Consider the following 60948-nt stretch of genomic DNA (forward strand, 5'->3'; position numbering starts at 1 on the left):
TTTATCTTTAGTCCTTTCAATTACAGTAAACAGTCTGAGAGATTCCCGGAAAGACTCTGCTTTAGGAGAAGCAGTTCATTTACAGTCAGAGACGATTACAAACAGCCTCTACTGTGCAGCTTTGTTCAGCTGTCAGATAAACTTTACTCAGACTCCAGCGTCACATAAGCTGACATGAAAGGTATTTACGAAACACAAGTAGTGACATGTTGGTCTAAATAGCATGAAAATACAAGTTCTTCAATGTAAGGTGCTTTTAAGTCTTGAGAACAAGGGTTTCCGTGCAGCTTGTTGGCCCTGAAGGGAAATGTGCTGCTTCCTCCTTTTGTTAAGTCAGAATAAAATTTGTTAGCATTGTTAGCCTGATCAGTTCCTGCAACCAATGTTTTGAGGTCACTGTTGGAGCCATAATATAGTTTTCTGTTTGTTTCATTCTTTGTACCTTTGTCTTAAGGAAGAACATTTCAGTGTATGTGATGTTTTATGTTTGATCAGCAGGTGGTGCTGGACACCAGAAAATGTGTTATGGTAAGCACAGGTAATGAGCCAGGTGTGCGTAGGAGGCACAGGTGAAGGCAAGTCATTGGCTGTTTTCCAAACCACCTACTACACCAGCAGTGCTTACTATTTGGGCTGAAATTCAGTCTGTAGTAGCCAGTATGCAAAAACTTGCAAAATCTGCAGTATGCAAAAATTCCTGAAAGTCAGACTGATCCAGGAAAATTTCTCAGTGTACAACAGACCAGTCTACCTGGCACACTGTTTCCCACAATGCACGGTGCTTACACTGTTTGTCTATGCAGTGGCAGGTTTTGGTGAATCACCGCCATCTACTGGAATGAGTCGGCATTATAACTACAATACAACAACACTAACGTTAGATGGTCCGTGAGATAGGAGTAAAGTGATGCAAAGAAACACTGGTAAATCTTGTCACTTCAAGCCATAAAAAAGGTGTTTACTTCTACAAATTCATTAGCCCATATAAACCCCTAATTCACTCTTTAAACCATATATGGATTATATTGAAGTCTGCCGATTGCTTGTTTTGTATATTTATATTGAAGGCAAGAAAACCCAACATCATCTGTAGCTCCGCCTTCTGAAACTGGAAACCAGAGTAGTATACTACAAAACAGACCCAACAGAACAGTCATACTACATACTACAAGCAAAAGCAGTGGGTACTATGTAGTGCCTACTGCATACCACATTCACATGTATTATGCAGTTTGGAAAACAGCCATTGCTTTGTAAGTCTCAAGTCTAAACCTTACAAGTCACGAGTTTACTACACAGAATGACATTTTAACAATATAAAAAATCTGTTAATTTAATTTAATTTAATTAATTAATTAATTTATCTGTTAATGAAATGTCCTGCCAGTCATCTACCAATCAGAGCTAACGTAACCTCACTCTTCATTTATTGATAGACTCTAAAGTATGAACAGACCACTGCAGAATAACTGCTGACTGTGGGTTGGAACAAACAGATTACCTTGACAAGATTAGCCTTTAGCTCGTGCTCTATCTCTTTCCTGTTTATCTTTCTTCTGCTCTTCTGTCCTTTTTCTGTTTGACAGTTAGGGTTCAGTGTCCACTATCACTACAAAATTAATCACAGAAATCATAGATCTCTCTTCCTTCTACTAAACTTCATCAGCTGGTGTGGTGTTGTCGTAGAGACATAGATGTGTCGTAAATCGATTGAACCCTGTTCTGCCCAGTCTGGAAGCTAGGAAGTAGCAATCACAATCGGTTATTTATCTGGAAGGGACTATTTCAAGATCCCTTTTAAACTCCTGACAGCCCCTTTAAGACGCAACCCAACAAACTTAACCACAAATGTTACATTAATGAACACCAGCAGCTTTTTTTTTAAAGTTTTTTGTACTTTTTGTGTCATTAATGATCGGCTCAAGGATGAACCTCATTGGGCGTGACCAAAACTGCCAAGCCAGCCCCAACCCCAACAGCTTTGAACAGGAAAAAGAAATAAAAACCAGCTTTCACAGCTTATACTTGTAACCAGTTTATCACTGTCAATAAACGTGATACACTAAAAACAACCCTTGTCCCTAAGTGGAGACAGACTGGATAAATGTCGATCATCTGTATCTGTACTCGTAAGTCTTTCCAGTTCATTCTGCATCATCAGTCTCTTCATCTACAGCAGGTTTCTCAGCCTTGGCTCCCATTCCTGCTCCTTCCAGCGGCGTCTCTGCGTCGTCAGCTGCAGGAGATCCCGTGAACCATCTCATCAGTTCTCCCACTCCGGCTCTCAGTGCAGCAACGACTGATGCTGCTACCGTAGATATCATTGGGATTCTCTCCATGACCATTCTCCTGATCTCTTCTGCTGACATGTTTCCTGCCGACCCTTTCATTCTCTCTTTCTCTCGCTGTATTTCTTCCTGCACTGCTTGCAGCATCTCGTTGGTGTAGTAGCCATCGTTGTTGTCTTTTACCATCTTGTCAATCGCCTGGAGCAGCTTCTCTACCTGGAACTTGTTGCTCCTGTATTCATTCACTGGTTTATCTTTCCAATATTTGTTATCCACGACGTGACAGCGGCCGCCGCACTTCCTCACCAGATCGCTCAGATCCTTGTCCTCACAGATAAAATCTTCGATCGTCTGTCCTTCTCGGAGCTGATCGCCATGAGTGAAGACAACTGCTGCATACTTGAAGGCCTCTTCAGAAAAGCTTTCTCTTATTGTGGCGATGACAGCCTGCTCGTGCTCTGTGTATTTCTCCACTTTGAGCACAATGAGGAAAGCGTGAGGTCCAGGAGCGCTCTCGGTGATGAACTTCGTTATCTCAGGCTTCAGGTCTTGTTCAGAAATACCCTCATCAAAGAAACCAGGCGTGTCAATCAGAGTGATCATTCTCCCGTTGACAGATCTGGTTCCTACTTGAAAGCTGATTCCCTCAGATTTGGAACTTTGGTTCTCCTTGAACAGTGTCTCTCCAAATATGGTGTTAGCTGTGCTGCTTTTTCCTGCTCCGGTTTTTCCCAAGAAGACGATTCTTCTGCTTGGAGCTGAAAGAGAAAAATAAAAACATCAATTCTCGTGGAGTTTTTCCAAATCTAAATCCAGGAAAGATATTTTAAAATTGTCTAAAGCCTGAGTTTAAAAAGTGCAAAGGCATCATATAGCAGTGTCGGCCCAAAGCAAAGGAGTCTTCACAATAAAGGCAAAATAGTGTATAAATTTGTAACATATTAGAAATTAAGTGAATAATTATGTAAACGAGAAGACTTGTGTTTATAAATTGTAAATGTTCTGTCTCAGTTTTTAATTTTCAATGAATTTGCAAATATTGAAATAGTAGAAAAATTTGTAATATAATAAAGTTTATAAATTTGCAAAAGTTATAATATTTAAGTAAGTAAGTCTTTTTTTTTCAAAAAATAAAAAATAAAAAATTGGAAAAAAAAAAGTCTGAAATTGCAAAAATTTTTAAATTTCAAAACCTTTCATGATTTTTGTAAATTTGTGGAAAAATAATGTCTTTTCAAAAAATTTGCTCCATTTAAAAATGTTCAAAAAATTTTGGTAAAAAAAGAAATTCACAAAACAAAAACAAAAAAATAAATAAGTCTAAAAATTAGTCAGATTTTTAAAAATTTGGATTTTTTTTTATTTTAAATTTGAAAAAAGTTTAAAATAATGAAATTTAAAAAATTTGCAAAAAGTCTGAAAATCTATAAATAATTTTTGAGATATATAATTAATAAATAATAAAATAATAATGAAAAAAATCTTTTTTAATTAATAATTTTTAATTCTACAGGAAGCCACAGCAAAAGAGTCGGAGAGGCGCACGAGGCTCCAGAGCGGCAGGTTGCAGACCCCTGTCATAGATCTCTCCTGAGTCAAATTGAGACTTGGAGCGACCATCCTGTTTGACTTCTAGTTGATTCAATGATGCAGCCGTGACAAGCTGGTTGTGTTTGTTCCTCATGCTCCACCAAAGTACGCTGATAATTATGAAGGATTTGTCATAAATAATAATATATTTTATTAATAAAGCACCATCTATAAATTAAATAATGACAGGTGAAGCTTATTAGTATCTTTTCTTTCTTGTAGTACTCTATTAGGAAGCCAGGCTTCCTTTGGCATCTGTGAAAAACCACCACTGCATATCAAATGTTGAACCCGACATATCTACACTCACCGGCCACTTTATTAGGCACACCTGTCCAACTGCTCGTTTACGCAAATTTCCAATCAGCTGTGTGCCAAAATGCCTTGTTGATGCCAGAGGTCAGAGGAGAATGGACAGACTGGTTGGAGCTGATAGAAAGGCAACAGTAACTCAAATAACCACTGGTTACAACCGAGGTCTGCAGAAGAGCATCTCTGAACACACAACACGTCCAACCTTGAGGCAGATGGGCTACAGCAGCAGAAGACCACACCGGGTGACCCTCCTGTCAGCTAAGAACAGGAAACTGAGGCTACAATTCACACAGCAACACCAAAACTGGACAATAGAAGATTGGAGAAACGTTGCCTGGTCTGATGAGTCTGGATTTCTGCTCCACATTCAGATGGTAGGGTCAGAATTTGGCCTCAACAACATGATGCTATCATGTCAATATGGAGCAAACTCTCTGAGGAATGTTTCCAGGACCTTGTTGAATCTATGACACCAAGGATTAAGGCAGATCTGAAGGGAAAAGGGGGTCCAACCCGGTACTAGCAAGGTCTACCTGATAAAGTGGCTGGTGAGTGTATGTATGTATTTATGTTTATACGTGTTTTTAAGTTTGGGGGCGCTGTTTGTCTGCAGCTGAAGAAGGACCTCTGACATTTGTTATAGCTCATGTCTCCACCAATTCAGCAAACCTCATCATGTGTCATGGAGTCAAAATACAAGCCCTCACCCAGCCCCCACTCAAAATACTTTCTGTTTCAAAAAGAAGAAAAAAACACCTTAAAGTTTACTATTAAGTCTGAAGTCAAACCAAACCTGCTGGGCACAGTCTCTACTTTTTAAAAAGGAAGGAGTGAGAAAGTCAAAAAACAAGACACAAGTCACACTCATATTAAAGAAGCTCTATTCTCTCCCCACACCATAAAAACTCAGAGATTTAACACTGACTTACCGTCCATGTTGCTCAGAGAAAAGTTAGAAGGGGAAAACAAAAACTTCCTGGCTCAGTTGTCTGGAACAGATTCCTGTCCCTCCCACAAGCCTGATGCAGGCTCTGCCTGTTGTATGTCACAGGAACAGGTCTGTATGACAGGTGTTGAGTAGTAGCTCCCTCTGCTGGTGAAGAAACAGCAACATATTACAACCAAACCGATAATGGAAGCAGTTTGAAAATACATTTTATGACACAGCTGACTACCAATTTTATGTTCTCTATGCAATCATTTGATTGGGGGCTCCCACGGCCTTAATCTGTCAAAAAAAAAAAAAAAGATAGGTATTTAAAAAAAAAACCTGCATCCAAGAAACACTGATGAAGGCATTCCGCTTTTTACATTATCTGTGTCAAATTTAGGCTACTTTAACATGCCTCCAGCAAACAAAAAACAAACAATAAAACTACAACAATTCTACGAGTATCTAAAGAGCCTTTCAGCGCAGGCTTTAACCATACTGCTGGGGGTTGTCGTTTCCTCAGTGCTGCTGATATTTTTCAGTGTGAAAGTGCAGCTGATTGGAACCGTTCTCCTGATACAGACCTGTTCAAAACCTTAAGGCCAGTTAAAAAATTGCTGGAATATGTATTTTGCACATTTGGACCTTAATGAGGTTTTAAGTAGAGCAACAATATGCGAAAGCAAGAAGGGGGAGTGTGACAAACACATCTAGAGCTTGTAAGTAAAAAAAAAAAAAAAAAAGGTGAAACAGGTTATTTCTCCCCTGATCAAAAGTTAAAGACCACAGGCTATTAAACCAAAATCTGCTCCAAATGTTCATTTACTGTCAGGCATTCACACGGTCAGTCCCTCCTGATGGCTAAAGCTAAGAAGCTGTCTCTTCTTCAACGTGGTCGGGTCGTCAAGCTGCTTAAGCAAAGCTTCTCGCAGCGTGCCATTGCTGCTGAGGTTGGACGCAGTCAGACAGTCATTCTACATTTTCTGAAAGATCCTGAGCTTTAAGGAACAAAAAAGTCAAGGTAGACCCAAAATATTACACCTGCGATTGACTGTCCGTCAAGACACAGGGCGGTCCTCGACCCAAATTAAGACCCTTACTGGAGCCGACTGCAGCGCAATAACCATCAGATGACATCTGCAGGGAAAGGGTTTCAAAAACAAAAACAATTCAAAGACCTCGTCTCCTTTAACACCACAAAACTGCCTGTTTAGACTTTTCCAGGGAGCATCATGGGACATTAAAAGGTGGAAAAAAGTTTGATTCTCTAATGAGAAAAAATGAACCTTGACATCCATGGCTTCAACGTTCCTGACATGACGAGGAGATCCACCTGAGATGTTTTCTACCCGGCACAGTGGAGCAGGGTCCATCGGGATCTGGGGCTTTTTCATTCAGTGAACACTGGAGCTTCAGGTGGTGCAGGGTGGTCAAATGGCAGCTGGTTACGTGCAGATGTTGCGGCGGGCATCCTTCATGACTGAGGGCCCTGGTCTGTGTGGGAACAGCTGTTTTTTCAACAGGACAACGCTGCAGGTTACAATGCTGGCCTGATGAAGGACTTCTTCAGGGAGAATAACATCACTCTTTGGACCACCCCACATGTTCCCCTGATTAAAATCCAATAGAGAACATTTGGGGATGGATGGCGAGGGAAGTTTATAAAAATGGTCGTCAGTGCCAGACATTTGATGCCCTTGGTGAAACCATCTTCACCACTTGGTGAACAATGTTCCCAAAAGCTTCCTGAAAACACTCTCATCAAGCATCAAACCAATTTTTTATGTGATGAACAAGAACGGTGGAGCTGCTCATTACTGAGTCCTACTGAGAAAAACTTTTGTTCTGGTTTGGAGAGTTTTTTGTCTTTTTTTGAGCGATGATCTTAAACTTTTGATCAGCTGATAAACAGCCTATTTCAGTTTACTTGTTTTTTTCAATAAATTACTTTTTCAAAGCGCTTTTTGTCACACTCCCCCTTCTTTCTTTTGCATATTGTAGCTCTACTCATTAAGGTCCAAATTTTCAAAATGTAAATTCTAGCAATTTTTCAGCTGGTCTTAAGATTTTGATCAGGTCTGTATCATCAGCGAATAGAATAGAATAGAATAGAATAGAATAGAATAGAATAGAATAGACAATACTTTATTTATCACAGAGGGAAAATTCAGGAGTCACAGCAGCAATCAAGAAAACAAAAGTAAGAAAGATTTATTATTCATCAATATTTGTTTTTTTATTATTATTTATTTATTTCGATTTTTCTATGGGACAGATTTAGAAATGGGACAAGTGCCATATTATCTTTCCCTTTTCATTAGATATTGTTTCACTTAAGCTCTGTAGGTCTTCAAAGATTAAAGATATTAGCAATTCTTGTGAAGCTTGTTGGCCTCTGACCATGTTCCTCATTTCAAAATTGTGCCTGTCAATGTGTCTTCAGATACATGAAACCACAAAAAGATAGACGATGAGTTTAATAACAGGACATTTTTTTCCTTTCAGAGCTGATTTTGGTGACACTGGTGAGGAAGTGCGGCGGCTGCTGTCACTTCATCAACAACAAATATTGGAAAGATAAACCAATGAATGAATAAAGGAGCAACAAGTTCCAGGTGAATGAGATACTTCAGACATTGAACAATATGCTGACTGAACACAATGAAGGCTTTTACACTAATGAGATGCTGCAAGCAGTGGAGAACAGGGATACAGCAAGAGATGGAAATCCTAGAGTCATCAGGAAGTACACCACCAGGAGACCCCAGGAGAATGGCACAAGACAGTTTTTTGAAAAAGCTTCTTATTGCACTTGCAGCTGTGACAGTAGTTTCATTGGCAGGAGCTTACCTTGGTGTAGATATGGGGGTTAAAATGATAATTATAAACATATTCACAAAAGTAAGAATAGTGAGGTTTCCCTGGAGCAGAGACACTACAGGAAGGGGCAAAGATGAGAGCCAAGGCTGACTCCGACAAAGTTACTGATGCTGGGGTTAAACTATCTGAACTTCAAGTTTTAAAATCAAAAGGAAAAAAGTTATTTTTCAATGTACATCAGGATCTCATGTCCACTGTGTTCTCACTCAGGGTAACAAAACTCCATGGTTACAAAAAACACTTTGCTGTAAAACTACAGGAAAATAGGAAATCCCAGACCCAGACTGACAGAAGACAAAGTGACCAATGATGCATGAGAGGAAGGAGGAGTGGAAGTTTTATGGTTTTAAAAAGTCTGACAGAGACCAAAGAACAGTTTTCTGTAAAAACACAACAATTATCGCAAGCATGTGAGAGGAGGGAATATGGTACATAAAATTACAAAGATTTGCCTGCAAATTCCAGTTAAAAACATTAGACTGTTAGCATGGACATAAGCCTTTATCTTAAAAGCTGCACTGAAAAAAGAAAACAGTTAGACCAACTTAAATTTCTGCTTAAATTGGTCACACCGAAATAAGTAAAGTTATTTGAAATTAAGTTATTAAGTTCAATCAACACAGTTGATTAAGTCAAATAACTATAACATTTTATTGTCCTCAAACCAACATTTTGTATTGTGAAAACATGACAAGTTGAGCTTTCTTAAAATAATCTAGGAAAACAGTTGCACTAAAAATGTTAGTAATATAACTAATAGCATTAAGTTGAGTTTACTTTATGTCTACTTGTAAAGTTTACTTTACAGCCTGTTGTATTTACTTGATTTTAACCAAGAGTGAGGAGGGAATGCAGTGGATATTAGACCCTGCTGTACATTAAGATGTTAACCTGCCAAGGGCACAGGCTTTCTGTGCTCCATATGGCATGGACCTCCTGTCTGTGCCTTGTGGCATGGACCATGTACCTTTAAGCACATTTAACGTTTTAAATGTTAATAAATGAGATTTGTTGATGTGCTAAAATTATGATTAGAGATGACAAACTGGGTTTTGTCTTCAATAATATTTAAATAGCCATTACTGAGAGAGTATTTTAATTGGAGCTTTCACTGCCATGGAGCACAGCCAGGCAGCCAATGCCATGGGGCATCACTAGGAAGTCTATGCCATGAAGCACTGACAGCCAGCGTCCATGCCATGGAGCACAGACACACTGGCCCCACGTAGTATATTAATGTGTAGCAGGGTCTCATATCGGCAGCATTCCCTCCTCATCCATGGTTTATCCTTTTGGGTTTTGCAGATTATTGAGTTGAAATAACTGAAAACTTTTAGTTGGATTGATGCAAAATATTGATTTGAGAAGAATTAAAATATTTTGTACATTTTCCCTATGAAGTTGTGTTAATTGAACTTATCACTTAACTTAATTTATTTAGGTGTGACCAATTAAAGCAATAACTTAAGTTGGTCCAACTACTTCCTTTTTTAGGTTGTAGCAAAGCAAAATTTCAAGTTGATGTGAAAAAGTGTAAAGCACCACACTGCCTCCTGCTGGCGTGGTGCAGAAATCATATGATAATGAACTCCGAAATCCTTACCAAGGGCATACATCTGCCATTATGGCTTCTGTTCAACTGTTTTAATTACAGACATAACATTTCATCAAAACAAAACATACACAAATATCACAAAATTTACATTTTTTGTGCATCACACATGCTAGTTGTAGCTATTCACCAGAATGACAGCTCAGCAGTGGCAGGTGGCTCACTAGGTAAAGTTAAATCACTGTATTAACTGTGCACAGTCTTTGTTGTTATGAAAACACAACTTCATGAAACGATGATTTCAATATTACTCACGTAAGCTAGAAAAATGAGGAGGTATCATCCAGATTGCTCATCAAACTTCAGGAAGAGGAAGAAACCATCCTCTGACTGACTATACTAGCTTAGCTAAGTTTCTGCTCCCTGGTGCATTCCCTTACACCTATGCTTATTCAAATGCGCAATATCCTGCAACACCTCCTAAGATTGCTCCCGCTATAGCAAATCCAAGTGTGTTGTTTACTGACATTCCAGCTAATCCTCTTTCTGCTGGTTTTCCAAACACTCCTGCTCTGCCTTCGAATGCTTGCCTTGCTAGGACACTTACTGCTGTACCAAAAACAGCTCCGAGGATTACGCCTATTATAATACCTACCAGTTTGAACAAAATCTGAACTGATTCCCGTCTAGCTGCCTCCTGTCTGACATTCTCTTCTGATGTGTGTCCTGCTAAGAGGCCAGTATTTATCTCACTTTGTGATGATTCCGAGTCTAACAGCTGTAACATCTCATTAGTGTAGCAGCTGCCTTTGTTTTCCTCCAGTGTCTTTTCGATGGTGTTAAGTATCTCCTCCACCTGGTACTGGTTGCTTCTGTAGTTGTCGTTGGGGCTCTTTTTCCAGTATTTGTTATCAACAACGTGGCAGCGGCCCCCGCACCTCTTCACTAGCTCATCCAGACTTTTATCATGGTGGACAAAATCTGTGGTTGTTTGTCCATCATCTAGTTGATCACCATGAGTGAAGACGACCGTTGTGTATCTGAAGACTGCTTCAGAGAAGTATTCTTCTATCTTATCAATGACAGCTTGCTCCTGCTCTGTGAACTTCTCCACTTTGAGCACAATGAGAAAAGCATGAGGCCCAGGGGCGTGCTCTGTGATACACCTCAATATCTCACACTGAAGATCCCCTTCAGATACATCAGTGTCAAATAAACCAGGGGTATCAATCAAAGTCACACTCCTCCCTTTGACAGATCTGGTTTTTGCTTGACATTTACTTCTTCCAGACCCAGCTGTGTGGCTGATCTGGAAAAGTTGCTTCCCAAGAATGGTGTTAGCCAGGCTGCTTTTTCCAGATCCAGCTCTTCCCAAGATGACAACTCTCAAAGTGTTTGACTCTGAAAGAAAACAATGAAACCAATGTACTTTCAATATATATTTAATATATCTGTCAATGCAGGGTTAGAATAGAAATAAATTAGAAAAAAGCCCACCAAAGCATTCTGTTGGGAGTAAAATTTGTTCTTGAAGGTTTTAGAATTTATGCTAAAGTTCTCTTTACATCAAATTATCTGTAAGTTAAATGCCTGCCTAAACAAGGGGGATTAAATTTTAGTCCATATGCCTGTCACATTAATTTGCTTGGTAGAATTTATTTACTCATGATGTGAATGGCATCATTCTTGGAGCAAAATGAAAAGCAAAACGATTTACAAAAAAAATAAAACTCAAGTTTCACCAGAACAAAAGAAAGCAACAAAACAACAATAAACATACAAAAAACCCACTACCATACAGGGTTGAGAATGTCTGGGATCCCTATATTTGTCGAATGCGTTGGTTTTGATACGTTTTTTTTTGAAGATTCTCAAAGTTCTGGCCCCTTTGAAATGTCTGTGTAGTTCATTCCATAAAGAGATACCTTTGACAAAAGTAACTTGTTCAGTGTAGTTCTGACTCTCTGTTTTAGGCATATTTCAAATCCTTTTCAGTTGTAACTACTTTTCCTTTTGACAAAATGACATTGAAAGTTTGGCGATAGGAGAATTTACTCACAACAAGCTGATCAACAAAACAGGCTCAGAGAAAGATCATCTCGTATTAGTTGTGATGGATTGGTAAAGTATTATTTATACTATATTTATATATACACACACACACACACACACACACATATATATATATATATATATATATATATATATATATATATATATATATATATATATATATATATATACATATATATATATATATATATATATATATACATATATATATATATATATATATATATATATATATATATATATATATATATATATATATATATATATATAGATAGATAGATAGATAGATAGATAGATAGATAGATAGATACACACACACATACATACAAATATAATTATAACACTTGCCTTGGATTATTAAATGTTTATCTAAAAGACAACCTGAACCAGAACTATGTGAAAATATCAAGTATGAAAAAAATGAAAGCTGAATGAGGACTCCTTGGTGTTAACAAAACAAAACAAAACAAAACATCAAAAGCAGCATGGAAAAAGCACTCATAGAGCCAAACAAAGCCAAGGCATGTAAATACTGAAATATATATTTTCAAAACATTCAAGTTTGATTTCTGACACTTAATCTGAAGTGTTAAATTCACAACAAAGAAATTAACTCACCATCCATTTGCTCCAAGAGAAGTTAACAAAAAACAACAGCTTGTCCATCGAGAGGACTCTCAACGGTGCTTTATTTTGACGTCTAATTTAGCCTACTCATGTTTGGAATCCAATCTCTGTGCACTAGAGACAAAGCAGGAAATGTAGTGCATGTCACATGTTTTCACAGACAAGGAAAGTTCCACCACATGGTTCCGTCTCAATGATGAGATAACTTGAACAACAATTGAAAAACATGCATTAACATTCACACTGTGTCTGGCTTGATATCTCTCATGAAAATAACAACACCAGTTACATGCACCACTTTAAACTCAACTTTAGTACACATTTATTCAAGAATCAAAAGATTCTTGAATAAAACTTAAAAAGTAAAACATAAAAAATAGAAATTCCCAATTTTGAATAAATAAAATTATCCCTGTGTGTTTGCCAGCGTCTTATTATAACAGGGGTGGAACTACCTAATAATAATCTCAAGGTTACCGTAGTTGAGTTTCTATTTTGTGCTTTTATGTATAGTTTTTATAATCAAGACTTGAACTTGTGTTTAAGAACATTTTCAGGGAAGTATTGTACATTGCACCAGTGTCTTGTTAGATTTGGAAAAATAAATACGGAAGAATGACAATTGATTGGCGTCTTCCTGTCTGTGAACAGGTAGATTAAGGTAAGGAGGTGAAAAAGTGCATGCTGGTGCTGTTATCACAGCGAAAACATTCACAGGTTCAGGCAGGGACAAACCAGTGTTCGTGCGAAACACTGACATGTTTTTCCAATCATCAAAGATAAGCCTCAAGCTGATATGTACCAGTACAAGCCTTCCCGTCAACCGTAAAGTTGATATTGAACTCCCATGGCAGGCCCTGATCATATCTATCAGTATCTGTCTTTTCAAGACATCAATGAAACCAAGAGAACGTGCGCGCCAACAAAACAAAGCATACCAATCTCTTCTTAGATAATTTAAGAAAATTCCAAAGTTTGTTTCCTCTCTTTGTCTTCATGTCTTTAACCTCAACCCTTACGAATGCTTATGCGTGATGCATAAGAAGCTCAAAGAGCAGCTGTGTAAGTTCATAATACTCGGTGCTGGTTTACAACATTATTTACTGAGAATTTTAAATCCCAATGAATGGCATCTTTCCTGGAGTTTGAAAAAAGCAAGAACTTATAAACATTAATTAACTGTTATTGGGAGATGAATGAGTTTCATTTTATAATAGTAATAATAGGTACTTTAAAAAGCCTGTGGCATTTTCTACAATCATTGCCAGCAAATATAGACAATTATTATAAACTCCATGGGTGTTAGTTATAGAGAAAGTCCATATTGTCTGCTACTAAGCTAAAGTCAGGACTGATAAAAACACGATTAATTATAGATTCCATTAATTCCAGTTGGCACCAAAGACCACAAAGAAAGCCGTATTATTTATCTGATTTTGGTGTCGACCAGACAGTTCCACTCCATTGGCAATGCACCATAACCCTGGGACTTAATTCAACCAACATAAGTTGGTAACATAAAAATAATCACCCACCAAAAATAGAGGTATTAGCTACACATCCCAAAATGCTATAAGAATTAGCTTTGAAGGGGTTGTTTGGACTTTGAAAGTGATCTTGATTTACAGCACTAAGTCCAAGTCTCTATGACAACACGAGGCCGGCTGACAAAGTTTAGTAGAGATAGAGATAGAGAAAATGATTTCTATGATTAATTTTGTAGTGATGGTGGACACTGGAGCCTAACTGTCAGACAGAAAAAGGACAGAAGAGCAGAAGAAAGACAAACAGGAGAGAGATAGAGCACGAGCTAAAGGCTAAAAGGGCTAAACTGTTTGTGATAATGTTGACTCCAACCCACAGTCAGCAGTTATTCTGCAGTGGTCTGTTCAAACTTGAGAGTCTATCAATAAAATGAAGAGTGAGGTTACGTTAGCTCTGATTGGTAGATGACTGGCAGGACATAACCAGGATTCACTAACGTTACATATTACAGACATGTCTTAGAGCACTGGGCTGTTAGCGCTAAATATAAACAGCTGCTAAGCTACTTACAAACTGACAGTGTTTACTTGTTGTCACGTTAGACTACAGATACGTTGGTGCACCGGGTTGCTGATAGCGCTACATTTAGCTGGCTGCGACGTTTGCTTGATGTCATGTTTCAAACCATAGCGCTATGTAACAGTACTGATGAATATCTTACTTTAGTGTGTTGTATCCAGTTAAAAGAAAATTTGTTTTGATCTGATCTCCATTTAATTCCAAAACAAACACACGCCTCACTAAAAGTAATTTACAACAGTGAGCATGAGACTCCAGGCCAGAAGGTGGCAAGGGAGTGCAGTTACAACAGACCCTTCTCATGGCATCTTTAAACATTTCAATTTAAATGTTTGACCTAATGGGTTCATTTGCAGTCAGCATTGAAAACATGTTAATAAAATGCAAAAGAGTTTTTAATTTGTATTGCTCTCTGCAGCTCAGCCACTGTGCAGTAGTGGATATTTAACTTGAATTCCTCTAACAATGAAGAAATACTTGCTAGCCAGCCAGACAAGCAGCTGCCTTGCTACACATGCTAGCAGCAAAGCCCCAAGGAAGGATAGTCAATCTGTACAGTTCCTCATTCAGGTCGAACTCTTTCAGCGAGAAACTTTGACATTGTTACCAGGGTTGAACTTTTAAGTGGCACGTTAGCAGAGACACACAATAAATAAACAAATTAACTTGGAAAATGACAAAAAAAACATATATCCTTAATTCAGATTTTAACGTGGATTTAATGTGTTAATTATTCATGATTCTTGCATTACATTGTGTTCCACTTCCATTAAAAATCCTCATGAACATCCAAAATGAACAGAAATTTGAAAATGAATACATCAAACTTATACAGTTGATTTAAGAAAAGACACACAAATAATCATCAGTTTACACATGTTTGATTTGAACATTATCAAATCTGACTGTAACAAATGCCAACAATCATGTTCCTTTGTGCTAACAGTTAATGCACATCAACTCAGCAAAGGTGTAATCGCCTTAGATTCTTCTTAAGAAGTTAAACTGGTAACACTTTACTTTAGAGGTCTGCAAATTTCATCACACTTATGTAATAATAAGACTTTTTTTCCCTTATTTCTTTGAAGTTAGCACATAACTACTTTAAAATAATGTCCAAATTTATTTGGTAAGTCACAATTGGTAGATTACTGGGTTGTTGTTTTTTTCAGTTTCTTTGAAATGTACTCCAAATTGCCAGGTAAGAAGGTGACGATTAGCAAATAATTAAGTTAAAATTAACTTACAACCCACCACAAAATGTTTTTAGAAGTATCCCAACGTTTCTGCTATTTCCAGAGAAGCAGGTGATAAACAGCTGCTTACTTCTTGAAAACAGAAGTTAGGTTCATTGTTTCCTCTGAAAATTACCTTTGAAATGTTCAGAGAATAATTCAGTTTCCCAACAAGCAGTTGATAGTTAGCTATTTGTTATTTAATGTCACCAAGTTCTTAAGTACCCAGTTTGTTGATGAGCATAATTGAGATCACATACAAAATGATAAACACTTTATGATAAGGTCTGTAATGTTTTACATGATACAACTGAAGGCTTCAGGTGTGATGTTCACCCAGAGTGGGGATGGAAATTTGGCCTTACCTGATTGTGATAGACACTGAGAGTACAGGCCAATGCAAAACAGAATCTGGACATAAGTTATGAGCTAATTTTCACCAAATTCTCATGAAATTTCAGGGTTAATTTCAGAGAAATAGTGTGTTCTGATTGTGAAGGATGAGGCTTCATTACGTTTTGTTTGACTGTACTTGCTTTGTGGAGACAGGAACAAGGCATAATTTAGGCTGTTATGTTTGATCTGTCTGTGGGACAGTTTATGGAAAATATCACTAAGTTCCTTCCAACACACTTTTATCCACATCAGCCTCTAGTGCCTTCTTTGCTGGCTCCTGAGATATGACAATTTCTGGTGCTGTTGCTTGTTTTCCTACTTTTGAATCAAATAAAAAAAAGTCTGCAACCATCGCAGCTACACCAAATAGAGCTCTTAGCAATGCATCTGTCGATATTCGTGCCCATTTGATCAAAAGCTTCTCAAAAACTTTGTCCTTAGCCTTCTCTCTGATCTCTTCCTTTGACATGTTTGATGACTGACTGATAAACCCTTCCTCTTGCTGAATCTCTTTTTCCGCCTCTTGTAGCAGGTCATTGGTGTAGAACCCTCCTTTGTGTTCAGCCACCATCTCTTCAAGTGTCTTTAGTATTTGCTTTACCTGGAATTTGTTGCTCCAATATTCCTTCTTCTTAAAACAGGACTTGTGCCAGTACTTGCTATCAATGACATGACAGCGGTCACCACATTTCTCCACCAGCTCACGCAGACTGTCATTCTGCTGGACAAAGTCTTCAATTTTCTGTCCTTTGGAAAGCTGATCACCATGAGTGAAAACAACCATAGCATATCTGAAGACCTCCTCAGAGCAGTATTCTTTTATTTTATCAATCACAGCCTTCTCATGCTCTGTATACTTCTCCACTTTGAGCACAATGAGAACAGCATGAGGCCCTGGAGCGCACTCTGTGGTACACCTCAATATTTCAGGCTTCATCTCATCCTCAGATTTGTGAGTGTCAAAGAAACCTGGTGTGTCAACCAAAGTGAATTTTCTTCCCTTGACACATGCATTACTTGTTTGACATTTACTTGTTTCAGATGAAGGGGTGTGGTTTGTCTTGAACTTATCCTCTCCAAATATGGTGTTAGCCAGGCTACTTTTCCCAGAACCAGTTTTTCCCAGGATGACCACTCTCCTTGGCTCTGAAAAGATAAAATGTCCTGTTATTTTACCGTGCAATTTTCCTATGCTGCCATGTTTGTGAAGACACAAATGAACTCGTCCTAACATTAACCTATTAGCTATTTGATTGGCACAATAAGGAAATGAAGAACATAATCACAGGTTTGCACAGTTACCTCAAAAGTTGAGAAAACTACACTGTAAGACACAGGCCGTATTATAAAGTGCGACCAAAAAGTCGAATGTTTATGATCTTTTTTATCAATACCAACCATTATTTCTACATTAAAAGTATTATCTTCAGCAGCAGTCTGAAAGCAAGGCTGGCACTCGTGTAAAATATTAACATTGTTTAAAGCAGCCACTATATGATTGCATGCATTGTGCTCTAACAATCCTCTGAGATTTCTATAAGCTATAGCCACTGTATAATCACTCAAAATTGTTAAGTTCCTAATAGAAATGCTGAAAAAAGGTAAACTTACCAGCCATGTTGTCAAAAACGGATAAACTGTGCACTAAAAGTGAATCGCTGACAACGTGTTCACTTATTTTTTCCCATTCCGTATGCCAGTCCTTTTTTCAGACCTATGACCATGGTTGGCACTGACGTCTTGTGCAGAAGTTGAGCTACATTCCTTAGTAATGTCAACAACATTTCTGGTCTCCACCCATTGCAAGATTCTGGTTCCTTATGTAGACATTCAAACAGTTTTTAAAGAAGGAGACATGGGCCCAAAATCAGAAATAGCAAGCTTTTAAGAGCGGTAAAGCCTGGCCAATCAAAAAAAAAACAACACAAAATTCTAGTTTTTTGGAGCTGATATATCCATTAACCCTTTTAACAAAAACTATTCTGATATCATTTTTTATCATATAATTTTGTATCACATTGGACACAATGAGAAGTTTTGGCTACTTTTTAGTCAAGTTTTTATTTAAATTTTCATTTTTTCAGTGCACTAAATACCTTTTTTTTGTCCTTTTTAATGAGTAATAATTTAAATCTTGGTCTTACTGCAACTTCCTGAAAATCAGCTATAATTTTCAAAAAAAAAAAAAAAAAAAAAAAATGTGTAGAAGATTTCATGAAAGGACTCTTTTTTTTGTTTTAAAGGGCCAAAATACAACATCAGTTTTGCCTGTTGTAGTATGCTAATGAGATAGATAGAGGTCTTTGAAACTTGTGTATCAAATAACATATGTTTCGCAACATAGGGTTAACCACAACATAACCTTTTCATTGTTTTCATGAAATACACCACAAAACTATTTTCATAAAAATCTGTGTACAATTTTGTGGATTTTAGGTTGTAGGTTGCTTGTTGCGTTAACTAGCAATCAGTGTTGATAAACTGATTTAACTTTGCACAACACTGTAACCAATCACTGAAAATTTTCAAAGAAATTTCAACAATGAAGTCTTGTTATGCTTAAATACAGCACTTAATAAAGTCCCAAATTTGCTGTAAAATAACAGTAAAAGGCAGCAGGGTTGCCAGTATTTTACAGTTATTTTTACAGCAAAGTAATTTTAGTTGCAATGGTGTTTTGTAACTGTGAGTGAGGAGGGTACACAGAAGTAAGACCCTGCTGTACATTGAGGTGTTACACTGAGGGCACAGAAGGTCTGTGTTCTAAATGGCACAGACCAGCTGTTTATGCTCCATGACAATGACCTGCTGTCTTGTCTGTCCTAATCCAACAACACATCTCATTTATTAGCATCAACACTAAATGCAATGTTATATCAATGAGTGAATGAGCCCATGCTATGTGGAGCACAGAAAGTCAGTCCTTGCAGATGAGCGCACACAGCCTGCGCTCTTTGCTGTGTAATAACAAAGATTTAAGTCAAATGTTATGAAAATATATAACAGTGTGAAATCTCAATGTACAACAGGGTCTTATATTCACTGTGTTTCCTCCTCACCCATGGATAAAAGACGCCATCACAACAAACAAATTTCTCTGTCAACAGGGGTAAAATACTGGCAGCAGGTTTGCCAGCATTTTACTGATAATCTACAGTGTAATTTCTTTTTTTACAGTGCTGTGTACATAACAGAAACATGATGACATAGGCCTGTTTTATTCCCACTTCCACACATATACCTTCATTGTCTTTTCTGGTATATGAAGCCATAGATTGAACATTTGAAGTTTAAATATATTTGTAGTTGAGATGTTGCCGATTTACAAAAATGAGTTGTTACAAGAACTTCAGTACTTTTTTGTCATACTGACATAAAAAAAATATGTTATCACAACAAATATGGAAAAAATCCCCTGATATATATTCATATATATATATATATATATATATATATATATATATATATATATATATATATAGAAAGAGAGAGAGAGAGAGAGAGAGAGAGAGGAATTGGTTTTCCTTATTAAAATTTTCCTTAATTAATAAATTCCCTTACAGGGGAAAAGAGAACAGATTCACACAATTTGTAATTTGAGTTTTTAATTTGATGATTATCCATGATTCTTGCATTACATTGTGTTCCACTTCCATTAAAAATCCTCATGAACATCCAAAATGAACAGAAATTTGAAAATGAATACATCAAACTTATACAGTTGATTTAAGAAAAGACACACAAATAATCATCAGTTTACACATTTTTGATTTGAACATTATCTAATCTGACTGTAACACATGCCAACAATCATGTTCCTTTGTGCTAACAGTTAATGCACATCAACTCAGCAAAGGTGTGATCAGCTTTGCTTATGTAACAGTAATAAAGTTAAACAAATCACCAGAAGGTAAATCTCTTTTATAACATGAGTACAATAATTTGTTTGGCGTGTTCTGATTGTGAATGATAAGGTTTTAATTGCATTTTGTCTGACTGTGCCCACTTAGTAATGGCATCAACAAGTTTTAACGTAGGCTGTCATGTTTGATCTGTTTTTGGCTCAGTTTGTTGAGAACAATAGTAGTTTTTTCCAAGATATTTTCTGTTCCATCCACAACAGCTTCCATTGCCATCATTGCTGCCTCCTGAGATGTGCTAGCTCTCTTAGATGCATGATATCCTATCATACCTCCTCCAAGTATCCCTGGAGCTATCCCTGTAGCTACACCCACTAATGCCCCTGTTACAGCTACTGGCATTGTAAAGACACTTGATGATTCTCCAGGTCGTCTTGCTACAGCGTCATCACCTGCTGTGGCTGTTTTCATGATGCTGATAACAACAGTAGTCATTGCAGCTACACCAAATAGAGCTCCTAACAATGCACCTGTTGTTGTACCTACCAGCCTGATCAAAAGCTTCTCAAAAACTTTGTCCTTAGCCTTCTCTCTGATCTCTTCCTTTGACATGTTTGATGACTGACTGATAAACCCTTCCTCTTGCTGAATCTCTTTTTCCACCTCTTGTAGCAGGTCATTGGTGTAGTCTCTTTTGTGTTCAGCCACCATCTGGTCAAGTGTCTTTAGTATTTGCTTTACCTGGAATTTGTTGCTCCGGTATTTTTTCTTCTTTGCACTTCGCCTTTTGTTCCAGTACTTGCTATCAATGACATGACAGCGGTCACCACATTTCTCCACCAGCTCACGCAGACTGTCATTCTGCTGGACAAAGTCTTCAATTTTCTGTCCTTTGGAAAGCTGATCACCATGAGTAAATACAACAATTGCATATCTGAAGACCTCCTCAGAGCAGTATTCTTTTATTTTATCAATCACAGCCTTCTCCTGCTCTGAAGACTTCTCCACTTTGAGCACAATGAGAACAGCATGAGGCCCAGGAGCGCACTCTGTGGTACACCTCAATATTTCAGGCTTCATCTCATCCTCAGTTATTTTGGTGTCAAAGAAACCTGGTGTGTCAACCAAAGTGAATTTTCTTCCCTTGACAGATGCATTACTTGTTTGACATTTACTTGTTTCAGATGAAGGGGTGTGGTTGATCTTGAACACATCCTCTCCAAATATGGTGTTAGCCAGGCTGCTTTTTCCAGAACCAGTTTTTCCCAGGATGACCACTCTCCTTGGCTCTGAAAAGATAAAATGTCCTGACACATCACTGAGCATTTTTGATTTGTCAACACATAAGCTAACTCTTTAAAGTTAACCCATCACTCCTCATAAAACACAATGATGGGCATGCTAGGAAGTTGTATAACACTGCCACACTAAAAAATAATCACTGTAAAATAACTGCCCCAGTAGTGGTACCCTTAAAACACTGGTGGCAGGGTTGGCAGTATTTACTGTTATCTCACAGGGACATTTTTTTACTGTGCTGTCTTTGAACATTACATGATTTTTCTGTTGAAATGTCCTTGTAGATTCACAGCAGTTTTTAATAGTACAAGGAGAGGTACAGATGCTTTAATCAGCAATTTATTCTAATGTATTTGATCCCTTGTAACAAGACTAATAGATATTTATTCACTAATTTTAAGGATGTAACTTGCAGCAATCAAATAAGACATTTACAATGTCAATATTGTTGGAAGCAGTTTCTAGGTGTTTTTTTAAATGTATACTCACAAATCAATGTACCACTGAAGTTTCTATCTTAATTCCATTGACATTGTCCTTTGCACTTCTACACTTCCGATGCCGCTCTAAACCTGCAGCAAACATTTAACCTCTTCCAAAACTACTTCTGTAACATTTAAACTGGTTTTGAATTGCGCAAGGACCAAGCATAATTTATTTATAAACATTGACTTTGAGGTGTGGCATTGTAAATACATTTTAATCTTGTTAAATGGAAAATCTTTCAGTCAAAACACACAAAGACATTCTTTGACGCATGGACTTACGTCTTAGAATTAAATCTTGCTCCTGAAGACCAGTGTTGCCACAGTTACCTTGAAAAAGTAAATCAATTACTGATTACTCCTTTAAAAAGTAATTTAGTTACTTTACTGACTACTTGATTTTAAAAGTAACAAAGTTAGATTACAAGTTACTTTATTAGTTACTTTCAGCAGCTGCCGGCAACACCTGCAGCTACATAGTTGGCAAAATTGTGCGATTGCGATTAAAATGAATAACAATATGAGTCTACATGTTTAGTTTTAGAGTAACATGCAGACACTGGTAGTTATAAAACGTGTACTGTACAATTAAAATTTTCTATTTCACACATTTTGAATTTCAAAATACTGCTAAAGAAAGCTTTTAAAGGACTATTTATTTATATTTTTTGGTGTACTGTTAAGTTCAATTTTAGATTAAAATTATTTTTCTACACACTTTGTTTTAGTCTAATTTGGCAGTTTCATTTTTTGTTAAAGTTGTAGGCTGTTGATCCTGCATTTGTACAATAAGCAAAAATACATGTTGCTGGAGCCCAGGCTCACATAATCCTCAGTACTTTAAATCCATTACTTATGTATATATTTTTTACTTTTGTTTTTATTTTCACTCTTGTTTATTTCTAATTTTGGCTGTTTTGGTCCTCCATACACATAGGCACCCCAGTCTAAAAAGTCTGGGCACGGCCCTGCTTTTCACCGGGTGCCTCGTTGAAGCCTACATTATGTTGCTCTGCTCATTGACAGATGGATTTATGCTTAACAGAGGGTTCAGCTGATGGAATAGAGGGAGTCACAGTGAAAGACAGGACTCACCTTTCCTACAGGTAAAAATCAAACAACTTCTGAAGCGTTAATGTCCGCAGTGCGCTGATCTCTCTCTGATTGATTCCTAAATGTTTGAGTCAAAGATCTTAACAAACTGCCTGCACAGAGTGAACAACAAACCGTAATCCTGTCATCTTTAGTTGACACAAACTAAAACAGTGGCTGTGTTCAGCTAGAAAATGAACACCCCTCCTGTCCTTCTCTGTTTACCTTTGTGTGTTGGCAGCTGTTACACATGAGTTGTCATGCTAAAACTGTGATGAACACGCAACTCTTGTCACTCCCCGAGACACAAGAAAAAAGCAGATGAAAATAACCGTAACTCACAGTGACTTAGATAAGTAACTTTAATCTGATTACTGGTTTGGAAATAGTAACACGTTGGATTAGTCATTACTGAAAAAAAGTGGTCAAATCAGAGTTACTAAGTAGTGCGGCATCACTGCTGAAGACTCACTGGGGCCACTGGAGTAGCCAGTACAACTTTCAAACCTTTGAACGCACTCAGCACTTTGAGTTATTGTGAGACAGAGCTACCATTACCGTTAAAAGAAAAAAAAAAAAAAAACTGGCCTACCTGCTCCAGCAATGAAGAGATCAGACACTTTATTTATTCATTCAGAAAGGACGGGGTAGGCACCTCCCTCATTATCCCTCCACTCTGCTCTTTGTTAAAGTTAATAGCCACCTACAGGCTCCCATTTTTGTACACAAGAGCTGCCAAATTTTATTCATCTCTGCACATTTCATTTATATTCTCTTATTGTGTTTTTAAGGAATTAAACAAAATAAATTATGATTGACTTGTGAACACTCAAGTGCAACAGAAGATGTACAAAATGGTTCAGACTCGCAGAATCGTATAAAGTTCTTATTTCATTTGTAACTTTTTCATTAAGATTTCATTTTAAGAGTCAAATATTAACTGACATGCAGTGATGTTAAGTGTTAATTCCTAGTAGAAATACTGAAAAATGTTAACTCACCATCCATGTTGTCAAAAACGAAGTAACTGTGGACCAAAAGTGAATCGCTGAGAATATGTTCTTTTTTCTTCCTGCATGCCACCCTTTTGTGCTGATTCCTTATCTTCCAAACTGGTGAGCCTGGTTGTCATTTGAGTCATTGACAACGATTCTTATAATCGTCAACATCTGATCTCCTCCCAGGGTGTGATGTTGTTACTTTACAGAGAGATTTAAACAGACAGTTTTTGAGAGAAAAAAAAGTCAGTAGACAGCAGCAAGTTTGACTATATAACCCTGAATATGTTGAGTTCTGTTACTTTCCTTTCGCTTGGATTATCTTTGAGTACATTTGAATCTATTTCAGGATTCAGTTATCAAATGTAAACAAGTTGTTGCAGCAGAGGGGCCACATGTCTGCCCACTAGAGGGCAGTATTCAGACTGATACTTATTCTAAACTTGGAATTAACTGTGATGAGGTAACCTCTTAAGTTTCAATACAATTTATTCATTCCAGGCTTGTTTGGTGTTTTTTTTAATTATTATTTTTTATTATTTTGCCTTAATAGATGAGAGTCTGGGTGATCTGGTGAAGAAGTGTGCTCATGTTGTCAAACATTCCTGAAATCCTTGACCTTTGATCTCCTCCTCTGATATATTTACTGATGACTGTCTGATAAAATCTTCATCTCCTTGCATTCCTCTCTTCATTGTTGTTTCTGTGATATAGAGGTGTCAAATGTGAGTATTTCTGGTTGTTCTGAAGAGAGAAAACTCTTTTCAGTTTCACTCACTTTGGAGTTATTTTTTCTTTTAATGACTAAAAAAAAAGAGAAAAAAAAACACAATGTGATTCCAAACAAATTCAGAAACAAGTCAGTCAGTTTTTGTCTTTAAAGTAGCAGAGAAAAAAAAGTGAAGTTTGGAAAAAGCAAATGAAATTCCTGTTGTCGACATATCAATAAAAATATCTGTGTTCCAATCCGTGGGTCTTACCTTTGTTTTTATAGTACAAATAACATATGATAGTCTCTGGCAAACAAAAAAAAACTTTATTCAAACTACATTTTTTCACATAACAACATAACACAGTTCATCTCAGTCAATGAGCAGAGACTAACAAAAGTTTGTGTTTGGCTGTTCCAGTGCGCTGACTTGAAGCTGAACGAGCTAAATGTTATTCCTCACATCGTTATAAAAACACACTGAGCACAGTTCAGTTCACATTGGTAGATAAATACTGAAAACACAGACGTGACTTTTTGCTTTTATAGTTTGTAAGCCTTCATTAGGGCGCACTTCTCACCAAAAACGCAAAGCAGTTTATGATAATTCCTTTATATTACTGTTCATTTATTAATGTACATAAAGTCAGGCTTTGTGTTCTGAGACAGCACAATATTTCTGATTGAAATAACAAATCTGACTCCAGTTGCTAGGCGCCGCCCTGTTGGCTATGGCTGTCTTTTGCAGCAGCTCTCTCTTCTTTGTCTGTTTCTTATAATTTTTTTGTCTTTTTTTTGTTATCTTTGTATTTGGGGTGGCTCATTTGTTGGTCATGGACACCAAACTGGCAGCTGTTAGCACCCTGTAGCATGTCAATGCTAACTGGTGCTAGGCCGGATGTTTCCCCACAAGGTGAGTAGAAGGAGGTGAGGACGACATGCTGGTTCTCAGGTGTGAGCTAAGAAGTGACGACATGGACCTGTCCTTCCATTCATCGTTATTGGGAACGTAAGATCTATCTCCAATAAGATGTACGAGCTAGCCATGCTAACCCAGTAACAGAGGGAATAACAGAAAGCAGGGTAGCATTATGCTATTCACAGACATGGCTAACGGAGCTAACATCAGATTATTGGCTGCAGCTGGAGTTCAAACCAGCCAAAGTAAGCAGGAACGCTTTGTGTGTTAGCCCAAAGTATTTGTTTACCTTTAAGGCTAACTTCCACAAAGCTGAAATACATGAACGTAAATAGCTTAGTTTTCACTAAGTAACACTGTAACCTTAAAAAATGACATTAACACTAATGATGAAATGTGGTATTTGGTTCTGGAACCAGTGTTCATTAAACGAAACTACTAACCAAACAAACATGCCGTGCTAATACTTTTAGCTAGCATAGGCACACTTGGTCACACTGTTCTATCCAATCATTAAATTTTAGCACCGTTTTTGGGGGAGGAGTCTTTTGGCAGGCTGAATTAAACAGGGCATATAAAGCACAAACAGCTATGATAAAGGAAGAGCTATGAAGCCTGCCAAGCTAGCTGCTAACGCTATGACTGGTCAGTCATTAAGGAAGGGGTTTGGCTTCACAGCCGGTTTCTTCTGACATAAACCTCAGGATTGGAAGTTAAAGAGCTGTTTTAGTCCCGTTCCTCTGTTTTCCAAAGGGTTCAGTCTCTAAAAAAACATCAAGATTGTGAAAATCTGTAGCTAATTTTTCTTCTTCTTTTTTTTAATTTAGCCATTACTGGTATTAAATTTTCTTTATTATTATTATTATCTCGCTAGGTGGTAGCTGGCTTTGTCTGTTCACTAGCTGGGAGGCTAAGCTAAAATAGCTAGCAGAAAGTCATCAGACATGTAAAATGTTAGTTAACTTTAAGCAACAAATTCAGGTTTCTTCAGTTTACAAAAATGAATGGTGATGCTAGCTAGCTAGTGTCTCTGTTAGCAGGGGGGGGGGGGGGGGGGGTGAATGTGACGTTAGTAAAAGAAGGAAGTAGTTGGATGTTTGAGACAGTTATGTCTTAGTCAGTGGTGTGAGTTTCTGTCATCTTTTGTCCTTCCAGAGGCTGATATGTTGGACCACGCTACATTTTTGAAACCTTGAACACAGGAATGTGACAGTCTAATGCATTTCAGCATCCAACCCTCAGCATGCCGTCAGATTAAAATGGCCGGTGTGTAAAAACATGCTCAGTTAGACGAGATTGAATCAAAGCCACACTCAAAATTTCTGTTTCTCTCCACCCAGTGCTTCTGACACCTCCACCCTCAGCCACTGACAAACACCAGCCTGGCAGAGTAGGCCAGGTCAGCCAGGTAGAGCAGGAAGTTGAGGGCAGTTAGCACAGCCACAGCGATCTGTTTCGACGATGCACGGCTTCCACCTTGGTACTGTTTGTCAAACTGGAAAATGGGCCAGATGATGGTAGCGGTGAAGTACATAATAACTGCCAGGAGCCCATAGGCCGACAGGAACTTTGAAAATGGTACTGGTAGGCGGCCGGTGCACTCGGCCACACACATCACCACAATCCCCAAGGAGATGATGAAGCAGATGCAGTACACGGCCATGCACCACTGCAGCGCTGGGTTGTCGTCGTAACAGATCGGGTTGCTCACCAGGATGAAGATGATGCACGCCACAAAGGTCTGACACACCTTCAGTAAACCGGGAGCGGTGGCCATGTAACCTGAAATCTCTCCCGGCCTGGCTTTGGTCAGGGTAACCTCGCCCATGTAGGCCACAGCGGCCAGGCAGGAGAAGACGGTGGAGGTGATGCGGTAGTCGCGCACCCTGTTGTAGAACCACATGTCCTTCAGGAAAAACAGCGGGAAGATGACAGAGGCAGAGAGGCAGAGGAGGGCTGCGTAGCAGGCGACTGTGATGGGGAAGTTAGACCAGGACACGGGGGCTTGAGCCTGGAGGCCGAACTGCTCCACCAGGAGGACCAGCAGGGTGCAGGCAAAGCTGAAGGCCCAGCAGAAGATGCACCAGTCCGCCATGCCTCCATGGGGTAGATAGGCTCCATGTGCTGCGACACTGAAGGCCACGCAGGTGAAGAGAACAGCGGCAATGCGCACCCACAGCAGCTGGGGGGTGGGGCACGTGGCAGCAGGCATGATGGGATATCAAAATCAGTGAAGATACTTTCTCCTTGAGTCCAACTGGGTCAATACACGGCTTGAAAACACAGACTTTGGGATCTTGTGTGGCCTTTTGTTTTGATATCTTCACATGTTCTGGAGAAAGATAAAAATGGGAGAAATGTTTGAGTTGTGTGGTTTTTAAATTAATTCATGATACAGCTTATAAGTCAGAACTTACACTGTAACAAATTCAACTTCAACAGTAAAATCCTGTCGTGTTTAAATATGGCACTGTAAAAAGTATCACTGTAAAATACTGCCAACTATCTTGCCAGTATTTTTCTGTTATTTTTGGTTTTGACAGTGTTTTGTAACCAGGGGTGGTGAGTGAACACAGTAGATATCAGACCCTGTTATACATTGATATGTCAGGAGGCACTGGCTGTCTGTACTCCACATGGCACAGACCATCTATCTGTGATCCACATGGCACAGACCACCTATCTGTGATCCACATGGCACAGACCAGCTATCTGTACTCCACATGGCACAGACCAGCTATCTGTGTTCCACATGGCACAGACCAGCTATCTGTACTCCACATGGCACAGACCAGCTATCTGTACTCCACATGGCACAGACCAGCTATCTGTGTTCCACATGGTACAGACTATCTATCTGTGATCCACATGGCACAGACCAGCTATCTGTGATCCACATGGGACAAACCAGCTGTATGTGCTCCACATGGCATGAAATGGCTGTCTGTGTTCCACATGGCATGGGCCCCATGAGCAATTTGAATAAAAGGGATTTGTTGATGGATTAGTGTTCAGACAGACAACCGGTAAATGCCATTGATCACAGATAGCCAGTGTGAATCATGTGAAGCACAGACCAACCCCCTTGACCCTGCTATACATTGATATGTCAGTAAGCACTAGCTGTCTGTACTACACATGGCACAAAGTGGCTATTTGTGTTTCACATGGCATAGACCAGCTGTGTTCCACATGGCACAGTCAAGCTGTGTGTGCTCCACATGTCATGGAATGGCTGTCTGTGCATCACATGGCACAGACCAGCTGTTTGTGCCCCACATGGCACAGAAAGGCTGTCTGTGCTCCACATGGCATGGGCCCGTGTATCCAATGATTTTACAGCTTGTTTAATAAGCAGTTTGAATAGATGGGATTTGTTGATGGATTAGAGTTCAGACAGACAACAGGTCAACGCCATAGATCACAGACAGCCAGTGTGTGTCATGTGAAGCACAGACACCCCTCCCCGAGATTTCAAAACGCTGTCGCAACCTAAATTTCTTCTGGTGAAATAACAGTAAAAGCAGGGTTGCCAGTATCTCACTGTTATTTCGCATTCATACACTGTAACTATTACACAGTATCATACTGTAAAAATAAATTACAGTACATGCACTGCAAAATTACAATTACTGGCCATCCCTGCTGCCAGTATTTTTATTTTCCAGTGATTTTTTTTTACAGTTTAGTGAGGAAATCCTCTATCCCTGATCTTTTGACATTGTTATCAAAATGTTAATTTGTTAAGACGTCTGAAGCCTCAAAAATTTGGTCAATGCTGAAAAACTTGTATGTAAATGGGGGGAACTGTAATAATAAGGCCTCTTATGTAATAAACTGTGATTTGTGTTATCCTTACTAACATGCCTGGGCTCAAAATATAATTGTGTAAGCGCCAAGGAATGTTTGAGGAACTTTAGTGGGCCGTTCAGGCTGAGGCCTGTGCTGGGGAGGTTTACAGGAAGTGAAAGACACTTGTGTGAACCTGGAGCTGGAAAGTCCCTGACTTTATGATAAAGTGAAAGCAGTGAGTGGACACCTTACTCCAGGGTTCAGACACTGTGGTGCTGATGCCCTCTACTGTCCACTTTGTGATAATGTATCTGTACACATCCGACTAGAGGAGTGACAACCAACGATTCAAAAACATCAAATTTTCGCACATTTGACAATAACCATTGTTATCAGCCCCAATGTCTGCAATCAGTGTGTCATCTTTAAAGAGGGGGTACTATTTTAAAGAGGGGTTATTCAGCTTTCTCATATTCAAACATGGACATAAAGTCACAATGCTGGATGTTCATACCAAACATGCAGATTTTAAAACTGCTAAATATTCACATGTTCTGTAAACTGATTAAAGCTGTTTGTTCTAAAATTTACACAAGATCCTTAAAAAAAAATTAACGAGACTTGCTGAAATTGTGAAGTCATTGCAGGATCTTCTAACTGCTTCATAACACACTATAGAAGCAGGTCTTTAACACCAAAGTTGGCCCATAGCTGACCCCAAAAACAAAGCCACACACAGCTGTTTAGTTTTGTTTTTAGCCTAGCTCGATGTCTAGACTTGAAGCTAGCATGATCCTGGTAAGAACTGCCAGTTAGCATTTTTTGGGTCAGACGTTACTGTGAGATACTGTTTCTTTTATTCATACACAAACTTATCAAGTTTTTGTTGAGAGGGTAACTTTCTTAATCTTAAAGAGGGGGTATCATTTAAAGAGAGGGTTGTTGTGCGTTCCCATATTTTAAACATGGATTTAAAGTAACAATGCTGGATGTTCAGACTAAAGGGCTAAAAATAGCACCAGATCTTCACAAGACTTCTTGCATGATGAGGTCATCACTAGGCGGACCTCAAACACCAAGGTCTACCTACAGCTCTGCCCTAGACAGGCCTCCAGAAGGCTGGCCAATCAGAAAGAAAGGGGGTTCATGGAGCAGGGAGCCTTAAAGAGACAGTAACTTAACGGGCTGAAAAAGGGTTTTCTAAAACGCCAGTGAAAGTAAAAAAATGTTGTTTTTTAAGCTTTAAACCATGCAAAGCCACTACAAGGGTAGAAGAGAAACAGGATAAAGACTGAAAAATACACAGTACCCCTCTTTAAGATATTTTTGCTGGGAGGTTTGCTTTTAGAATTTACATTTTATCGTCACCTGATTTTTTTTTATTATTACTTTTATTTTTTTATTTAACAAAATTGTTACGTTTGTCTATAATTCTTCACAGATATTGAGCTTTTATTCTGAAAACTTTACAGAACTTGTTTTAATAAAAGATATAACATTAAAGTAAGTCGTATGTTCTTCAAATTAAGCACTTTTCATTCTAATATCTGTTTGTAAAGGAAGATTTTATTTGATACAAAAAATTAGACATCCCCCTCACCCTAATTTTTTTTTTTATTTACCATTTGTAGGCTACAGCTGCTTTTCCAGCTCCTGATTGTGTGTGTGTGAACACGCTGTTTGTAGACTTTGTTGTTACCCAAGCGGTGCCAGGTAAGAAAAGTATCGTGAATATAATAATCTTCTTATAAAACTGCATGAGTGGGTTTTCAGAGGAAATTTATTCCAAGAAGCGGCTGGTAAATGAGACCCATTGTTAATGTAATCTGCTAATGCAACCCTGAAAATTGCAAACTTCATTAACCTCAACATCACATTTCCTGCTCTCTGTAACGAGACCCGCGCACAGGAAGCAGGTCTGCAGAGGCAGGAACCCACACCAGAAAACACAGAGCACTTTAAATCACATTAAGGATCCAGCTGTTGACTGAAAACTTGAAAATAACAAACATCCCATGAGTGATGATGGCTGAATAAAGGAGCATTTCACACTTTTTCCACACATCTCACATGGTGAGTTGAGCCTAAATGTTAAAAAGAAGACCTGCTGCAGACTGAGACAGATGTGGCTTTGGGGTGTGTGCCCTCAGACCCATGCCTCTGACAGGAAACCAAACTATGGTTAGCTTTTCTTGGTTTGATAAAGTGCATACCATGCATGCCAAACATTTGGCTCTTAACATCAACAAACCTTGGTGTAACTGCACTTCACATTACTTTAAAAGTCATAATCAGATGTTTATGTGTGGAATAAGAGGATACACACTCTGAAAACTTCTTAAAAACTCATTCATGACATTTCCTTAACTTAATTAATCCTCCTTAAAACATATTTTGAGGATTATAAGAGCATTTTTAGACTTTTGAGGGTTGATTCTGGTGATGACGAGGTTTAAATAGCGGACATACCGCGCCGAGCTGTGCCCCCTTTCCCTCCACTCCTTCCTTCCTTCCTCGCTTGTTTAAAAAAGGCTACACTGCGTTAAACCTGGCTGTTAACGTATCCACACTGAGAAAATATGCTACTACATGAAGATCGAGCTTACCTATCAGTGTGGGAAGCAGTCTTGCATGTTTTCCTCAAAGTTCTTGGATCACGGTGCGCGCTCCGAGGTGCATCCACTGCTCTCCTCCGCCAACACCTCACAGCAGCGCAGATCCCACGCCCCGCAGAGGCCATATTTGGAGATGTGTTGAAACAGACTCCAGGCCCCGGTAAGGTCGTTGTAATTCCTCTTTTCAAGTGGTTCACATTGCGTCAGGTCCGAAATAAAATGACATGAGTTTCCCATGAGTCTGTGTCAGCAGTCTGCAGACGGATATAGAGCAACTTCACAAAGTCTGTTGACGGTTGTGATATAAACAATGAACAAAATAGTATCTCCCAAAACCTGGATAAGAAACTAATATATTTAGTAGCAGCTGGAATAAAAATTTCTGGAGGTTTTCTGAAATTTCCTTCAAGTCAACTCTGTTTTGTCTTCAGGGTATTGATGTTAGAGTAATAATCCTGAGGGGAGAGACACAATTTGGACTTGTCCCTGTGGGTCTAAAAATCTAAATCAGGAATTTGACTAAAATCCCTTCATTGAAAAAATAAATAAATAAATAGATAAATAAATAAATAAATAAAAATAAAAATAACTAGAAATTGCAATAAATAGATGAAATAAATAAATCAATAAATCAATCAATAAATAAATAAATAAATAAATAAATAAATAAAATAAAAATCGGACTTTTATCTCTGACTTTCAAAAAGTAAGATTTGAAACTTTTATATTTTTTGGGGGGGAAAAAAAGAAGACTCAGAATTTTGACTTTTATGAGAATCAGAATTTTAAATTTTTACTCATTGAATTCTGAGTGGAGAAGGCAGGGTTTTAAATTTTAGTGATCAATTGTGAAAAAAAAAGAAAGAAAATCTGACTTTTCCCTGAAGTCCCAGAGTTCCAAACAAAAGGTGGAATTTTTACTTTTGTCTAAGTAAAAAAAAAAAAAAAAAAAAAAAAAAGATAGAAAATAAAAATAAAAATTCTCTTAGAATTCTGAGAACCAAAAGTCAAATTTCAGAATTTTATCTCCAAATATCAAAAAAAAAAAAAAAAAAAAAGGAAAAAAAGAATTTTGTCTCTGAAGAACGATTGATAAAGTCAGAATCTTTTCTATAAAAAAAAAAAAAAAAAAAACAACAGACCAAGTCGACTTTAGCTATCCACTCAGAATTCTGGTTTAAACAAATGAAAAGTGATTTCATGTTTGGTGTTCGTTTGTCTCATCTTTCCTGGGGTAATCTTTGACAACGAGTGGCGCAGACCTGGGTGTGGTGGCAATTATGGTTTGAAATATACATTTTCATTTCCATAGCATAAAAGATGCATGAATGGGCCAGCCTTGTGTGTTTATGTGCATTGCAACAATAGGAATATGAAATATCAAAATGCAGACAAATCTTTCTCAATCATGGGAAACAGTAAATAAAATATGTGAATGCAACCCCCCTTAAGGCTTATATGCATTAATTATTGTTATTTTCATCAGCAGCAGGACTGCAGTGGGGGAAATGACCTGCAGTTTCACAGTCTAACCAAACAGGGGCGCTGCTGTGCTCTGTTTCTTGAGAACATTGTGGTGGATCATCCAGCAGCCAGCCAGGACACCAGGATAACAACACATCAAAGACAATAATTTCAAGAACCTTTTACCAAAACGCATATAAACACATGCAAGGAGTGGGATTAATATCTGGATACTCTGGCATGCCTCTGCAGAAGAAGATGCAACTCTGGATTATATCTTTGTGACTTGTCTTTGGAAAAAATACCAGAGGTGGAGCTGCACTAGACTCGTCCTGCCTTGCTAGCTGGCTAACATGCAGCGTTAGTGTTTCAATTTGCACCAAAACTACACTCTGGGATAAACTAGTAGGAATTTGCACGGGCTTCTTACACCTGGACTACTTGAAGAGCAACATATTCGCATGCAGTGAAAGTCATGATGGCCTTTCATCTTGTAGTCTCAGCTAGTTAGTTAGCGAGCTACCTCCGGAGGACCGAGCTGTTGGCGCAGCTGAAGGCTGGAGCAACGGCGCGTTCTGTCGGCCTCAGCTTGAGCGCGATGCCGCGGGTTGGAAATGGGCCTTCGGTGTTGCTCAATTCAGAAAGCTAACGCTAGCTCGATGTAGCAGACCGACTCAAGTGGTTGTTATCATTACCAAGTAAAATAATCATTAATAACACAACACGAAGCCTTACAGCCGTCCTAAATTAAGAAAAAATATTCGAGATAAATTTGTTTTATAGGCTCAACGGCTGACGTAGCGAACACCGGGTAATCTGCTAATTAGCCACCTAGCTTGTTAGCAAACCCAGCCGTACGTTTGCTTCTGTGGTTACTGTATTTACAGTATCGATACTAGTAATAAATACATTTTCGTAGCATTTATTATGCATAAAGTTGAAAAGTTGGTCACAGAAGATATAAAGAAAGGAAAGTAAAACGTTACTCTCCCAAAAATATTAGATTATTGAACTTTTTTACGTTATTTAGTATAACAACTCAAATATCACCAACGATAACGCCATTAAAATCACTGTGGGCACTCATGCTAACTGTCTATGCAAGCATTTGGCAGAATTAGACTCTTTTAAAGAAGCTTGCATGGTCTTATTGGAGTTGGCACAGCTGCCTAAACCCACACATGTAAACAAATCTGGCAGTGTGTACTCTGTGGTTAGTCATTTAACTACAAGCTGTCACTAAGTATTTACTATAAGGTTATGCTGTTATTCTAAGATCAGTTTCTATGAGTTGTTATCCAGGAATTTCTCTGACACTGAAATGTGTGGGAGTCTTTGACCTCCTGCAGCACAGCTAGACATATCAGACGTTCATGTATGATTGATGACCTTTGAAGAAGCAGACTATCCTGTATCCATTTTCTACTACCACCACTATATCAAGCCACTAACAGCCTCAGTGATAGTATTTATATTTAACCACTAATGTAACCAAGTGAAACAGGATATCAAGGGGACGAGAGTTGTAGTTTCTAGCTGCACTTTCTTTCAACATGAGGAGCACCGTGTCCCACCTGAACCAGCTTCAAAGTAGCTCAAAGATCTGATAAAAGCACGACACAGATTCTGGGTTGTGTGGACTGGGCAGTGAGGAGGACGAGATGAAGATGCTGATGACAGTGATGGGGATGATGATGATGATAACAGAGGAGCAGTGACAGCGTTCATCCCGCACCAGGAGAGCAGAGGAGCGTCACGAGGCTGCAGACATGAGTCTCCGCCAGCCCACCTCTACGCTGGACAGGTACGAGCCTCACATCCGCGTACACGCATTTCTCAACACCTCGCTCGAAAAATGTGGTGCTCCCAGATCAGCAGATCTGCACACCACTGGGCGGACTTGTTAGACCAGCTGTTTACTGGGAGGTGATACAGCTAGCCTCTAGAGTGAGAAACAGCAGACCAAAATACTGATTCAGTTCACATTGCAATCCCTGTCTGAGTGTTTTCAACACCATAGCCCAGGATAGCACGTACTTACTCAAAGAAGCCTGCCTCTCCCTGAAAATCAAAGAAAAACTTACATAACTCGTTATTTTTAAAGTTATCAGACGTAGTTTTTCCCACTGAAGTCTTCACTGTGGATTTCTTTTCTCTGTTTCCCTTTTTCTCTGCTTTTTCCTTCTCTTCTGTCACGCTCCGCTTTCAGCCCCTTTGCTGCTTGGTGAGTCCTCCTGTCCACTGCTTTCTTGTTGCTTCTTGTGCATCAGATCTGTGACCATGCACCTCACTTCAACCCCCTTTTCTCTGACCTCTTTTACGTCCTTTATTCTTATCTCTCTTTTTTAACCTTTACCTTTTTTTCAAAGTTTGAATTCAGTTCAAGTTTCAAGTGTTGTTAAATGCCACAGCTCTCTTCCTCTCATCTCTCAAACTCAGGCTCAGCAGTCTGACCATCGGGGACTCAGAGCGCAAATCCTCTGCTGCCCAGCAGAGGGAGCCGTCTGTTGACTTCCCTGTTGAGAGTACAGGTAACTTTTTCTTTCAAATTTTTCTTTTTAAGCATCTGTCCCCTGCATTATTAAGTTCATCCTCTAAACCAGGGGTCTACAACCTGTGGCTCCCTGTAGATTTGAAAAAATATTAATGAAAAAAAGAATTATTTATTTATTATTTTAATATTTATTTATTATTAGTCTCATTAAAAAATTTATAAAAAAAAAAACGTTTTGCAATTTTTTTTAAATTTGTTTTTTGTAAACTTTTTTTAAATATTAGAAATAAAAATTCAATTTTTTAAAGATTTTTCACATTTTTAGATTTCATTTTTTTTTATTAATTTCTGTATTATTTTTTCATTTTTTAAAAATAATTAAGAATGGAGCAAATATGTTAAAATATAGTTTTTTAAATATAAATATATATTTTGCAAATTTATGAAATTTCAGAACAGTTTTGAAATGTCAATTTTTTTGCAATTTCAGCTATTTTTCTTTTTTTTGTATGTATTTTTTGAAAAAAAAATCACAAAGTTACAGAAATATCTTATTATATCTTATATCTTATCTTATATCTTTTTATGAAGTTTTTGATATTACATAGTTTTCTATTTTTTGATCTTTGCAAATTTATTGAAAATAAAAAAAACTGAGACATAACATTTACAATCATATAAACACAAAATTGTTTTGTTTAGATAATTATTCACAGGATTTTTGATATTTTTCAAATTTATACACTTTTTGGACTTAATTGTATAGATAAAGTAGACTTTGTGGCTCCTGAATGACTTTAGTCCAGCTGAGCTGAGGAGAAATGGCTCCTATGACAGTAAACTGTTGCAGACCCCTGATCTAAACAAACCCCTGTTGTACCAACTTCTCTCCCTCCCAGGTCCTGGTCTTGTTCACAGATGTGTGGTGGTGCAGAAGGACCAGCTGGGCTTTGGCTTCACAGTGTGTGGAGAGAGAGTGAAGCTTGTGCAGAATGTCCGATCAGGTGAGGCACACTTTGAGCTCAGACGCCTCTTCAATCAGCCTAAAGCTGCGTTTCCACCAAGCAGACCGGTTCAGTTCGTCTTGGAACGGCGTTTCCACTGACTTATCCAGGGACGGATCCCTAAAAACTGAGACGAGCCGACCTACTTTTTTGGGACTCTTCCGTATGGGTGCCAGACTGAACCGATCCGTTCTTGAAAGGTGGAGCTACAACACTGCAGACTGTTGACTGGTCGAAAGAATCGTCACACAGTCTTCTCTGAAACTAAGTTTGATTGTTCTTTGTATCAAAGAGCTACATGCTAATCACAGAGAGGACGAAATGCTGAATGTCTTCATCGTTGCTCTTTGTTTACTGCCGTCTCAAACCGTACTGAACCGACCCGAACTGCTTGGTGGAAACGCAACTAAAGAGCGTCTCTCTGCTCCATTTTTGATTAAGTGAAAGCGAAAAACAGCATATTAAAATTCACAAACGTTACCTTTTTATGTTGTATTAACATTTTCTTCCTAACACTAGTATTTTGATTTTCAGTTACATTCTGTTACAATATGGTGCATAGCTTGATGACAGGTTATCAGAATCAGAATCACCTTTATTTGCAAATTATCTCAAGAATAGAAGGAATCTGACTCTGGTTAACCACACTCCCTCTGTACAATTATTATAAACACACACTGAATATTACAAAATAGAAAAAAAAGAACTGAAGTACTAAAAATAAAAATTAGATTAAAAAAGATGTATATATATATAAAAAAATAATAATAAATGTAAAAATTGTAATAAAGAGGTTTGTTCAGAGAAGAATAAAACAGTATACAAATAAGTTACATACAATAAAAAATACTAAAAATTAAAATAGAAAAAAAAATATAAAAAATAATAAATATAAAAATAATAATAAGGAGCTTTGTTCAGAGAAGAATAAAACAATATACAAATAAGTTACACACAATTTAAAAAAAAAATTAAAATGTAAAAAAAATATAAAAAAAATAAATATAAAAATAATAATAAAGAGCATTGTTCAAAGAAGAATAAAACAGTATACAAATAACTTATAGAAAATTAAAAAAAATTAAAATTAAAATATCAAAAAAGTGCACTTATATTACTTAATTCTGTGTTCCATCCTATAGTAGTAAGTTAGATGATTGGTTATGCTACAGAAACTAGCACTACCTCATCACACTCATCACCAATAAAGTTACCTTTCTTTACCTTACTTTAAAGGAGTTGTTTTTGAGGTAACCATGGAAACTGTTTATTACATCTGTGCATTAACCTCAGTGCATGACTCTGTCACTGTTTACAGGTGGTGCTGCAGTCAAGGCGGGGGTCCAGGAGGGGGACCGAATCATAAAGGTGTGTACCGTACTGATGTGAAAGCTGAACTCGTCTCTTTTCATCACGTTGCTGAGTCCACGTTGTTTGTGCCGTAGGTGAACGGGTCGCTGGTGTCCTCCATGTCCCATCAGGAGGTGGTGAAGCTCATCAAATGTGAGTTTTTAAAAACGTCTGATTGTTGATTTCTCCTCTGGTTTCTTTGAATTCATGTGACTGTTTCATCCTCCCACAGCTGGTACATACGTGGCCCTGACTCTACAAGGACCAGCCCCCTCAGCTGCCTCCATGCCCCTAGAGCCCCTCCCCGCTGACCCCACACCCAATCAGAGAACGTCTCTGGGCGGGGAGGCTCCCCCCCCTCCACCTCCACCTTTGCCCTCTGGTCAGAGCAGAGAATCCCAAAGAATCACAGGACCCAAACCACTACAGGTGAATAATCCTGCATTGATACTTTCACTTTTCCATCTGTGCAGAGAGAAATGTTCGACGCTCCAAACTGAGGTTTAAAATCTGTCATGTTACTGTTTGAAACGTGGTTTCAGGACCCAGAAGTTCAGAAACACGCCACTCAGATACTCAGGAAAATGCTGGAACAGGAAGAAGCTGAACTGCAGGTAAACACAGACACTTTTCCTCCTGCTGCTTCACACCTCCTGCATACTGAGGTTAACGAAGCGCTCCTCCTGTTCACCTGTCAGGACTTACTGGAGGAGCAGGCGAGGAACCCGTCTCCCTCTCTGGAGGAGCGGATTGAAAGTGCCAAAAGGAGAGCCAACCAAGTCAGAGTCAAGATTCAGCAAGATCTGGTGAGGCAGATACAAACACGTCTTTTGGTATTTAAAGCTTTACACACAGACTTTGATTTGTGAATATTTAACCCTTGTTTAACTGCATGGCCACAAGTCTTCACACTTGCTTTTTACAATGTCATGTTCAAATTTCTTTAAATTTCTGACTTGAAGCAATGATTCAAGTCAGAATTCAGGTTCTTAGGTTATTGATTTTTTTTTCTGAATTTTTTTTTTTTTAAACTTCAGCTCTTTAAATTAAAATTCATATCAGAATATAATTTTTTGACTTATTTATGTTTTTTTTATTTAACCCTTATTTAACCAGGTTGGTCCCGTTGAGTTTAAAATCCTCTTTCTTTCAATTGAGACCTGGCCAAGACAGGCAGCAGCAAAATCACAAAGTTTCAGACAAGAATCACAAAAAGAGACAAAGCACAGTCAATAAAACACAAGATAAAGGAATAAAATCACGTTTCAGGAAACAACTATTTAGACAACCGAGCTTAAACACTGACAACTTATAGAACCAGCCTCCATATCTTTCATTTAAGATTTAAAAACAGCAGTTTGTTTTCATCAAAATATTAAAGCAAACTGTGAAATATATAGTAAATATAAGAAAAAAGATTCAGCTCTAAATTTTGTCTCTTTCAACAGAACTTTGACTTTTCAGTTTATAAAAAATCTTCTAATTTTAATTTTTCTTTTTGGTAAATTTTGCGTTTTTTCCCACTGATTTTTTTTAAAGAAATTTTGCTTTTTTGTCAGATTTCTTACAGGTTTTTGATTTTTCACTCACAATTATGCCCTTCTTCTTGTCATAATTTTTGCTCCTTTGTGAGAATACCAACATTTAAAAAAAACTACAAAATAAAACTCAGAATTTTAAATATTTTCTCTAAATTTGTATTTTGTTTTCTCAGATTATTTAAAGGTTTTCAGAATTTAAACTTTTGCAGAATTTTGTTTTTTTTTCCCAAAGAAGTTTGTTTTTTCACATAATTTATTTTTTCCCAATTTTTTAAGCTTTTTTCTTATGAAAAAAAAACCTTTTTTGAATTTTTTTTTATCTTTTAAAAAGAAAAATATATATTCCTAAAAAAAAAACCTCTGAGAATTTTAAATATTTTCCATGAAACTCTGGCTTATTTGGCTCAGATTCTTTTAGTTTTTCAGAATTTAAACTTTTGCAGATTTTTTTAAACAGAATTATTTTTTATTTTTTCATTGTTTATTTTTTATTTTCTTTTTTTAGGATCTGTTTTTTTTTCAATTTTTTTTTCAAATTTTTTTTTGTTTTAGATAAATAAATAAAAAAATATTTTTTGAAAAATAAAATCTGAGAATCTTAAATATTTTCCATGAAACTCTGGCTTATTTGGCTCAGATTCTTTTAGTTTTTCAGAATTTAAACTTTTGCAGATTTTTTTAAACAGAATTATTTTTTATTTTTTCATTGTTTATTTTTTATTTTCTTTTTTTAGGATCTGTTTTTTTTTCAATTTTTTTTTCAAATTTTTTTTTGTTTTAGATAAATAAATAAAAAAATATTTTTTGAAAAATAAAATCTGAGAATCTTAAATATTTTCCATGAAACTCTGGCTATTTGGCTCAGATTCTTTTAGTTTTTCAGAATTTAAACTTTTGCAGATTTTTTAAACTGAATTATTTTTTTATTTTTTCATTATTTATTTTTTTCCATTTTTTTAGGATTTTTTTTTTTTCAAAATTTTATTTAGAAAAATAAAAAATAAATGAAAAAAATATTTTTTGAAAAAAAATATCTGAGAATTTTAAATATTTTCCATAAAACTCTGGCTCTCTTGTCAGAACTCGAACTCCTGATGTTGGAATTTTTGTCTCAGTTTTATTTTTTGGCTTAAATCCTATTAAAATTGTGAGAAATGAGGCGAAACTTTGGGATTGAACTTTTGCATAGAATTCTCAGATTTACTTCATTTAGGATATTTCTAAGGACGCACCAATATGAAAATTTAGGCTGGACTGATACAGATATATCCTGCATTCCTAGAAATTTCCTTTTTTCTATAAAATTTGAAATAACTGTCATAATTCTGACTCTGAGGTCTGATTTGATTTCATTGCTCTAACCTCCAAAATACATATCTCCAGTTTTCCTGAACATATTCTGTGATTTCCTCCTGCAGGAGGGACCACGGTCAGAGTCTAAAACCAGCTACGTCCTGGCAGGAGAAGGTCTGTAACTGCTTCAGATTGAACTTGTTTCCTCTTCCAGCGCTCTCGCTCTCACAGGTTGAATAAACGGTGTTTCCTCTCACAGGTCGGCTGTCCATGGACTCCAGTGAAGGAGACGTAGAGGTGAGCCACATTTCTTCCTCTTCCACGCCACTTGTGTGATCGTATGTGTGTGTTTGTGTTCGCTATCATCCCACTCATCCCACCCCCTCCTCGTCCACCTTCCTCCTCCTCTTCCTCCTCCTCTTCATCCCCAGGCCTCTGAGAGTCCCTACTCCTCCCCCTCATCCTCCTTCAGGATCCCCCAACACAGGCGGCAGAGCTCTGGCACACACACCCTGTCTGATTTGGTGAGATTGATGCACACATTCACTTTCACTTTCACGGCTATGGCTGGCGTCTTCATCATCGTCTTCCTCCTGCCTCGTTCAAATCCAATAAGACAAAGCCAGGGTTCCTCTCCTTTAACCAACACGTGTTTGTTTGTTTCCATCCAGAGTGGAAAGGCTCAGATCATCGGCCCTGAGGAGGAGGATGAGGAAGATAACGGCTATGCATTCAATGAGGTGAGACAGTCGTCCCCTGCAGCGTCCGTCTGCCTTGTCGTCTTATTGGTTGACTGTGTTTCCTCTTCTTCTCAGATGGACGGTCCGTTTCAGGACATCGAGCTGCTAAAGTCACGACCGGCCCACATGACCGTGTTCATGAGATACATTTTCACACAGCTTCTGGACCCCAACCCTCTGGTGAGTCCACGCTGCGTCTCTGATATTCCCTCTAACAAAGTCTCAATCGTTCCCCTCAAAGTTTGATCGATGACTTCAGCGCCTCAATCACAAATTCACCCAACCATGACACAATAACCTGATCTGTGACAGTTTATTTTACAGAAGCGTAACCTCTCTGTGTTCATCTGAATCGTTTTGCTTCTATCATGATTCAGCTGTTTTACCTGTCAGTGGAGGCGTACCTGGGCTCCAGCCCGAAAGACGCACGCACACTCGCACCTCAGATCTGCTCCCATTTCCTGGACCCTGATGCTGTATGTGCCAACAGTTGATTCCTACTAATGTTTATCAGAACCAGAACATTAATGACGAGCTTTCTGCAAATTTGACTGTAGACGTAGTGCTTCTTTTACATAACAATTACGATTTAACGCCTGTGACATCAACATATCAGTTCCTCAAACTGCAGCTTTCTTCCTTTTTTCTCACAGCCGCTAAAAATCAAAGTACGAGAGGAGTATCTCACAGATATAGGTAAGAAAAATCAAGCTCAAGTTGTGACATTTTTTAATCTTTAAACTGATTTTCGTGCACCAATTAACAGATCTTAAAGTTATAGATACGATACTGAGCCCCATGATGCCTTTTGTTCCTTCAGAAACTCGACTTCATGCTCAGGAGGACATCAGAGGACCTCTGTCTGAGCTGCAGCAGCAGGTTCTGCCCGACATCCAGGACCAGATTCAGGACTATAGGTGGGTTACCCAGTTCTCCAGCTTCCATCTAGAGCAGGGGTCTGCAACGTTCACTACCAAACAAGCCCGTTTTTCCTCGGCTCACCTGGATTAAAGTGATTCCAGAGCCACAAAATCTGCTTTATTTTCATTATTAAAACTGTAGAGTGTATGAAATTGTAAACATAGTTAAAATCCAGTAAATAATTATCTATGACGAGACATTTTAAGATTTATAAATTTGTACATGTAATGTCTTTACTTTTAATACATACGCAAATAATTCAAGACTTTGAAATTTGCAAAAAGTTGAAACAGAAGAATTAAAATAAATAAATAAAAAGAATATAGTAATTTTCAAATAAAAAAAAATGTAACATTTGAAAAAAATTAGAAAATTTGAAAATATTTGAAAATTGAAAAAAAATATATATATATTTTTAAAAAGGTGAAGCTCAGAATTCACATTCCAAAAATTTGCAGATTTAAAAGAAAAAGACGTCTTATACATTTTCAAAATTTAAGTTTTTTAAAATAAAAAAAATAAAGTTAGACTTTGAATTGCAAAAATTCCCATTAAAAAAACTTGCACATTTAAAAAAAGAAGAAATCCGATATATTCAAAAATTTGTTTAAAAAAAATTAAAATCAACCTTTGAATTGAAAAAAATCCAATTAAAAAACTTGCACATTAAAAAAAGAAGAAATCTGATTTATTTTCAAAAATGTCAAGTTTATTAAAAACAAATAATAATAAATAGTGTAACTCTGAATTGGAAAAATTCTCAATCCAAAAAATTGCCTATTAAGAAAAATAGAAATCCAATAAACTTGCAAAAATCTAAAGTTAAAAAAAAAAAAAAAAAGAATATTGACCTTAAAATTGGAAAAATTCCAATCAAAAAATTTACAAATTCAAAAATAATAGAAATCTGATATATTTGCAAAATTTTAAAGTGTTTAAGATTAAAAAAAAAAAAAAAAAAAGTTGGACTTTGAATTAGAAAAATTCTCTCTAAAAAAATTGCAGATTAAAAAAAAAAAAGAAATTGGATAGATTTGCAAAAATTAAAGTTTTTTTAAATAAAAAAAATAAAAAAATGAACTTTGAATCTGAAAAATTCTCATTCAAAAATTCGCAAAAATTTAAGGTTTTTTAAAAAGACCCTGAATTTGATGACATGATATCAACTCATCATTATTTTGTTTTTTGCTAATGTCTTGCCACATATCAACCATGTATACTAATGTCTGTGGAATACCTGAGAGCTGAGTTAACTTTATCCATTCAGACTAAAGACACCTGCTAAAAACACAGTTAAAACCTCAGCACAGATTGTGAACAGTCCCTTAAAACCTGAATGTTTGTTGAAAAAAAAAAAGGTGTCACTGCAACAAACGTCGAGCACATCATCCTCACAGCGCCTTTAAATGTGTGTCCACAGGAACAAGCAGATGATGGGTCTGGGCTCCCTGTTTGGAGAGGGAGACCTGCAGCAGCTGGATGGGGACCCGATGAAGGAGCGACAGGTGGTGGACAGACAGGTCACTGCACTCTGGGAGATACTGTGAGTCAATGTTGCTCTTACATCATCAAAACTGCTAAACCTCAACACGGTTTCTAAAACTGGAGGGCGTGGAGTCAGATCTCCTGTGTGTAAACCAGGTTAGCGCTCACATCCAGCTCTAATCGTGAAGTAAACATTAACACATGCACACCGTGAATGCTGAAAAGGTTTCCTGAGCGACAGGGTCAGACGTCTGAAGCCCAATAAAAACGGTTATTACGAAGCGACAGAAGGAGCTCATCATAACAAAGGTCGATCCTGCAGCAGCAGCAAACGTTAGAAACCACATGACATTTACTTCTCTGACTGTCCACATGCGCGGGCGATCCCTGTCACATGACAGCTGCACCAGAGTCTGATCCGTACACCTGAGATTGAGCTGGATATCTCTGTCAAAGCTCAGAGAAGACTCTAACAACATTTTTATGTCTCTGTTTTTTCAGATCAAAGCACGAAGAGGACCGAAGGTAAAGGATGGGATTTCTCACACACGCCTGTCTTTGCAGTTTTCTGTGTTTGCTCTCGACACTTCTTTTCGTTTGTTCCTCACCTCTGCTACGTCTGTCCTCCTCCTCTCTGCAGTTCTCCTCTGGCGTCGGCCGTGCTCCTCTACCTGCGGCACTCTGGCATCAAACTGAGGGACTCCAAGGTTTTTCCTGGTCTGAGCACAGAGAAGGAGAAGTGGCTCGCTTTCCTGAAGACCAAAAAGGTGAGAGCTGCATGAGAAATGTTTTTTTTTAAAACATCTAATAAAAGTGAGAGGTAGATACTCATGATATGCACTGTTATTATTATCCTGACACTATCATGATTTCTAGTAAGAGACATGACACTATTACAAAATGGTAATGAAAGGTATCATGACATGCATCATAATCACAGGTGTCAAGTAACTTCTGCAGAAATGTGGGTTATCTATACTTCACTGGAGTGGGGTTTTTTTAGCCGGTTCAGACAAATATCTGTACTTTCTACTCCTTACATTTTAAAAATATGGCATTCAGATTGAGTGAATTGGGTTGTGGTTGAATGAGAGATATAAACACAACACAACCTGAGTTGGAAAAAATATAAGTTCTCACTATAACCGGGGTCTAACCTTCATTACCACAGAAGTCATGCCAGAGCCACAATATCTACTTTATTTTCATAATAAAGACTAAAGAGTGTATAAAATTGTTAACACAATTAAAAAGTAGTAAATAATTATCTAAACGAGAAGTTTTTTGAAATTATAAAATTGTAAATATGATGCCTTCATTTTTAATTTTAAATGAATTTGCAAAAATTTCTAGACTTTGAAATTTGAAAAGTTTTCACAACTTTCTAAAAATTTTGAAATAAAAAAAATTGCAAAATTAACAAAAGGGAATTTTAAAAATTTGAAAAGAATATGAATAATTTTTGAATTTCAAAAACTTTCAAATTGAAAAAAAAGATAACTTGAAAAATCTAAACTCCAATCTTATATCTTAAAAAAAAAATAAAAAGTTCATTTTTTTTAAGTTGAACTTTGAATTGAAAAAAATTCTCATTCCAAAATTGTCTTTTCTTTTTTTTTTTTTTTTTTTAAGAAATTTGTAAAAAAAAATATTTTTTGGAATTAAATTTTTTTTTTTGAAAAGTTGAACTTTGAATTAACAAAATTCTCATCCCAAAAATATGCCTTTTTAGAAAAAAAAATGCAAAATTTATTTTTTTTGACATAAAAAAAAAAACAAAACAAAACAAAAAAAAAACATTATATTTTGAAAAGTTGAACTTTGAATTGGAAAAATTCTCATTCCAAAAATGTGCCATGTTTTTTAAATAAAAAGAAAAAAATGGCAAAAATTAAAATATTTTTAAATAAAAAAAACATCTGAAAAAATTGAACTTCGAAGTGGAAAAATTATTGCCCTTAAAATTTGCAAATAAAAAAAGAAATTCAATAAATCTTCAAAAAATTTAATGTTTTTGAAAAAGTACCTGAATTTGATAACATGATATCAACTCATCATTATTTTGTTTTTTTCTAATGTCCTGCCCCAAATTCAACCATGTACACTAATGTCTGTGTCTGTAATCAGCAATAGCCTCGTGAAAAATATGATTTTTTTTTTTATACAAATTGTGTTTTTTAAAGCTACAAGAAGCCACCGCAAAGGAGTGAAAGAGCCGCATGAGGCTCCAGAGCCGCAGGTTGAAGACCCTTGCTCTAGACTGTTTATTTAACCATAGCCGGATAAACACACTGTGCATGATACTTAATATGAGACGTATGGTGATACACATTATGCCTCTACACAGCTATCGCAGTCAGTATCATGATACACAATATAGAATATATCATAACTGTTCAACGGTTCCTGTCTCCACAGCTGAGTGGTATCAAGAAGGATAAAGATGGAGAGGATAAAAAGAGGAATCCCATCCTGAAGTACATCGGCAAACCCAGGACCACATCCCAGTCCAGTAAATACAAACACACTCTAACATCGATTGATTTTCTCCAATCCCTTGTTTGCGTTTTCATCATTTTTCAGATTTTTTTTTTTTATTTGTGGACTTTCTGTTGTGTTTTGTTCTGATTTTGCTTTTTTTTGGTTTGATTTTGTTTTGTAGCATTCCATGTCCCGTTGTCACCCACTGAAGGTATTCCTTTACTTTCACTTTCACTTTCGCTTTCAGGAATCCGTCTTTTTTTATACTCATCATCCTGTCCTGCTCTCACAGTGTTTGTATTTTTTTTCATGTTATGGTTTAATTTGCTGATATCTGTGTGTGCAGTCCGTCCAGGCAGCGTGAGGAACATCATTCAGCAGTTTGAGAACAACACAGAGACGGGGGAGGAGGGAGGGGACTCTGGTGACCCCCAGAGGCTCTCCACGGGCAGCCTGGGCGATGACAGCATGGACAGGTAGGCGTCATATTCATGATTTTCAGATCCTCTTTGGAAGTGTTTGCTTCATCTTTCGCTCTCTCGCAGCCCGACAGTCTCCGTGCGTCTGGCTCGCAGCGAGTCGCTGAAAGCTCACGGGGAAGGTCGCCGGCGGGGCGTCGCCTCCGGAGCTGAGTCGGTCCCTCGCTCCCGCAGCGACGTGGACATGGAGGACTGCGGGGAGGAAAGGGAGGGTCCGGGGCTCAGGCCGCTGCAGCACAGCACCTCGTCTTCTGCGTCCAGCAGCTCTGCCAGGTACAGACTCTCTCAGTCCTCTGGGGGAAACAGAAATCCCAGATACTTTCCAGACATCTCGTTCTGCTTCTCTCAGGTGGTTATGAATAAAGATAATCAGCTGCAGGAAATAAAATCCCCTCATTTAACGAAAGCTTCACACTCTGTCTCACACTCAGGTCTCTAGAGAACCCTACACCCCCATACACTCCTCGGTCTAGGCGCAGGTGAGTTTCCAGAAAGCCCCAGACATGCTCAGCCAGTAGTTAGAGTAAAGACGGCTGACTTCATCTGTGCCAAAGTCTTTACGATGAAACGATGTGGATCTGCATCGTCCTCTCAGTCGAGAAGGGTTTCAACTTCCTCTACTCACCTCCTCGACTCGTATGTGTGTGTGCAGGAGTGTGGAGTCCCCGCTGGCTCTGCTCCCAGATGCTGCAGCCCTGGAGGAGGAGGTGTGTGACAGTCAGAACTGGCGAGACACGGTTCCCCCTCAGCTCCTCGCCACGCTCAGTCCAAAGGAGGTGGACAGACAGGCCGTCATCTACGGTACGAGCTGTGACTCCAACCGTCACGTTTAAGATTGAGCCATCTGATGCATCACTTGTGTCTTGTGAATGACGTTCCTTCTCTTATCGTTATTCTCAGAGCTTTTCACCACTGAGGCGTCCCACCTGAGGACTTTGAGGGTCCTGGATCAGGTCTTCTTCCAGAAGATGAGGTCTGTGCTGAACTCTGATGAGCTGGCATGCATCTTCCCAAACCTGCCCCAGGTTTATGAGCTCCACTGTAAGTCTGAGTGAAACACAGCACAATGGCACTTTTAACAGTACATCTGATTTTCACCGTTCAGCTTTTATAATGTTCAGCAAATTCAGGAAAAGTGTGCTTGTATTTTTAGTGTCCTAAATCGTCCTGAATCTGCCAAAAAAATTTGATATGATACCAAACCTGACCCCAATCATCCCATAATTTGCTCTATAACGCCACCTAGGCACACTAAAATGGCTCTACCTGCCAGTAGGAATGTCCTACAGAAATCAAAAGAATGTCAAATTGTTTGTCTCGTTGAGATGCAAAAATCATACATTGACACCCTTGACCTATCTCCAACAGGAAGCTGGCAATTTGCCTTTCAAAATAACATTTTCCCGCATTTTTCACCCTTTTTCAAAAATCATCTTCTCCTACACCATAAATGGTATCGGCTTGAAATTCGCTTTGATGTCAGCCTGGAACCTGCTTTACAAAACTGGTTCGCGATTTTGTTGTTTTGGAAACGGTTTTCCAATGACAAGTCCTCAAAGTCAGTGAACCCATAAGAAGCCCTCTCAGCCCTCTTGGACTTGAAATAGGCATTACAGACCAGCATAAAGAGACCGCTTACAGTGTGAGGACCCACCCATCGTCATTTTTCATTTATATTTCACATTTATAAACAGTTATACTTTTCAGTATATTCAACACTTTTAACACATTCTTTTCCATTGAAATGAATTGAGATTCAACGTAACAGGTTTCCGAAGATTTAGTACTATAAGTTGCAACACAGAAATAATCTACCAAACACGTCTCTCTTCACTTTTTGTGCTACATTTGTAATGAATATAGTTTCAGGCTTTTCTCAGATGAGTTACTGTAACTGTAAGGATCTTTTTCAAAGCTTGAAAACTGGAGAACTTTGATGTCTCTGTGTCCTCTGCTTCCTTCCTCTGCCTGCGTTTGCTCAGTAAACTGAGTCACACTTAAAGTCAATATAAACCCAGAGCTCTTTGTGGCTGTGTCAATAATAATAAGCGAGGCTGAGCCCAGCAGAGGTCGTAACTGTTGGGTGTAATCTCAAGCTGCTGCTTCACTGAGTCAACATCTGCTCTGTGCTTTAATTGAAAGCCAATATAAGAGTGTGACACTTCCCTTTGTAGCATTTGATCTATAAATAAATCAGTATTTGAGCTTTATGTGTGTTAACGCTTCTCTTGTTTGGCTTCTTCGCAGCGAGTCTGTGCGAGGCGATGAAGAAACGGAGAGAAACGCCCATCGTGCAGGACATCGGGGACGTCATGCTGGCAAGGGTGAGTGGAGAATCTTCATCAGCATCACTTTATTTAATCCAGGAGGTTTCCCTGTTCCTCCATTTTTTGATTAGTTTTATCGCAAAAATAAATCAGATGTGGGTTTCATCCCTTTCTGACCCTCTTAGAGGTGTCACAGTTGGTATCATGTATCATTTCCCCCTCTCAGGGACATCACCAGCTGCACGGAACTCCTAATCAGTGTGTGACATCATCACCAACTGCTGGTCTGTGAGGAGTAAAATTGATCGAAGTTTTGAAAAAAACTCCTCATAGATGCCACAATGTTGACCAAATTGCTGTAGAAATATAATATTTTTGTAGTAAATTTTGTCAGGATTCCATCCATGTCATTTTTTAAGCTGTGCGACTTTTACTTTTTTGTCTAGAGGCCCAAATGCAGCATCCTGGACTGGATTCAGTAATCCCATGTATTTTAATAGAGGGAGCTGGGAGGGCTTCTTTGGGGTTCACCGACTTTGAGGGCTCGTCATTTGAAAACCAGGTCCGAAACATCAAAAACATGAACAGCTTTTGTAACGCAGGGTCCAGTCTGTCATCTTAGCAATTTTCAACCTGATACCACTTTTGGTTTTGGAGGAGATGATTTTTTTTAGAAAGGGCAAAAATGTGGAAAAGTCTTACTTGATAGGGAAATTGCTGGTTTCCTGTGTAAGACAGGGCATTCCAGCCCCAATGGGTAATTTGTGCGTCTCAATGAGACAAACATTTTGACATCGGTTTGATCTCTCTACAAGAGCCTGTTAGAGCCGTCGAAGTGTTTTTCTTAAGTGCCTGGGTGGCACTAGAAAGAAATTTTGGGATTTAAGGTTTGTGCCAATTTTGATGAGTTTTTGAGCATGTTTAGGGGTCGAATAAGTGATTTAGTAGAGGAGTGAGTATGACAAAGTGAAAAAGGAAAAACAATAGTCCCCCAACATCCCATAATTTGCTCTGTGGCTGCTCCACCTGGGCACACTAAAACGGCTCTAGCTGCCAGTAGGAATGTCGTACAGAGATCAAACCAACGTCAAAATGTTCGTCTCATTGAGACGCAAAAATCATACACTGACACCCCTGACCTATTTCCAACAGGAAGCCCACAATTTGCCTTTCAAATTAAGATTTTCACACTTTTTTCGCCTTCAAACAAAATCTAAAAACTCAGAAACCAGAAGTGGTGTCAGCTTGAAATTCGCTCACATGACAGACTTGACCCTGCCTTAGAAAAGCTTTTATGGATTTAGTTACGCTTGAAATGGTTTTTGAACAGCGAGCCCTCAAAGTCGGTGAACCCATAAGAAGCCCTCTGAGCTCCCCCATTAACAATGAATAGGAGTGATAATCAAGCTGCTGCATTTGGGCCTCTACACGAAAAAGTAAAAGTCGTACAGCTGTAAAAATGACATGGACGGATTTCTGATAAAATTTCTTCAAAAATATCAATTTTTTACAGCAATTTGGTCAACATTTTGGCCTCTATGAGGATTTGTTTCTAAATTTTTGTGAATTTCACTCCTCACTCTGCAGCAGTTGATGATGTCACAGACTCATTAGGAGTTCCGAGCAGCTGGTCATGTGACTCACAGAAGGAGGGAAAATGCTATGTTTGTACGTATGTATGACTGTGAAAACTTCTGATTGGATGAGAGCTCCAAAATGAAGTACACTTGAAGATATGAAAGTAAAAAACTGACAGGAACAATCCTGAAAGATATCATTGAGAAAATGTTCACAGAGTGTGTGTTTTTTGTGTGTTTGCAGTTCGAAGGAGCGGCTGGAGACGAGTTTCAGGAGCAGGCGTCTCAGCTGTGCAGCCAGCAGACTCAGGCTCTGGAGCTCATCAAGAACAAACAACGCAAAGACCCTCGCTTTGCCCACATCATCCAGGTACACACACACACACACACCAACACACACACTAACCCCTGACATGCTAGTTTGTATAAACTGACTCCAGTCTCCTTACCTCCTCCAGGAGTGTGAAGCCAGCCCTCACTGTCGCAGGCTGCAGCTCAGAGATCTGCTGGTGTCGGAGATGCAGAGGCTGACGAAGTATCCTCTGCTGCTGGACAACATCATCAAACACACAGAGGGTGAGACATCGACGAATAAAACCGTCCAAATCAGCTGATTAGGATGTTTTTTAACACCCGTGTTTGTGTTTTAGCCGGTTCGTCAGACCTTCCCTTCCTTCAGAGCGCTCAGGTGTGCTGCAGAGGGATACTGCAGGCGGTGAATGAGGTCGTGAGGGAAACAGAACATCGGCAGCGGCTCAGCCAATACCAGCGCAGGCTGGACGCTGCTCCTCAGTTTAAGGTAGTGATTAAACAAGTTGATCTCCTCTGTTTTAAAGCTCATTGTCTCTATCTGTGTTTGATTTTATCCTCCTTTCTCAGAGTCTGGACCTCACCACGAAGAGGATGATCCACGAAGGTCCTCTGACGTGGAAAGTCAGCAAAGACAAGCAGATCGGTCAGTGTCTCCGCCTGGATGTGATTTTAATGTGATTATCAGGTTGGTTTCACGCCTCTTTATCTCCCCTTCATCAGAGATCCAAGCCCTGCTGCTGTCGGACTCCCTCGTCCTCCTGCAACGGGGTCCCGACGACCGCCTGCAGCTCAGGTACCCCTCCCGCTGGCTGGGCGGAGGCGGAGGAGGCAGCGGGGACAGCAAGACGTCGTTCAGTCCTCTGGTGAAGCTGGACTCGCTGCTGGTGCGGTCGGTAGCGACAGGTACGAGCGTCGACGGACAGGCGGAGAAAGCTCAATTTGCTTTCCGTCTTTATTCACGATTCTGACGTGAAACTGTAATTTCTCCCCAGACAACAAAGCTCTCTACGTCATCAGCACCACAGAGAGGCAGATCTACGAGCTGGTGGCTGGGACGTCGTCGGAGAAGAACAAGTAAGCTCTGCTCTGAGCTGGATTTACTTCAGGAATAATCAAACATGAAACTGAAATGTTTGTTTTTTTGCTTTGCAGCTGGAAAGATTTACTTGAAAAGACCATCTCATCGTCTGGAGGGTCGTCACCGCTGATCAACCACGGATCCATGCGGCTCTCGTGAGTTCAACTACACAAACTCAGCTCTCCTGCTCATCCCACAAATGCACATTTCCTACAAATGTTGCACCATTTAAAGGAGGATAAACAGGCTTTCCAACAGTAGAAGGTGTGACAAAACAGGTTTCATTCACACCCGAAATACCCGACTTGAAGCAAGACGATTTCTAAAGCGACGGCAGAGATTTACCGGTGTTTCGGTCTCAAAAGCAACTTTGTTAACTGGAGACTTACTCCTTATACATGAGGCCATTTTGACATTTTAATTTTAAAAAAATCAGATTAGAAAAAAAATTTGTCCACATGATGGCGCCAAACTCAACACAAAAGCTACATTTTAACCGGTGGAACTTTTCCCCTGAACTATGTGGGTTTAGATCATCAGAAATTTAGTCCCAGGAACTTTGGAGCTTGTTTCTGATTGGTGGAGCAGCCACTGTGTTTTTATTCGCCCCTCCCTCCCCCAGCTGTGATAGACTTGGTTTAGTCCGTCCTAATCAGCAGTCTTCTTTAAGCCTGATTGTTTGTATGTGTCAGCTCCCGGTGTTCATTAACTTTGAAGGAGACCCTCATTTACGGTGATGCTGAGAGTACACACCAACTTCACAAACAACATGAGCCAGAAAATTTGTTTTGGCTACAACAGGCATGAGTAAAAACAATTCAAATTCAGGTCTTGTTGCTAAATGTCACAGGGATTAGCCGCACTGAAGCTAAAAGCAGTTTTTCCCAGGTTAGTCCTGGTATGAGGGACCAAGAGAACCAGACCCCCAAATGAACCAGGGTTTAGATGAAGCAGAGACGTGATGTATGATGCTAGCTCCAGTTTACGGAGTGACCCTGTAAAGTGGAGACCTTCAGATGGATATCCAGTTAAAACAGCTGTTCAAACATGGAAGATTAAGCTATGAAAACTTAAAATTTGTTCGTAAGTTCAATTTACTCAAATGTCTGAGTTTTCAGTGTTGAAAATCACAATTTCTGAGTAGATTTAACTTTTGTTACTGTTTAAGCTAGAACAACTTAAAATCATTAGATTTTGACTGTGTTTTGTAACCGTGAGTGAGGAGGGGACACAGTCTGCGCTCCACATGGCACGAACTGTTTGTCTGTGCGTCACAGCATGGACCAGCTGTCTGCACCCTACGTGGTGTGAACTGACTGTGTCAAAAAAAAATAAAAATATATTTTTACACTAAATGTCAAACTTGGCTTAAATAGCACCAGAATTTGGTCAAAAATTTCATTTATTAACATATTAACCATTAGGTGCACTTAGGGATGGGTACCTTTCACATTTGGTACCAATGCCTGGTACCTGGCAATCTGTACCGGTACTCAACGGTACCAATTTTCTGTACTTTTTTGTGGTTATGTGGTAAAAAATATCAATTTCTTTAAAAATATTATATATGTATTTTTCAATTTAACATATATATTCTTCAGTATATACCCTTGCAATGCTGTGTTTATGTCCATCATGAAAAATCGACTATTCTTTCACTTCCTCACAGTCACAAGGATGTGTTTAGGTACCTAAACATGGTACCTTTTGATTTTACATGAATCGTTACCTGGTACTTTTGACAGAATTCAGTCGGTACCTTTAAAAGTACCTGATTCGGTACCCATCCCTAGGCGCACTGCAAAAGTCAATAGACACTCACAGTTACTAAAGTTGTGAAATTAGAGCTGATTTTTGTTGTGACGGCGTTTGTAACCATGAGTGAGGAGGGAACGCTGTGGATATGAGACTCAGCCGTTCTTTAAAATGATATTTAATTTAGTTGTTCTGATCTGCTTCAATTTTTTATTATTACGTTTTTTTAATTCATCAGACAAATTTATTGAAATCACATCTTTCAGTTTTGAGCAGGGTCAGTGTTGAGAGTTTGTGTTTTGCAGTTACTTTTTTTTTTCCTCCATACATTGTTGTCCTGTTTTACATGATCTACCGGGTCAGAGGCCTCCTGTGAAACCCCTTAAAGTTAATGTGTTTTCTTCTTTTTCTCACCGTTTGCTTCTGTTTTGTTTCTTTTAGCTCTCGCAGTCTGGGCAGTGCATCCCCCGTCTCAACAGGCAGTAACGTCTTCACAGGTAAAGATTTATGACCTGCTCATCGAACTTTTCAAACTTGAGTGATTTGATGTTTCTGATTAACCTCTAACTGTTGAATCTTGTAGATAACTCCATGACGGAGCGGTCAGAGACTCACTCCTCAAATGACGACATCAGGCTCTCGGTGGTCCCACCGTCAGAGCAATCAGAGAGAAAAACAGCTGGTGTGGCCGAGGCTGCTCTACAAGACGGTGAGAAGGAAATCCAGAACAGCTGATGAGATGAGCTTTCACTTTTCTTAAAGATGCTAGTTCCTTCAACCGTCCCTCCTCCTCCTGCGTTCTCCTCTGCAGTGGAAACCCTTCGTCAGCTCATCCTCAGAGACCTCGAGGACGACGGCTGGAGCCACGATTCAGACGACACGCCCACCAACGAAACGGCCAACAACAGGAACTCATTCTCAGAAAGGCCGCGGCCAGAGTCTCTGGAGACCGTCCTCAACTTCAGCACCAACGAATGGGAGGCTGAGCCTGACGTGGCCCCGCCTCCACCCACAGAGGCGGAGCCACCGAGCGTTCAGGTCGTGAGGAAAGGTAACGGGATGAGACGGGGAAGTTTGGTGACGTCACCTCAGGGATCAGATCGTTTTTGACGCCTGCCCTCCTCTGCATGCTCTCTGCACTTTTGGTGACGGATTAATTTACCTTTTTTATCTTTTGTCTGCTCGCTCCTCACAACACACCCACGCATCGCTGCCACACTCATGCTCCCACTCTCTAACACTCCTCCTCTGCACACACACACACACACACACATACACACACACACACTCTTTCCTTTGTCACTCTTCTATCTTCTCTGCATAGCTGTGGGTGCGGGTCCTTCTTCTTCTACTTCTGTCCCTGATGACATCACTGATGATGTCACCCACCGGTCATCTAATCGGAGAGGCGGGGCCACTTCGCAGGGTAATGATGGCTAAATTAGTCAGGTGCTGTAGTTCTAGCCGTGGTGATTTTCTTTGAAGGTGTTTGACTTCGAAACAGATTTATTCTGATACCAAAACCAGAATAAAAAAATTATCCGATTTTTTATTTTCCCACCTTTAAGATACAAAAGTACTTTAAAAACACATAATGAATGGCAAAAAACATGAAAACTTACCAAATGCTCAAAAACACGTGAAAAAATACTTTAAAGAGGGGGTATTAATTAAAGAGAGGGTATTCTTATTTCCAAAATTTCAACCATGGATATAAAGTAACAGTATTGGATGTTCAGACTGAGCGCGTGCAGGTTTTCAAAACCGTTAAATATACACTCACAGGCCACTTTATTAGGTAGACCTTGCTAGTACCTTAATCCTTGGTGTCATAGATTCAACAAGGTCCTGGAAACATTCCTCAGAGAGTTTGGTCCATATTGACATGATAGCATCACACAGTTGCTGCAGATTTGTCGTCTGAACATCCATGATGAGAATCTCCCGTTCCACCACATCCCAAAGGTGCTCTATTGGATTGAGATCTGGGGACTGTGGAGGACATTTGAGTACAGGGAACTCATTGTCATGTTGAAGAAAGCAGTCTGAGATGATTCCAGCTTTATGACATGGAGCGTTATCCTGCTGGAAGTAGCCATCAGAAGATGGGTACACTGTGCTCATAAAGGGATGGACATGGTCAGCAACCTGTGTTTTTTTTTTCTTTTTTCTTTTTTTCCCTCTTTTTTGTCTTTTTTTCTCTTTTTTTTTTACTTTTTTCTCTTTTTTTCTTTTTCCTTCTGTTTTCCCTTTTTTCTTTCTTTTTTTTCTTTTGTCCCCCTTGTTTTTCTTTTTTTCTCGTTTTTTCCCCTTTTTTTCCCTTTTTTTCCTGTGGACTTTAAACCATGCTCAGTTGGTACTAAGGGGCCCAAAGTGAGCCAAGAAAATCTCCCCCACACCATTACACCAGCAGCAGCAGCCTGAACCGTTGATACAAGGCAGGATGGATCCATGCTTTCATGTTGTTGAGGCCAAATTCTGACCCTACCATCTGAATGTGGAGCAGAAATCCAGAAATCTCTGAGTTACTGTTTCCTTTCTATCAGCTCCAACCAGTCTGTCCATTCTCCTCTGACCTCTGGCATCAACAAGGCATTTTGTCCCACAGAACTGCTGCTCACTGGATATTTTCTCTTTTTGGGACCATTCTCTGTAAACCCTAGAGATGGTTGTGGGTTAAAATCCCAGTAGATCAGCAGTTTCTGAAACACTCAGACCAACAACCATGCCACGTTCAAAGTCCCTTAAATCACCTTTCTTCCTCGTTCTGATGCTCACTTTGAACTGCAGCAGATCCTCTTCACCATGTCTACATGAATAAATGCATTGAGTTGCTGCCATGTGAATCATGACTAAAGAGACTTTTAAAAGACTTTTAAAAAAAAAGCACAATAGCCCCTCTTTAAAAAACCAAAATAATATCAACGTAGAGTTAAAATCCAACTTTCTTCAGTTTGTGGAGTAAAACACGGCATCAGAACATCTCTACATGGACTCAGTTTTTCTCATTAGTTTGTTTTTTCTTCTCTCTGAGCTTCTCCACTCTTACCTCTGCTGCACAGGAAACACCTTCTACCTGGTCATGCCGACAGAGCAGGGCGAAAGCGTCACCGACGACATCGAAGACCCCCCGACCCCTGTCGCCACCACCTTCCCCCAGCCTCCAGAGGAAATCATGGCGCCTCAGACGCAGCCGGACGAGGACACGCCCCAACCGGACCTCAGATCTGAGCAGAAAGAGGAGGAGACGGGCCAGCCGCAGTCACACGTGATCAAAAACGTGGACGAGATTTTCCACACCATCGAGGGGCTGATGAGCAAGCTGCGCCAGCTGAAGGTAAGCGTGGAAACAAGGCGTTGATGTGTCACGTGTCACATCTTTGTCTTAATGTGTGGCTTTGTTACCTGTGCAGGAGATCGAGAAGGATCACCACAAGCTCCTGAAGACCCTCAGAGAGCCGTGTGTTCAGGAATCGGAGGAGCAGGAGTGTCGATCTGCGACTGTGTCCAGAACGCCGTCTCTGGACCGCGGCTCGATCGACGGTGAGGAAACACAAATCCAGCATCGGAAGTTTGAAAAACACAACAAAACTGACTCTCTTCTTTTTTTAAAACCAGGTAAGGAAGGAAGTCCAGCTGAGCCCAGGATCCAGTCGACTGGATTCTGATGGGAGATGTAAACAATGACTCAAGCAGCTAAGCCCCGCCTCCTGATCCCCTTTTAGCCCCTCCTCCCTGCATGTACCGACCGGCGGCTCAGCACCCACGGACCACGACTGCTTTCGTTTCTTTGGTTTGTTTCTGCGGGGACTCCTCCTGCAGAGCGTGACAGGAGCGTGAAGGAAGGAAACGTTGACTGAAAAGAAAGTTGGAAGTTTAGAAAGCGCGGAGACGGGAAATTTAAAAAAAAAGACTACGGCGGATATTTGTGAAGGAAAAAACGAAGAGCTGGAGCAGAAAAGTGTTGAAATGTTAATTTAAGGAAAATCCAAGGGACCCATCACCCCTCTGCACTTTACCCACAATGCATCCTTGTATGTGTCGGACGGATCAGGGACTGGAGCTGGTTTTGTATCGGAGCCCTCCGCGGGGTTCCCCTCCCCTTTCGCCTCCACTGGATGCTTTACACTGAGTTCACCTGCCACCACGGCCGAAGGACTGTGTTCTTATTATTCAGGTTATTTGCACTGGGTAAGGAAACAATACCACACACACACACACACACACACACACACACACGCAGACGCAGAGTTTTACACACACCTCATCAAACCACTTCATCTCCATCTTTATTTCCCCTCTGAGTCGTCGCCAGCCTCACTAACATATCCTCAAACCTTCATCTAAGCTACGGAGCGACTGTTTTGGAACAATTTCCTTCCTTTTGTTTGTTTGTTTGTTTGTTTGTTTGGAAACACTACTGCGCCGTTTACTACTGAAATGCTGGCAGAGTTTCTCTCCGTTTGTGTTTACCGCTTCAGAGGCGTGCAGGGATTTTCAAAAACAAGCTCAGTGGATTCACACGGCTGACCGGAGCGCGTCGTTTTCAACATCCAAACTTGAATTTTTTTCCGCTGTTCGTCGCTCGATGAATTAGCCGCCAAATATCACCGCTGGACTGTGCATCTCGTAGCGGACGTTTTTGTGTAAATAAAGCGGTTTATACTGTGAACCAGCAGCTGCTCCCCTCCCACGCAGTGTTAACATCCATGTAGCCACATCCAAAGAGAGACTGCCCCGTCTGACTGGGAGAAATGGAAACAAACTCTCCTAAATTTGACTCTACAGCGCAGTGAAACGATGCTAAATTCAGTTTAAAGGAGCAGTTTCACATTTTGGGAAGTTTAGGTTGTAGACTTTACAATGAAGCTACCGCTAGCAGCTGGTTAGCTAGCTAAGCATGAAAAAAACAAAAGCAAACATCCACTTTGTGCTTGTCTCAAAGAAACAGATGAATGATCGCTACAAGCTAAAAGCTAATGTAGCTCTAATGCTAAACAAAACATTGATGTGAAGAGGATTTTGTTGATTTGTCTTTTGAACATCCCCTGAGGATGAATCAGTGCTAAACTAACAGCTGCTACACAACAACCAATCAGAACCAAGTATCTTTGCAGAGCCATTACTGTGACATCACTCCAAGAAGTTAGGGAGCTGAGACGATGCTTATGCTAGCTCATAACCCAGTGTCGAATCAACTTTAAAGGTGCTGGGAAGCATTTTACATACAAGCTGGTTGATTTCTCCCCTATTTCAGTCCTCATGCTAAGCTAGGCTAATTAGCTATAGCCCCAAGTGGAGAGGATCTCAATAGAAACTGTTTCTTTTACTTAGCTCATTACAGGAAATGTGTTTATCTGGGACTCTGAGGTTGTATGTTAGCATTTTACTATCTAGCTAGCTTATACCCCCCTTTTTCAGTCTTTTTTTAAGCTAAGCTAAGCTAACTAGCCACAACACCTAGTGTTTGAAATTTCCGTAGAAACTTTTTTACTTTGAAATGTGTTCGCGTGGGGCTGTAAGTTTGCTGGAAAGCATTTCGCAAACTAGCTGGCTAATTTCTCCCTCATTTCAGTTCCCGTGCTAAGCTAGGCTAATTAGCTATAGCCCCAAGTGGAGAGGATCTCAATGGAAACAGTTTTTTTACTTAGCTCATTACAGGAAATTTGTTTATTTGGGACTTTGAGGTTGTAGGTGAGCATTTTACTGTCTAGCTAGCTGATATACCCAGTTTCAGTCTTATTTTTCGGCTAAGCTAACTAGCCATAGCTCCTAGTGTTAAAAGTTCTATAGAAACTTTTTTACTCTGAAATGTGTTCACTTGGGGCTATAAGGTTGCTGGGAAGCATTTTACAAACCAACAGGGTCATTTCTCCCCCATTTCAGTCTTCATGCTAAGCTAGGCTAGCTAGCTATATCCCCAAGAGGAGGTGATCTCAGTAGATTCAGTGTTTGTACATGAATGATCACACAAAATGTGTTCATTTGGAACTTTAAGGTTGCAGGTTAGCATATTGCTGTCTAGCAACCTGATATTCCTTTATGTTTTCAGTCTTCGTTTAAGCTAAGCTAACTAGCCGTAGTCCTGGGTGGTGGTGGTTTCTGTGATACAGTGTTTTTACTCAGCCCAGTACAAGTAATGCATTTGAGACTATGTGTTTGCTGGATTAACATTTTTATTTTACTAACTAGCTAGCTGATTTCCAGCATTGACAGTCGTTGTGCTAAGCTAAGCTAATTAGCTATGGCTGCTAGCGGTGGCGATCCCATCCAAAATTTAGCACACCCTTCTTCCCAAAATGTTAAACTGAGCCGTATATTGCGTGAAAACTAAGAGCTGTCGGATATTTTTCACGTTCCGTTATTTTCCGAACGTATATTTAACAAAACACTAAAGTTAAACGCTCGTCAGATCTCCTGTTTACGAGTTTGCCTGCGTTAAGTTGTCGTTAAATGTTGGCGTTGATCATACGGGAGTGTGCTCATAACCAAGTGCTTATTCCTTTATTCCTCTGACTCTGGCGCCGTTTTCTGATTCACAAAAGGAACTTTCATCTCTTCTTACGTTGTCAGTTTTTCTTTCACCGAGCTGGGAGAAACCACACAGACTGGATATTATTTGAGCTGGTTTCAAATACTAACAGCGTCGTGCTTTAGCCTGACTTTTTTTTTTTACCGTCTTTAAAAACTGAATACAAACAAAACCAAACACTATTCACACACTACACGCATCCAATTCCACCGTGAAAACCAAGAGTTCATCACCTGATGGAAGCTTTTTAAACACTGATGTAGCCGTTGATACGAAACGTAACTTTGCTGAAAAAAAGGAAACTTTGCTACGCACAGATCAGGTGATCTGAGGGACTGATCTGCTTGAATTTGTTCTAAAAAAAGGAGAAAAAATCAACCAAAGTGGAAATTCTCTTCTGTGGGGTTTAAGGGAACATTTATTTCTTTCTTCTGGTTTCTTTCTTTCTTTCTTTC

General features: G+C 39.0%; 6 protein-coding genes across 11 annotated transcripts; 1 reads left to right on the forward strand and 5 right to left on the reverse strand.

Moving 5' to 3' along the window:
• Positions 1-887: 887 nt before the first annotated feature.
• On the reverse strand, positions 888-5215 carry LOC141811254 (GTPase IMAP family member 7-like). The gene is made up of 2 exons (XM_074699238.1): positions 5123-5215; positions 888-3046 (listed from the first exon to the last, which is right to left on the reverse strand). Exons 1-2 carry the CDS (start codon positions 5127-5129, stop codon positions 2145-2147), a joined length of 909 nt encoding a protein of 302 aa, XP_074555339.1. The 5' UTR covers positions 5130-5215; the 3' UTR covers positions 888-2144.
• Positions 5216-6250: 1035 nt separating this feature from the next.
• Positions 6251-12254, reverse strand: LOC141784547 (GTPase IMAP family member 7-like). Its single transcript, XM_074662386.1, has 3 exons — positions 12248-12254; positions 10310-10984; positions 6251-6261 (listed from the first exon to the last, which is right to left on the reverse strand). Exons 1-3 carry the CDS (start codon positions 12252-12254, stop codon positions 6251-6253), a joined length of 693 nt encoding a protein of 230 aa, XP_074518487.1.
• Positions 12255-16168: 3914 nt separating this feature from the next.
• On the reverse strand, positions 16169-17569 carry LOC141784548 (GTPase IMAP family member 7-like). The gene is made up of 2 exons (XM_074662387.1): positions 17563-17569; positions 16169-17097 (listed from the first exon to the last, which is right to left on the reverse strand). Exons 1-2 carry the CDS (start codon positions 17567-17569, stop codon positions 16169-16171), a joined length of 936 nt encoding a protein of 311 aa, XP_074518488.1.
• Positions 17570-19979: 2410 nt separating this feature from the next.
• On the reverse strand, positions 19980-23142 carry LOC141784549 (GTPase IMAP family member 7-like). Its single transcript, XM_074662388.1, has 3 exons — positions 23128-23142; positions 22913-22950; positions 19980-21090 (listed from the first exon to the last, which is right to left on the reverse strand). The coding sequence occupies exons 1-3, from the start codon at positions 23140-23142 to the stop codon at positions 19980-19982; spliced, it is 1164 nt and encodes a 387-aa protein (XP_074518489.1).
• A 3227-nt stretch (positions 23143-26369) lies between these two features.
• LOC141784280 (myeloid-associated differentiation marker homolog) lies at positions 26370-31849 on the reverse strand. Its single transcript, XM_074662062.1, has 2 exons — positions 31712-31849; positions 26370-27645 (listed from the first exon to the last, which is right to left on the reverse strand). The coding sequence occupies exon 2, from the start codon at positions 27523-27525 to the stop codon at positions 26674-26676; it is 852 nt and encodes a 283-aa protein (XP_074518163.1). The 5' UTR covers positions 27526-27645; positions 31712-31849; the 3' UTR covers positions 26370-26673.
• A 1446-nt stretch (positions 31850-33295) lies between these two features.
• On the forward strand, positions 33296-60649 carry arhgef11 (Rho guanine nucleotide exchange factor (GEF) 11). 6 transcript variants are annotated; one of them, XM_074699179.1, is made up of 42 exons: positions 33296-34988; positions 35394-35408; positions 35624-35715; positions 36578-36682; positions 38001-38050; positions 38128-38185; positions 38265-38461; positions 38575-38646; positions 38731-38838; positions 40992-41040; positions 41126-41163; positions 41298-41390; positions 41538-41606; positions 41682-41786; positions 41984-42082; positions 42260-42302; positions 42427-42523; positions 43948-44070; positions 44514-44537; positions 44653-44779; positions 46431-46524; positions 46675-46704; positions 46840-46969; positions 47039-47245; positions 47404-47451; positions 47625-47773; positions 47873-48013; positions 49220-49296; positions 51061-51186; positions 51275-51392; positions 51467-51615; positions 51696-51771; positions 51849-52031; positions 52121-52202; positions 52281-52361; positions 54403-54458; positions 54545-54670; positions 54773-55012; positions 55286-55387; positions 57024-57298; positions 57375-57504; positions 57580-60649. In XM_074699179.1, exons 1-42 carry the CDS (start codon positions 34954-34956, stop codon positions 57627-57629), a joined length of 4269 nt encoding a protein of 1422 aa, XP_074555280.1. In that variant the 5' UTR covers positions 33296-34953; the 3' UTR covers positions 57630-60649. The 6 variants fall into 6 exon arrangements, with proteins under 6 accessions (XP_074555280.1, XP_074555286.1, XP_074555284.1 ...); XM_074699185.1 differs by lacking the exon at positions 55286-55387; XM_074699183.1 differs by lacking the exon at positions 47404-47451.
• The last annotated feature ends 299 nt before the right edge of the window (positions 60650-60948 follow it).

Source organism: Halichoeres trimaculatus, unplaced genomic scaffold (assembly GCF_033239565.1).
Source record: "Halichoeres trimaculatus isolate MK-OKI-2021-1 unplaced genomic scaffold, fHalTri1.1 fHalTri1_scaffold_22, whole genome shotgun sequence".
Classification (NCBI taxonomy): Eukaryota; Metazoa; Chordata; class Actinopteri; order Labriformes; family Labridae; genus Halichoeres; species Halichoeres trimaculatus.

Coding starts and splice junctions, on each gene's coding strand:
- LOC141784549 (XM_074662388.1), bottom strand. Junction 21,091..22,912: donor ACAGCTGCCAACACACAAAG/GTAAACAGAGAA, acceptor AGAGCCAAGGAG/AGTGGTCATCCTGGGAAAAA.
- LOC141784280 (XM_074662062.1), bottom strand. CDS start 27,525: ATGCCTGCTGCCACGTGCCCCACCCCCCAGCTGCTGTGGGTGCGCATT.
- arhgef11 (XM_074699179.1), top strand. CDS start 34,954: ATGAGTCTCCGCCAGCCCACCTCTACGCTGGACAG. Junction 46,970..47,038: donor GGCGATGACAGCATGGACAG/GTAGGCGTCATA, acceptor GCTCTCTCGCAG/CCCGACAGTCTCCGTGCGTC. Junction 47,452..47,624: donor ACTCCTCGGTCTAGGCGCAG/GTGAGTTTCCAG, acceptor GTGTGTGTGCAG/GAGTGTGGAGTCCCCGCTGG.